This window comes from Salmo salar, chromosome 01 (genome assembly GCF_965601325.2).
Source record: "Salmo salar chromosome 01, fSalSal1, whole genome shotgun sequence".
Classification (NCBI taxonomy): Eukaryota; Metazoa; Chordata; class Actinopteri; order Salmoniformes; family Salmonidae; genus Salmo; species Salmo salar.
The window spans coordinates 90,276,392-90,337,500 of NC_138291.1; the positions used below are offsets into that span (position 1 = coordinate 90,276,392).

A 61,109-nucleotide genomic window follows, 5' to 3' on the forward strand; every position below is an offset into this window, starting at 1 on the left:
AACATTACGCTTACCTAACCATGTTCAACTTCAATGGGGTAGGGACGTCCCAAGGATTCCGGATAGCACCGATCCAAAAGTTATATGCAGCCAGGCACAAATAATAGATAGCTGATGTAGTCGATTTAAGACGAGCGAGGAGTCTACGGGCTTAATCCAAAATGTAAATGCCATGCTTGTTAAATAATTTAATATGAATTGCATCATTCAAGTCACGAGTGTGTCCCAAAGTTGATGGGTTTATTGATCCCCTCGACACTGTCTGGAAGCCACCCTCGTCAGCAACAGCTGTTGTAGACATTTTAGAACTAGGCGGGGCTTCCGGCTTTACGTTTGGTATTCACCGTACGTAACTAGCTACACTGACTAATCTCAAGAGTCAGTTAATTATTGACAAAATAGGGTAAACAGCAAGCCATAAGAATACGAACGTTAACCTGTGAGGGACAAGTGAAGCCATGGCTGAAGCCGAGGATATTTTTCTTAGAGCTAAACAGCGGACCTTCACTGGACTGACCGAAGGTAGCTAATGTTAGTTAGTTGCTTAGCTATAGTTAGTTAACTGTACAGGCTGGCTAATATCCATCTGTTTTACAATTTTGTATTCCTGACTGGTTAATATAAAGGATACATAGTTACGAATATGCATGCTAAATTAACCCATCGAGTAACCTAACTAGCTAGCTATCTGTGCTACACGTGAACGACCTTCCCGAGACGTGTCATGTTGTTTACAAAAGTTGCTGTTTAGCCTTTTGCCATTTACTCTGTGTTTCCGAGATGAGTGCCAGAGCAACACTTCTCATCTGTTCGAATCTGCTCAGCTATAAACTAGCCTTTTCATCACTTCACAGTCAGTAATACTTTCAACTCATGAAATATAGCTAGCCCTTGATTTTGAAGATTGATTTACAAATACCTAACAGTAACGTTAGCTGTAAATGTGAGTTGCATTATTGCCGTTTACCTTATCATAACCCCAAAACGGGTCTCTGCCCAAATGCAATGGCCTATTACATGTGTTATGTTGTATGGAAGACTTAGTAAACACATTATGAATACCTCTGTCTTTTTTTTTATAGGCCTATTTTAGGATTGGCTGGTGATAGGAAGTCAGCCACTGTCTACTCTAGACCTTTGACCAGTGAACCGACTGGGCTGAATGGCTCCATTTCTGGCCAAGCTTACAGACTGAGGAATTTGATTGTTTAACAACTAATCAGATTCACAGACAGTCTCTTCCTCTCACAGCCTAGCCCATTCATAGACACTAATAGGCCTTGTTCATGACACTCAGTTCCATACATTACACATACGTCATTGTGTAATGACTCCAACACCATTAAGTTTGCAGATGACACAACAGTAGTAGGCCTGATCAATGACGAGACAGACTATAGGGAGGAGGTCAGAGACCTGACCGTCTGGTGCAAGGACAACAACCTCTCCCTCAACGTGATCAAGACAAAGGAGATGATTGTAGACTACAGGAAAAGGAGAACTGAGTACGCCCCCTATTCTCAGAGACGGGGCTGTAGTGTAGCAGGTTGAGAGCTTCAAGTTCCTTGGCGTCCACATCACCAACAAACTAACATGGTCCAAGCACACCATGACTGTCGTGAGGAGGGCACGACAAAACCAATTCCCCCTCAGGAGACTGAAAAGATTTGGCATGGGTCCTCAGATCCTCAGAAGGTTCTACAGCTGCACCATCGAGAGCATCCTGATGGGTTGCATCACTGCCTGGTATGGCAACTGCTCAGCCTCCAACCGCAAGGCACTACAGAGGGTAGTGCATACGGCTCAGTACATCACCGGGGCCCAGCTTCCTGCCATCCAGGACATCTATACCAGGCGGTGTCAGAGGAAGGCCCTAAAAATTGTCAGACTCCAGACACCTTTGTCATAGACTGTTCTCTCTGCTACCACATGGCAAGCGGTACCGGAGCACCAAGTCTAGGTCCAAGAGGCTTCTAAACAGCTTCTACCACCAAGCCATACGACTCCTGAACATCTAATCAAATGGCTACCCAGATTATTTGCATTGCCCCCCCCTTTACGCTGCTGCTACTCTGCTGTTATCTATGCATAGTCACTTTAATAACTCTACCTACATGTATAACATTTGATTTGATTTGGACGAAGGCGTCTTCTGTACGGGGTGTTTTGTTAAGAGCCCAGATGCGCAATCTGAACATTAACGTGTCTCTTGCTGTATGGTTTTGGAAGCATAAGGACCTTATCTTTCATATCAGAGAGAAATAATAATGAAGAAAAGGTTAAATTGATAGACACCTTGATAAAGTTAGGGTTAGTGTTCCCACACTGCCATGTCTCCACGTTACAGCACTTGTTTACGGAAGACAGACAGATGGAAGACAGAGGCGAAAACCTGCGCTAATTAGCTATCTGGCGTGCTCGCACACCTGTGTGTAAGCGTAACTGGGCGGAAAGGGTAGTTCTTGGCTTGAGAGGCACCATATCGATCTGTGCAAACCTGCTACAGTAAGTGTAACTTTTGAATTTGAAAGATTCTTTCTCGCTGATATGAGAGTTACGTTCTTTAAACCGTATTTCAAGCGATGATTGACGTTTCTAAATGTTAAAACATATCTTCGGGATTGTAGTTCACATGGTCTCCCCCCGGTAAGCAGCGTTTATAGCTGAGAACCCTTGGGATGAGGCAGAATACCTTAGGGATCGAGAGCAACTCACAAGTCCCATCTCTCTACAAACTTTTTTAGGTTTTCAGCACCACAAACGGATGGTGAAATGAATAGGTTTTTCTCTTCAAATGAGAATTCAACAAAAGTTCCATATTTCATTTTTTTATATATATTTTTTAAAGGCCCTCCACTTTATTCGTGAATTATGATTAGTATTGTTTGAATGCACCATCTGTCACATGAGAAATCTCTAAGATTTATGTTTGAAGTGAAGCTCGCTCAGCGCAGCCGCACAAAGCTGCGTGTACTTATCGGCTTTCATGGGAGCTTTGGCTACTCTTTTTCAATTCTTAAAAAAAAAAAATAGTTTACACAGCAGCGACTCCTGAGACACATACACTACTGTAAAGTTTGTGTTAACAAAGATACCAGGCTTTTTCTCAGAGTCAAAGCTAGGCTGGTGTAAAAGCCTTACAAATCATGTATGTCTAATAAATCGGTAAAAAAAAGGGGGGGGGGGGGCTTAACCTTTTTTAAATTTCTAGTTATGGGAGGAAACGGTTAGCGTGCAACCTAGTAAGAATATACATGTATCCATTTGGTGGTGGAGAGATCAGTGAACTAAGACCAATATTCTCAGGGTATGGTATGGATTATTATTTGACCCTGTTGGTCATCTGAATGTTTGTTCTTCAAGATGTTAAATCTGGCCTTAATGGCCATGTACTCTAATAATCTCCACCCAACACAGAACAGAAGCAGACTGGCCACCCCTCAGAGCCTGGTTCCTCTCTAGGTTTCTTCCTAAATTCCTGCCTTTCTAGGGAGTTTTTCCTAGCCACCGTGCTTCTACATCTGCATTGCTTGCAGTTTAGGGTTTTAGGGTGGGTTTCTGTATAAGCAATTTGGGACATCTCCTGATGTAAAACGTGCTTTATAAATATATTTGACTGATTGATTGATATAGAAGACTGATGCAAGTTATATTGCAGAATAAGCCTTAGCAGCATACGTATTTTGCTGAATTGTAAAAGTTCAAGCCCTGGTCAGGAAAGTTTTCAACCTATGTAATGTACCAAAGCAGCATCCTGTCTTCAGTGATGATGAACATAACCTTAGACTGAAAATTGTAGTTAAAATTTGTTTGTATTGTATTTTCTTTACCTTTGATCCTTCCAAATAGCCTGCTACTTCCCATGTCATGATTGTGCATTTATAGCCATAAAGTAAGATGTATTAAACACAACACAAATTAGACATCTGATGTTAATGTTAACCATAGGAGCAGGGAATGTTCCCCATTCTTTTCTAAATGAAGATACAAAGAGCAAAGTAAAAGCTCTTGCACTGTTGTTCCCAGTACTGGGATTCTCAGGCTTTCATTCACTGCACAAGCTTCTCTGGAGGAGAGAATTAAAATAAACTCATTTGGGAGAGAAATGCATGGAGAGCATGTTAAACATTGAAGATCCTGATGAACAAGGAAGTCCCGCTGTGTGTGTGTGTGTGTGAGAGAGAGTATATTGTACTGTGTGTGTGTGTGTGTATAAAGCGTATAGCTACTTTTTCAGCTGCTGGAACAAAGTGAGTGAAGCAGAACACAGTAGAGAGCATTTGTTTGTCTTTCCTCTTAACACATCGTATGGGCAGTGGATGGCTGTTTCTGCTGCCCATTTGCATACAACAAGGGCAATCCGTTAAAAGCGATGTCAGATCTGTCTTAGGTCCTCCCTTCATGCTACTCACTGGCACATTAAGAAGTCTTAAGGTGCAGCCTGCCTACCTTGTATTTTTTAATGAATATTGGAGAGTGATTATTGTAGGTTTACAGCAACAGTTACGCAATGTCCGGATTATGTTCAACACTTTGCAATGTACGCATCAACATCCATAGTTCTGTTAATATATTGAAACTTTTTCTTTGCTGAAGGGAAAACAGGACTGACAACAACCATTACATCAGTGCAGGCTTTTTCTCCAGACCCAATACCAACACCAGATTCAACTACCGTAATTTCCGGATTATACGCCGCAACTTTTTTCCCACGCTTTGAACCTCGCGGCTTAAATAATGATGCGGCTAATATATGGATTTTTCCCGCTTTCAATTTTTTTTTAAAGGAGATGACTTCAGTGGTTTCAGTGCACAGGAGGAGGAAGATAGTGACCAATGACTTTCTTGGTAGGCTACTGTTTACTGCTAATAAAATGTTTTGTTACAAGCCGTGTTTCATTAAAGCCTATTTATTTTTGTTACAAGCCGTGTTTCGTTAAAGCCTATTTATTTTTGTTACAAGCCGTGTTTCGTTAAACTCTGTGTAAAGTTCATTTGTTTCAATGTACCGGTAGGCACCTGCGGCTTATATACATGTGCGGCTTATTTATGTTCAAAATAATATATATATTTTTAAATTCAGTGGGTGCGGCTTATATTCAGGTGCGCTCAATAGTCCGGAAATGACGGTAATCAAGAACCAATACTAACACACCAGATTCAACTAGTCAAGGGCTTGATGATTAGAACAAAATCCTGCATCCCCAGGGCCAATTTGTAAGAATACTGCTTTTAGGGCTAACTTCAGTATGACTTTCATAAATAGAGACACCTGTTGCAATAAAGTATAGTGCATTCGGAAAGTATTCAGACCCCTTCACTTTTTCCACATTTGTGTGTAGATTGATGAGGGGAAAAAAACTATTGAATCCATTTTAAAATAAGGCCGTAACATAATATTTGGAAAAAGTGAAGGGTTCTGAATACTTTCCAGTGTATATTGATTCTATATTTTATCCCATGTCCCTGGCATGACTCTCTCCCCTGAACTCCTCCTACCTTCCCAGATGAACAGAAGGAATGGAGAGGCCCATTCTGCTTCATCCAGGCTGCAGACCCCCAGCTGGGTCTGATGAAGACCTGGAGAGAGGGGGACTGTGACGGGGGAGGGGACGAGTGGACCGACGAGGTCCAGCTGACCCAGCAGGCTGTAGAGGCTGTCAACAAGCTGAGCCCCAGGCCCAAGTTCATGGTGCTGTGTGGGGACCTGGTTCATGCCATGCCAAGTAAGACCATGTTCAAAAGAAACACACCTGAGCCTTAACAGGTGTAAACATGAGGATATTACCTGTATTCGTATGGTAGACAAACTGTGTAGAAGAGAGCAGTCCAGTCATGCTTTGACAATGACGGGATCCTTTTTGTATACTGTCCTCAACGTGATGCTGCCGTTTGTATTCAGAACGACAACTGGGAGTGGAAGAGTATAGTCAAAGATTTGTGTAACTAAACCAATATAGACCACAGTCTGTCGTTTCAAATGGGAACGAATGAGCCATAGTGGGCTGAACAAGCAATTAGGTAGGCAGAGCCAAGCAGGAGCTAGCGAGATCCTATTGGCGCGTTCTAGCATTAATTTGCATATTTCCTTTGGGGAACGCTACTCTGTGAAGTGTGCGTGTGCAATAACTCAAATCACCTTTGCACTCCTTCTGAACAATGCAACGGGTAAAGTCCACAAAACTTTGTCCACTCTGTTCGAAACAGATTGTAGTTTTGGGAACAGAGAACTGTATTGCGATCAAATGTTTAATCGATGAGTAAATTAGCAGAATGTCTACCAGAATCCATCTCGTTCCATCTTCTCCCACTGCCGGCCACTGGGCTTCCTCTCACGACCATATTTTGTATAAATGCTTCACATTTATACATCCGGTGAAATATGTCTCTTTGTTCTATCTGTGCTATAGGTTTGCTACGGCACATTTCATTGCAGCCGTGTGACCATAACAGTTCAATGTCAAGCAGCGATGTAGATGCACAGTAATTGACATTCTGATAGATCAGTGTGAAGGTCTCTGATATTCCATGGGTCTATAAAGGGAATGGAATATGACTGTTATATAATGATAAATAGATTTTTGTTCCCCACAGATTCTTCTGATTTAATTTATGCACTCTTGAGAACGTTAGAGGGTTTGGAATCGTTACAGAATGTTCTATGAGATGCAGAAGAATGAGCCGTCTCTTGATACCGGCGGACTTTGTAAACTCCCGCTACCGTCTCTGTGCAATGTTTTATCAAAAATCTATGAATGAAGTGTTTGCCTCTAAGCCATTTTTCACACAATGGTAGATCTTGGAAAATTAATGAGTTTTATCTACTCAAATAGAGCTGAGGCTGGCTTAGCACAGCAGAGGTTTGTCGGGCCTTAAGGAAAACTTACCTCCCATTTGTCAGTGTAAGAAAAAAGGCCCAAAACCCCATCCTTTCCTGTGTGGTTTTAAAGAGGAGGATAAGTATGCCTGAAAGGTATGCCTGAAAGGTATGCCTGAAAGGCGTTAGTTGGAAACAGATGCTGGTGGTGAATGCAGTTTTAGTGAGGGGCTATAGCTTGGTGAGTGTTTGACAGCCAGCTGACTAATTTGATAACAGGGTAAGAGGAATCGTCAGGCTAGACCCACTGCAGAGATAATATTGTTGCGCTCCAAAGTGCTGCATAACAACAGAACCACCTTTCATTACAATTAAGGGCCGTGGGGGGCCTTGCCTTCCAGGGGTATATCTGTGGAGTCCGTGGCTCTGACGTGCATCTGCAGGAGACAGCAGGCGTGCCTGTCTGTCTATCCAGCTGTGCTGTATACAGTGCATTCGGAAAGTATTCAGACCCCTTGACTTTTTCCACATTTTGTTACGTTACAGCCTTATTCTAAAATTAATTAAATCGTTTTTTCCCCTCAATCTACACACATTACCCAAATAGGTTTGCACATTTTGGGGAATTTTCAGAGGTGGAAACTTTGTGGGAATTAACAGAAATATATGCAAATTAATACACAGCTCAAAAAAAATAAAGGGAACACTTAAACAACACAATGTAACTCCAAGTCAATCACACTTCTGTGAAATCAAACTGTCCACTTAGGAAGCAACACTGATTGACAATAAATTTCACATGCTGTTGTGCAAATGGAATAGACAACAGGTGGAAATTATAGGCAATTAGCAAGACACCCCCAATAAAGGAGTGGTTCTGCAGGTGGGGACCACAGACCACTTCTCAGTTCCTATGCTTCCTGGCTGATGTTTTGGTCACTTTCACTCTAGTGGTAGCATGAGACGGAGTCTACAACCCACACAAGTGGCTCAGGTAGTGCAGCTCATCCAGGATGGCACATCAATGCGAGCTGTGGCAAGAAGGTTTGCTGTGTCTGTCAGCGTAGTGTCCAGAGCATGGAGGCGCTACCAGGAGACAGGCCAGTACATCAGGAGACGTGGAGGAGGCCGTAGGAGGGCAACAACCCAGCAGCAGGACCGCTACCTCCGCCTTTGTGCAAGGAGGAGCAGGAGAAGCACTGCCAGAGCCCTGCAAAATGACCTCCAGCAGGCCACAAATATGCATGTGTCTGCTCAAACGGTCAGAAACAGACTCCATGAGGGTGGTATGAGGGCCTGACGTCCACAGGTGGGGGTTGTGCTTACAGCCCAACACCGTGCAGGACGTTTGGCATTTGCCAGAGAACACCAAGATTAGCAAATTCCAAGACACATTGCCTGTGAGCATCAGAGGTGAACTAGTTGAATACACAGCTCGAGCAAGACATTCATCAGTATTTCACTGACAACGTGTTCCTCCATTGAGTAAAAAAAAAACGGATTCCTGGAGGACCATGAGCTGTTGCTATCGATAGTGTTTGATTCATTATTTTCACCTCAAATAGAATTAGAGGGACTTTTGTCAGAGGTTGCTTGTTGTGAGAGCTGAGGGAGCTTTATGCACTTGGCCAGATGGTTCTGCATCTTTGTTGCATTTTTCCCATATGATTTGGCACAGTATTTGCAAATGTACACAGCTTTTCCTTCTACATTAGCTGCAGTGAAATGTCTCCACACATCAGATAGTGCCCGTGGCATTTTCCTGTAATGATTAGAAGGGGAAAAAATAATACAATTCCATGTACAGATAAATAGTTAAGCAGTCAGATTAAACAACTCCTTTGTAAGATAAAGGTTTTAAAATGAAACATGTATGGAAACAGTTGAATTAACACTCCTCAGTTAGCAGGCTCAAGCAAGCTAAAACCCACATGGTAGCAAAAACAAACTAGCAGAAATTGTTAAGTTAGAAATGATTTAAACACACTTTGCTGTAGGCTACTATTAACTAGTTAACAAAAAAAAACATGCATGTCATGTAAAATATATTCACTCCACCCAGTATTGTAATCAAAACTTACCAGAAAGCATGTAGTCCTTGGCTCAGACAGTGTAGTAGTGTGGGCTCAATAGCATCTCATTAGTGTGCAAGATCTTGAGAATCAGCTGTACATGTGATGGAAGAATGCACTGTGCATGCAGAGGGTTGCAATTCCATTGAATTGGGGATAGTTTAACCAAAATATGCCACAAGACCTAGTATTGCCTTATTTGTATGCCACAAAAAAGGTTCACTGTTATAAGCTAACTTGTTTTGAGGAATTTAAGCAACATTTCCAGAAATTTCCTGGAAAGTTTCTGATTGTGATATTTCCGGGGTTTTTAGAAACCAATTAAAATGTGTATTTATTTATTTCACCTTTATTTAACCAGGTAGGCCAGTTGAGAACACGTTCTCATTTACAACTGCGACCTATTCAGACCCTTATTGAGTACTTTGTATTCAGACCCTTTACTAAGTACTTTGTTGAAGCACCTTTGACAGCGATTACAGCCTTTAGTATGACGCTGCAAGCTTGGCACACCTGTATCTGGGGAGTTTCTCCCATTCTTCTCTGCAGATCCCCTCAAGCGCCGTCAGGTTGGATTGGGAGCGTTGCTGCACAGCTATTTTCAGGTCTCTCCAGAGACGTTAGATCAGATTCAAGTCCGGGCTCTGGCTGGGCCACTCAAGGACATTCAGAGACTTTCTCCGAAGCCACTCCTGCGTTGTCTTGGCTGTGTCGTTGTCCTGTTGGAAGGTGAACCTTCGCCCCAGTCTGAAGTCCTGAGCACTCTGGAGAAGGTTTCATCAAGGATCTCTCTCTTGGCTCCCTTCATTATTCCCTCAATGCTGACTAGTCTCCCAGTCTCCTGCCGCTGAAAAACATCCCCACAGCATGATGCTGTCACCACCTCCCTGACCAAGGAAAAGTCTTTGTGGTTCAAAACTTCTTCCATTTAAGAATGGAGGCCACTGTGGGGGACCTTCAATGCTGCAGACATTTATTTGGTACCATTCCCCAGATATGTACAGTACAAAAAAAAAAAAAAACGTATGAAATGTATGCATTCACTACTGTAAATCGCTCTGGATAAGAGCGTCTGCTAAATGACTAAAATGTAAATATGTGCCTCGACACAATCCTGTCTCGGAGCTCTACAGACAATTCCTTCGACCGCATGACTTAGTTTTTGCTCTGACATGCACTGTCAACTGTGGGACCTTATATAGACGTGTGTGCCTTTCCAAATCATGTCTAATCAATTGAATTTACCACAGGATGACTCCAAGTTGTAGAAACATCTCAAGGATGTTTAATGGAAACAGGTTGCACCTGAGCTCAATTTCAAATCTCATAGCAAAGGGTATGAATACTTATGTAAATAAGGTTTTTCTGTTTTTTATTTTTAATACATTTGCAAAAATCTCTACCAACCTGTTTTCGCTTTGTCATTATGGGGTATTGTGTGTGTGTGTGTGTGTGTGTGTGTGTAGATTTGAGGGAATTTAATACATTTTTGAATAATGCTTTAACGTAACAAAATGTGGAAAAAGTTAAGGGGTCTGAATACTTTCTGAATGCACTGTACATGTCTGATATAGCCTAGTTATAATGAACATGATTTTATTATGTCTATATAAAAGGTATAATTTGTATTGTATTTTGCACAATGCACATTTAGCTTAATGACGAGGGCCAAATCCTACCTCTGCTTACATAACACATGTTGTGCCAAACTGAAACAGCAGGGGTGTCCTCAGCCCACTCCCTATCTCATTTCATCCATGCTTAGTAATAATAACCACGAATTGCCTTGTGCGTTCTGCTCATGAACACCATAATGGACACATTTCTACATTAAAATGCATTCCACACCTGCACAATCCTGAGTGCCCAGTGTCTCTTCTCAGTTTAATCCGGGCACGATTCCCTCTCATTCCGCCTAGTCCCTCCCTCCCTGATCAGTTGCATTTATAGGTCACTGCGAGATCAGCGGTCCCTACCAAACACACAGTGATAGTCTAACCGCAGGGTTTGGAAACATTTTAAATGGCCTGTCGTCTCTCCTCGTTACCGTCAAGCAGCCTGAGCAGGTTGTGTGTGCCAGACGCATTACACGCCACGTCTGTCAGATGCACAGTCGTTTCCACAGCGCACACTGCCAGGGGGGTATCACCAGGCAACGCTGCCTAACTGACATTTGATTTACACCTAAACTGTTTGTTTATTTACAAAGAGTATAAAACTGTTGCTGGCCAGAGGATTGTCAACAAACAGGGCTGTCAGGGACAGACAAGAAATTGGCCCCAACTGTGTTTTGGCTGGTGTCCCTTTGTTCTTCTTGAGTAAACATCTCCCATCTCAACTTGTTTTGGATCCTGCTCTCTGTTGTGTGAAAACACATCTTATTTCTCTCCAAATGAATTTGTCCAAAATAATGATTTAAAAAGGGTGGGCCGGTATTCGATGGGTAGGCATCGCAGTGTGCAGACTATTTGTTGACACCTCCATCATCATGAAAGGAGAGAGACTACATTATAAATTTAAATTCTCTACTTGTATCCTTCAACCCCGTACATTATCACTGTAGTGATCAGGATAACACAGGGCCTTGATGGACTCGGCAACTGACGGTTTTATCAACCATCACCTTCGTTAACCACCTGTTGGGAACCACAAGGCTCCATGCTGGGCCCAATTAAAATGCCCATCCCTGACCACAATCCACAAAAAGCAGCTGTCAGAGGGAACATATTCCCACGGAACACTGTCACCATCCCATTCCGTGCTGCTGTTATTGACAGATCTCTCTGTGATCCCATCCCACTGACAAGGACTTCCCCTCCACAGAGACTCATAGAGACCAAGGAGCCGTGAAACGTTCAGAGGAGAGATGATTAGAGCAACGTGATGGACTTAACACACTCCTAATGAGCACTACAAAGGATTCCAGGGACATCCTCAGGGGTTTGTTTGTGGGCGAGGAGAGCCAACAAACAGGGGAAGGTGAGATTGAGGTTATGCTGAGTTTCCATTGAGGATTTACCACAGTGTTTTACCCAAAAGGCTCAGACTTTTTTTTGTTTCCATCTACGCAGGCCGGCACGGCTCTGGCGGACCTGCTCTAACTTGGAGCCAAGCCAAGGCCCTGGGTAGTTTTCGGCTGGCATCTACACATAACGGCTAATTGCGAACTTTAACACCTTGCCACAAAGCCTTGAATGATGCAGAGGTTGTTGATTCTGTCTGCCACAAGTCTTTAGTGTTACACTCCTGATGGAAGCACAATAACACTAGAGCTTACATTAACATAAAACACTGGTGACACACTGGGGTGGGGGTACAGTGAGGGGGAAAAAGTATTTGATCCCCTGCTGATTTTGTACGTTTGCCCACTGACAAAGAAATGATCAGTCTATAATTTTAATGGTAGGTTTATTTGAACAGTGAGAGACAGAATAACAACAACAAAAATCCAGAAAAACACATGTCAAAAATGTTATAAAATGATTTGCATCTTAATGAGGGAAATAAGTATTTGACCCCTCTGCAAAACATGACTTCATACTTGGTGGCAAAACCCTTGTTGGCATTCAGAGGTCAGACGTTTCTTGTAGTTGGCCACCAGGTTTGCACACGTCAGGAGGGATTTTGTCCCACTCCTCTTTGCAGATCTTCTCCAAGTCATTAAGGTTTCGAGGCTGACGTTTGGCAACTCGGACCTTCAGCTCCCTCCACAGATTTTCTATGGGATTAAGGTCTGGAGACTGGCTAGGCCACTCCAGGACCTTGATGTGCTTCTTCTTGAGCCACTCCTTTGTTGCCTTGGCTGTGTGTTTTGGGTCATTGTCATGCTGGAATACCCATCCACGACCCATTTAATACCCTGGCTGAGGGAAGGAGGTTCTCACCAGAATTTGACGATACATGGCCCCATCCATCGTCCCTTTGATGCAGTGAAGTTGTCCTGTCCCCTTAGCAGAAAAACACCCCCAAAGCATAATGTTTCCACCTCCATGTTTGACGGTGGGGATGGTGTTCTTGGGGTCATAGGCAGCATTCCTCCTCCTCCAAACACGGCGAGTTGAGTTGATGCCAAAGAGCTCCATTTTGGTCTCATCTGACCACAACACTTTCACCCAGTTGTCCTCTGAATCATTCAGATGTTCATTGGCAAACTTCAGACGGGCATGTATATGTGCTTTCTTGAGCAGGGGGACCTTGCGGGCGCTGCAGGATTTCAGTCCTTCACGGCGTAGTGTGTTGCCAATTGTTTTCTTGGTAACTATGGTCCCAGCTGCCTTGATCATTGACAAGATCCTTCCGTGTAGTTCTGGGCTGATTCCTCACCGTTCTCATGATCATTGCAACTCCACGAGGTGAGATCTTGCATGGAGCCCCAGGCCCAGGGAGATTGACAGTTCTTTTCTGTTTCCTCCATTTGCGAATAATCGCGCCAACTGTTGTCACCTTCTCACCAAGCTGCTTGGCGATGGTCTTGTAGCCCATTCCAGCCTTGTGTAGGTTTACAATCTTGTCCCTGACATCCTTGGAGAGCTCTTTGGTCTTGGCCATGGTGGAGAGTTTGGAATCTGATTGATTGCTTCTGTGTACAGGTGTCTTTTATACAGGTAACAAACTGAGATTAGGAACACTCCCTTTAAGAGTGTGCTCCTAATCTCAGCTCGTTACCTGTATAAAAGACACCTGGGAGCCAGAAATCTTTCTGATTGAGAGGGGGTCGAATACTTTATTTCCCTCATTTAAAATGCAAATCAATTTTATAACATTTGACATGTGTTTTTCTGGATTTTTTAGTTCTGTCTCTCACTGTTCAAATAAACCTACCATTAAAATTATAGACTGATCATTTCTTTATCAGTGGGCAAACGTACAAAATCAGCAGGGGATCAAATACTTTTTTCCCTCACAGTATGTCTTAGTGGAAAAACACCAAGTCCCTCTCCACCCATCTGAAGGCCCCCTAATTTCTGTTGAAGGCAGTTAAAGTGGGACTCTGTGTGGAATTGAGTAGCAGCAGAACATAATTTGGAGAGGAGAGATAGTGGAGAAATCAGGCTCTGTGAGAAGGCATAGTGTGTGTGAGTGTAGTGTACTGTGTGTGTGTTTTGCTGATGGGGACTTCCAATAGGAAAAGCTTCTAATGGGTTAAGTGAGGGGTTTGGGGACAGCAGAGAGGAGAGAGGAGACCCTGTAGGGGAGATGTGTTTCAGAACCACCATCAGAAAGGAGAGTTAGCCTATATACAGTCTGATATGGATGCGTAGCCTATATACAGTCTGGATATGGATGCGTAGCCTATATACAGTCTGGATATGGATGCGTAGCCTATATACAGTCTGGATATGGATGCGTAGCCTATATACATTTACATTTACATTTAAGTCATTTAGCAGACGCTCTTATTCAGAGCGACTTACAAATTGGTGCATTCACCTTATGATATCCAGTGGAACAACCACTTTACAATAGTGCATCTAAATCTTTTAGGGGGGGTTAGAAGGATTACTTTATCCTATCCTAGGTATTCCTTAAAGAGGTGGGGTTTCAGGTGTCTCCGGAAGGTGGTGATTGACTCCGCTCTCTGGATATGGATGCATAGTTATATACAGTCTGATTTGATATGGATGCATAGCTAGACTGAAGCTAGAGAACCATTCTGTCTCCTAAATGCTTGAGCCAAGGATGCGGTATACAGCTGAGTACAGGACTATAGTCTCCTTTAGCAGAGGCATATGGGAATGTGTTTATCCAAACCTGTCAAAATCCTGTTTCTCAGCTATGCTCTGAACCCAGCTCAGTCTAGCTCAGCCCATTAAATTGTGCCTTTTGCTGTCTATCTAAAATGACCTTACCATTGTAATATATCATAACTTTAAGGTCAGAGATTGTAGCAGAGTAGGTGAATGAAAGTCAGCATTGCGGTGAGACGTGGTTATAGGTTACAGTTTAACTGCAGTCAGTGTTTTAATGGGGTTGTGTCTACAGAAATCACAGATAGCCATGTTTCATTCATCTCAGTTTAAGTGTCCCAAATCCAGATTGATGAGGTATAACGGTAGCGGGGCTGGAGCATGCCTGGGGCTGGAGCTTGGCTATGGCTGGAGTAGGGCTGGAGGCGGGGCTGGCTCAGGGCTGTGCTGGAGCAGGGCTGGAGCAGGGTTGGGGCTGGTGATTCATGGAAGTGTCATAGCAGCTAATTGCTGTATGGTATAGTGTGGTTGATTTAACAACAGTAGCCTGCGCGGCGGGGCGGCTCTAAAAAATCAAATAAAATTTATTTATATAGCCCTTCGTACATCAGCTGATATCTCAAAGTGCTGTACAGAAACCCAGCCTAAAACCCCAAACAGCAAGCAAAGCATGTGAAAGAAGCACGGTGGCTAGGAAAAACTCCCTAGGAAAAACTCCCTAGAAAGGCCAAAAACCTAGGAAGAAACCTAGAGAGGAACCAGGCTATGAGGGGTGGCCAGTCCTCTTCTGGCTGTGCAGGGTGGATATTATAACAGAACATGGTCAAGATGTTAAAATGTTCATAAATGACCAGCGTGGTCAAATAATAATAATCATAGTAGTTGTTGAGGGTGCAACAAGCACGTCCGGTGAACAGGTCAGGGTTCCATAGCCGCAGGCAGAACAGTTGAAGCTGGAGCAGCAGCACGGCCAGGTGGACTGGGGACAGCAAGGAGTCATCATACCAGGTAGTCCTGAGGCATGGTCCTAGGGCTCAGGTCCTCCGAGAGAAAGACAGAAAGAGAGAATTAGAGAGAGCATATTTAAATTCACACAGGACACGGCGCGGCGGCTCTAACAACAGTAGCCTGCGTGGCGCGGCGGCTCTAACAACAGTAGCCTGCGCGGCGCGGCGGCTCTAACTACAGTAGCCTGCGTGGCGCGGCGGCTCTAACAACAGTAGCCTGCGTGGCGCGGCGGCTCTAACAACAGTAGCCGGCGCGGCGGCTCTAACTACAGTAGCCTGTGTCTGTAGGCGAGGCCTCCTTTTTTTACAATTGTATTATTGTTTTAAAGATTGATTTAAGAGGACTTATGAAAAATTGATTTGCCAGTAGCTAATATTCTAAAAAGTGAAACCCATATGAAAGCCCGAGACCAGACTGTCCATTTGTTCACAGTCAGTTGACCTCTTTTGATTGTTATTCTTTTTTACCTGATGATTTTGTTGCTGTTTAAGATTTAACGTTCCTCTGATTTTAAATTAATGTTATTGCATTGTAACTATTAGTCCAGATGGCTCTGATCTGGTTTATTCTCCCACACTAGTCATCAGAGAATTGCCTGCTCGTCCCTTCCCTTATACAGGACATATGGGCTGATTGGGCTCCCCACCCCACTAGGTTTTTATCTTGTTTTATTTTCTCTCGTTCAAACACACTTCGTTTTGTCAGAAATACTCGTCTTATGAAACCAACCCTGTCCAAACTTCTATCTCCAAAAGTAGGGCAGTAAAATTACTTAAATTAAAAAAATAAAAACCTGAAGAAAGGAAGGCATGAAATACTTTGCTATGCGTTAATGGGTTTGTTTGATACACATTGTAGAGTACAATGAGTCCATTTATAATTTTTCTCCTTACTTTATTAAGAGTGGTTAAATCTCTCCGTTTTTATTCTGTATCCTCTTTGTGTGGATGGTAATGAATAACGTGAATAGGCAGGGGGTAATAATGTCCATCCAAACTTGAAATGGAAAGAACCCCCTGGGAAGTTCAAACTAAATGTTACTACTGTTCCAGTGATTGTGTCCTCTCTCCCCCATACAGGCACCCAGTACCGAGAGGGGCAGGAGCGGGACTTGAAGGTGGCTCTGAGGGGCACAGACCCCTCCATCCCTCTGGTGTTTGTCAGTGGTAACCATGACCTGGGTAACACACCCACCCCGGAGACTGTAGCCCAGTTCTGCAACGCCTGGGGAGACGACTACTTCAGCTTCTGGGTGGGTGGCTAGAGGGAGATGACTTACTGTAGATGTGGCTTGTACAAAACCCTTTAAGTTCCTTACATAAACACTGGTCCTTGGAGCTGGATAGGAACAATTGACCTGTAACATGACCGGTAGGAACAGAGTGGCACCCCTTTTTATCCAACATGAATTACTACTGTTATTGTATACTCTGTGTGGCCCAAGCTGAAAGAAAAACCCTGATGTTGCAAAGTACCATGCTCTAAACAGCTGAGTCACAAACACTAAAGTACTGCACAGGAGTGATGTCATAATCCTGAGACAACTGTCTCTAGTCAGGTCAGTTGTAATGTGGTTGCTTTAAAGGCATTAATGAGAACCATGGCGATGCCATAATGACATTATCTTAATAACCTTAACCTATACTGTAATCCCAAACCTGTCACTCTGATTTTTAGGTTGGAGGGGTACTGTGTCTGGTGCTGAACTCCCAGCTGTTCTTTGATGCGTCAGCCTGCCCCGACCTGAGAGACGCCCAGGAAGCCTGGTTAGAGGGCCAGCTGCAGAGGGCCTCTCAGGGGCCCGGGGTCATCCCCAAACACGTCCTGGTGTTCCAGCACATCCCTCTGTACTTAAAGACCCCTGACGAGGAGGACGACTACTTTAACCTGCAGACTGCCACGAGGCAGAGCCTCCTAGGCAGGTTCAAACGGGCAGGTAGGTCATTTAACTTGAGGGGAATCTAACTTTCACAACTTATTTTCACTTCATGCATTGATGTCAATGGTAGACTTAGTGAAAATTAAATTTCAGCGGAAGTTAGGATTCACCCCACAACCTTTATTTAGGAAATGGTCTCCTCTTGTTTTGTGCTTAGTGAACACAGCCCAGATTTAGCTGTGCAACACAGCCCTCACACCAGGGAGAGATGGGATTAGTATGTCCACAGGTTTAAAACAGGATCAGGAGGACCAAGGAGAACAGCCCCTGATTTATTTATTTTTGCAAATAAATTAAAACCAAAAAGCTGAAATGTCTTGAGTCAACAAGTATTCAACCCCTTTGTTATGATAAGCCTAAATATGTTTAGGAGTAATGTGCTTATGTCAAATAAGTTGCGTGGACTCACTTTGTGCAATAATAGTCATTCAAAAATCCTGTTAAACACCATCTCATCTCTGTACCCCACACATACAGATAATTGTAAGGTCCCTCAGTCAAGCAGTAAATTTCAAACACAGATTCAACCATAAAGACCAGGGAGATTTTGCAATGCCTTGCAAAGGGCACATATTGGTAGATTGGTAAAAAAAAAAAAAAAAGCAGACATTCAATATCCCTTTGAGCATGGTGAAGTTATTGATTACACTATTGGATGGTGTATCAATAAACCCAGTCACTACAAAGATACTGGCGTCCTTTCTAACTCAGTTGCCAGAGAGGAAGGAAACAGCTCAGGGATTTCACCAGGAGGCCAATGGTGACTTTAAAACAGTTACAGAGTTGAATGGCTGTGATAGGAGAAAACTGAGGATGGATCAACATTGTAGTTTCTCCACCTTATTAACCTAATTGAGAGTGAAAATAATGAAGCCTGTAAAGAATAAAAATATTCCAAAACATGCATCCTGTTTGCAACAAGGCACATAAGTATTATTGCAGAAAATGTGGCAAAGCAACTCACTTTTTCTCCTGAATACAAAGCGTTATGTTTGGGGCAAATCCAATACAACATATTACTGAGTACCACTCTCCATATTTTCAAGCATAGTAGTGGCTGCATCATGTTATTGGTATCCTTGTCATCGGCAAGGGCTGGGGAGTTTTTCAGGATAAAAAATAAACGGAATGGAGCTAAGCACAGTCAAACCTGGTTCAGTCTGGTTTCCACCAGACACTGGGAGATGAATTCACCTTTCAGCAGGACAAAAACTTAAAACACAAGGTCAAATCTACACTGGAGTTGCTTACAAAGAAGACAGTGAATCTTCCTGAGTGGCTGAGTTAGTTTTTACTTAAATCTACGGCCAGACCTGAAAAGGGTTGTCATACAATGATCAACAACCAATTTGACAGAGCTTGAACAATTTTGAAAAGAATAATGGGCAAATGTTGCACAATCCAGGTGTGGAAAGTTCTTTGAGACTTATCCAGAAAGACTTACAGCTGTAATCGCTACCAAAGGTGCTTTTACAAAGTATTGACTCAGGGGTGTGAATACTTATGTAAATTAGATTTCTGTATTTCATTTTCAATAAATTTGCAAACATTTCTAAACTTGCTTTCACTTTGTCGTTATGAGGTATTGTGTGTAGATGGGTGAGAAAATTATATTTAATCCATTTTGAATTTAGGCTGTAACAACAAAATATGGAATAAGTCAAGGGGTATGAATACTTTGAAGGCACTGTACTTAATTTAATCCATGCTCAAAAGAATACAAAAGATGAAAGTGCATAGTGCTGAACAAAAAAAGGAGCATACGTTTCATCAGTGCTGTACAAAGCTGAAGACGTAAAACTAATTAAAATGACACCTGTGTGTCTTAAATCTTACACAATATCTTCCTAAATAGAAGTGCTGAAATCCAGTATGAGAGTTTGAGCTTAGGCTAGAATGAATAGTGGCCGGTGCCTGAGAGAAAACATATCTGTAGAGTTAAAAAACGTACTCACACTCAAGCTATGAGAAGGGGAAAAAAACATGGAGGCCGAGATTCTAAAATATTCTTAATTCAATCCATGCTCAAAAGAATCCAAAAGTTGAAAGTGCTAAAAAGGGCAACAAAAAAAAAGGAGCATAGGTTTCAGCTTTTACATCTTCATCAGTGCTGTAACTAAAATGACACACACTTAAAGAATGATTTCAGGTTCTGCTTTTTTTTTTCTACCAACATGTCAAGCTCATATGAAAGGAAGATCAAGTTCAACTCATCTGCACTAATATTTCCCCAGCTGTTATGCTAGTACAGCTATAGACTAGGGCATGGGAGTGTTAACTATCGCACTCATACCCTTGTAGTACAGTAATATAACACACATAGCCAATGTTCTCTTAGTGATGTAAGCTATGTTGTCTAATGTACTGTAATATAATGGGCGGTGTCAGAGGAAAGCCCATAAAATTGTGGGCTTTCCCCCCCATTTGTTTTGTACACTTGTTGTATTCGGCGCATGTGACAGTTTGATTTGGTAATGTACGAGGTTACCATATTGTCTACTGTAATACGAGGCTACCATTTGTGTTGTCTACTCTACTGTAATGTACAAGGTTACCATATTGTCTACTGTAATGTACGAGGCTACCACTGTCTACTGTAATGTATGATGCTACAATTTTTTGTACTGTAATGTACAAGGCTACCATATTGTAAGCGCCCGTGCTCAGGTCTGTTCAACGCTGGTCCGACCAATCGGATTCCACGCTTGAAGATTGTTCCGCATAGCGTCGGACAATAACATTGATGAATACGCTGATTCGGTGAGCGAGTTTATTAGCAAGTGCATCGGTGATGTTGTACCCACAGCGTCTTAAAACATTCCCCAACCAGAAATCGTGGATTGATGGCAGCATTCGCGCAAAACTGAAAGCTCGAACCACTGCTTTTAATCAGGGCAAGGTGACCGGAAACATGACCGAATACAAACAGTGTAGCTATTCCCTCCGCAAGGCAATCAAACAAGCTAAGCGTCAGTATAGAGACAAAGTAGAGTCGCAATTCAACGGCTCAGACATGAGAGGTATGTGGCAGGGTCTACAGTCAATCACGGACTACAAAAGGAAAACCAGCCCAGTCGCGGACCACGATGTCTTGCTCCCAGACAAACAAAACTTCTTTGCTCGCTTTGAGGACAACACAGTGCCACTGACACGGCCCGCTACCAAAATCTGCGGGCTCTCCTTCACTGTAGCCAACGTGAGTAAAACATTTAAACGTGTTAACCCTCGCAAGGCTGCCGGCCCAGACGGCATCCCCAGCCGCGTCCTCAGAACATGCGCAGACCAGCTGGCTGGTGTTTTACGGACATATTCAATCAATCCTTATCCCAGTCTGCTGTTCCCACATGCTTCAAGAGGGCCACCATTGTTCTTGTTCCCAAGAAAGCGAAGGTAACTGAGCTAAATGACTCGCTCCGTAGCACTCACTTTTGTCATCATGAAGTGCTTTGAGAGACTAGTCAAGGACCATATCACCTCCACCCTACCTGACACTCTAGACCAACTCCAATTTGCTTACCGCCCCAATAGGTCCACAGACGACGCAATCACACTGCCCTAACCCATCTGGACAAGAGGAATACCTATGTAAGAATGCTGTTCATCGACCCTGGGTCTCGACCGCGCCCTGTGCAACTGAGTCCTGGACTTCCTGATGGGCCGCCCCCAGGTGGTGAGGGTAGGTAACATCTCCACCCCGCTGATCCTCACCACTGGGGCCCCACAAGGGTGCGTTCTCAGCCCTCTCCTGTACTCCCTGTTCACCCATGACTGCGTGGCAATGCACGCCTCCAACTCAATCATCAAGTTTGCAGACAACACTACAGTGGTAGGCTTGATTACCAACAACGACGAGACGGCCTACAGGGAGTAAGTGAGGGTCCTCGGAGTGTGGTGTCAGGAAAATAACCACTCTCAAACTTCTACAGATGAACAATCGAGAGCATCCTGTCGTGCTGTATCACCGCCTGGTACTTCAACTGCTCCGCCCACAACCGTAAGGCTCTCCAGAGGGTAGTGAGGTCTGCACAACGCATCACTGGGTGCAAACTACCTACCCTCCAGGACACCTACACCACCCGATGCCACAGGAAGGCCAAAAAGATCATCAAGGACAGCAACCACCCGAGCCACTGCCTGTTCACCCCGCTATCATCCAGAAGGCGAGGTCAGTACAGGTGCATCAAATCTGGAACCGAGAGACTGAAAAACGGCTTCGATCTCAAGGCCATCAGACTGTTAAACAGCCATCGCTAACATTGAGTGGCTGCTGCCAACATACTGACTCATCTCTAGCCACTTTAATAATGAAAAATGTATGTAATAAATGTATCACTAGCCACTTTAAATAATGCCACTTTATATAATGTTTACATACCCTACATTACTCATCTCATATGTATATACTGTACTCTACCATCTACTGCATCTTGCCTATGCTGTTCGGCCATCGCTCATTCATATATTTTTATGTACATATTCTTATTCATTCCTTTACACTTGTGTGTGTGTGTATAAGGTAGTTGATGTGAAATTGTTAGGTTAGATTACTTGTTAGATATTACTGCATGGTCAGAACTAGAAGCACAAACATTTCTCTACACTCGCATTAACATCTGCTAACCATGTGTATGTGACAAATAAAATTTGATTTGTCTACTGTAATGTACAAGGCTACCATTGTCTGCTCTACTGTAATATACAAGGCTACCATATTGTCTACTGTACATATTTTCTGCAGCGGGAGCTCATCTATTCTGAGACGCTTGTCTGTCCGGCAAGCTATGATCAGCATTCTCGCACGCTCTCTCTCATGCGCTCTCTCTCATATATATATATATATATCTCAGCACTTCTTCTGCTATCATTCCTAATCATCAGGGTCAGATACTGTTTACGGTCTCTCAGCTATTGTTTAGTGTTTTACTTGTTTTGTTCTATTTAAAGTATTCACACCCCTTGACTTGTTCCACAAATTTAGATTTTTTTTGTGACGGGTCTACACAAAATGCACCATAATGTCAGTGTAATTGTATTTTTTAATGTTTACAAATTAATTAAAAATGAAAAGCTGAAATGTCTTGAGTCAAGTATTCAACCCCTTTTGTTATGGCAAGCCTAAATAAGTTCAGGAGTAAAAATGTGCTTAGCAAGTCAAGTAAGACGTTGCATGGACTCACACTGTGTGCAATAATAGTGTTTAACATGATTTTTGAAAGACTACCGTGGCAACCCGGGGGCCAGCAGGGAGCTACAAAGCCAGGAGCAGGACCTCGGTCAGCTCCAGAGGGCTAGATAGTTTCCAAGGTGAGTCAGCACCATGGACAGCTCTATAGGCACCAACTGGGGCTGGTGATTTGACACCAATACTATCCAGTTCAGGTGCTGCAACCAATTGGCACCTGGAAATGGTCCCACCTGTCCCTCATTACTCCAAATGGGTATAAGTAGAGGTGCAGTCACTCGGGCGCGTCGGCAGACAGGAAGTGGGTACGCCTAGACCTCAGAAGAACTGGAGAAGAGGACCCATTCCGGGCAGCATGCCACCTGGCGCAAGTTGAGAGCAAATATTGAAACCCCGGACTCATTGCTCTCTCTTGTTCATTAACACAGGCGGTCCGAGGAGCCGCCACACAGTGACCCATCCATTACCCGAGAGGCCTTTAGTTGTATGTCTCCCTGTTCCTCCAAACCTTTATTAAAGATCAACTTTTGTTTGAGTGCCGCAAAATGTTCTCCGGCTGTCTTATTTTGTGAGTTTCACCTCTGACTCCACTGGGCTGCCACAATACCTCATCTCTGTACCCCACACATACAATTATCTGTAAGGTGCCTCAGTCAAACAGTGATACGAGAAAACGGAGGATGGATCAACAACATTGTAGTTACTCCACAATACTAACCTAATTGACTAAGTGAAAAGGAAGCCTTTACAGAATACAAATATTCCAAAACATGCGTCATGTTTGAAACAAGGCACTAAATTAATACTGTGAAAAATGTGGCAAAGCAATTAGCCAACTAATACAAAGTGTAATGTTGGGGGCAAATCCAATACAACACATTACTCAGTACCACTCTTCATATTTTCAAGCATAGTGGTGGCTGCATCATGTTATGGGTATGCTTGTCATCTGAATGGACTGGGGAGTTTTTCAGGATACAAAATAAACTAAATGAAGCTAAGCACAGGCAAAATCCTAGAGAAAAACCTGGTTCAGTCTGCTCCCCAGCAGACACTGGGGGACAAATTCACCTTTTAGTTGGACAATAACCTAAAACAAGGTCAAATTTACACCGGAGTTGCTTATCAAGAAGACATTGAATGTTCCTGAGTGGCCTAATTACAGTTTTTACTTAACTTGAAAATGACTGTCTAGCTATGATCAAGCTCTGTCAAGTTGTTTGTTGAAGAATGTTAGATTGCAAATATTGTACAGTCCAGGTGTGCAGAGCTCTTTTATCATCACCAGGAATTTGATTAGAAGATAAGACTTTAACCCCCTTGTTTTAAGCCTGAGAGGAGTGAGGAGGTGTAAAGCTGTGGGAACAGAGATAAAGGTTGGTGATAATGTAATGTGTAGTGTAGCACCAAGGTGTCAGAGCTCAGGGGATGGGAACCAAAGTGAAGGTGTTGAATGTCCTCTGGGGAATGTGTACATTTTTTAAATCTTTTTTTATTGAATATCCGAAACATACAATATACTTGCAGTGAAGCCGCTCAACAACTAACGACTTGTAAGTCGCTCTGGATAAGAGCGTCTGCTAAATGACTTAAATGTAAATGTAAACAACTACACCATACCAGTCATCCAACAGACTCCCATTCAGAGCAACACACAGAAGTATCCAGGGTCAATGCCCTGCTCAAGGGCACGTTGGTAGATCTGCCACCAGGCCAAAAAACGTGAACCTGAACCCTCCAAGATCCCCCCCACAGTTCCCCAATAGCTGTCCCTCAACCATTCGAGACGTCTCCCACAGTCCCCCCCAAGAAGAAAAATAAATAAATACAATGAATTCCATTCCCCACCCCCAAGAACCCCCCAATGCACCAACAACCAAGAGAATGAACTGAAGAGAAAAAAGGAAAAGACAAGAAAACAACAAACAATGTAAAAAAAAAAAAATAAATCAACAAAGGACATCAAGGACAACTAAAATCATAACAGCACTATTACTGGCACTATTACATGTATGTGTGTGTTTTTGTATGTATTTATTTGAATGAGAGTGTGTGTATATGCATGTGTACAAACTCCTGCACGGCAACAGCCTCAGGCCAACCAGCATTAGTTGTAAAAACACTGCCCCTGAGTGTCATTCAAATGTACTTTTTATTATGTTTTATTTTTACTAGTTTTTTAAAAAACTTTTATCTTTGACCAACATTCTATCTACCGCACAGCAACTCCACTCGTCTCCAATTCCACATCCCAACCCTCAGCTTCCCTCAGCCTTTCCCATCTATCTCTGCTGGCCACCCACTTCGGGTTTCTACGCAACACATATCTTTCAACTATGCTGTGATGTTTAACGTACAATTTCAAACTATCTAATTGAATAGAATCCACAGATTGCGAGTTGAATATAAATAATTTTACTAAGAGTATTAGTAATTGACTGACCCGGTGAAGGAGGTTTCTGTGTGTTTACGGACCTAGGGAAGATGGTTGTCTCTACAGTGTTGTTTTGGACTCATTTCTATTGAAAGGGCATTTATAGATGCATGAGCGTTGTTGTTCCTCGTGCTCTCAGAATGGGGGACATTTAAAGGGATAATGCCAGATTCTGGCATGTAGGCCCTTCTACTTCCACAGTCTGATGAACTCATGGATACCATTTTTATGTCTCTGCGTGCAGTATGTAGGAAGTTAGCGGTAGTTTCACAAGCCAATGCAAACTAGCCTTAGCGCAATGACGAAGTCTACAGGTATGGTAGCGTTGCTTGCAATATCCCTTTAACTATGTATAATATGATGTAAGGTTTTAGTTGTATCGATGTTTCTTTTGTATAGTCAAGCATGTGAATTGACAATGCGAATACTACTATGACCAAGATGAATCGTGTTTTTCCATTCATATCTGATGATTTAGTATTCATGATCGATATAGTACCCCTTCAGATATATTAACTGGTTTTTCAAATTTCCCTGGTCTATTGATGTTACTGAGAGTGGAGAACGTTCATATCTGGTTTCCCAGGCAGGTGGAAATCTATAGTTTTTTTCACCATTTCGTGGATGTTACTGATATGAAATCAAAGTTTATTGGTTGCATACACAGTTTTGCAGATGCAATTGCAGGTGCAGCAAAAGGCTTGTGTTTCTAGCTCCAACAGTGCAGCAATACCTAGCAACACAATAACACACCATTTTAAAAAAGGACTAGAAATGAAGACATAACAGAACAAGCGATATAGAGAGTAGAAATCAGCAATCATCTAGGATTCAGTCTCAGGATAAAAGACCGTAAAACAGCAGGACTGAAGCTGTGCACCTCTGATCTATCCCCACACCACAGTAACACACAGCACAGTAGTAGTTACCGTAGCAGTATGTGTAGGGTGAGGACATTGGAACGGGATCCTGAGATAGAGGCTACGTTCCAAATAGCACCCTATTCCCTATATACAGCACTACATTTCATCATGAAATGGTCAAAAGTAGTGCTCTGTATAGGGAATAGGGTGCCAGTTGGGACACAATAAGAGAGAGATATGATGAGAGTGGTGTTTTTTTTTCAGGCCCAGGCCATAGATGAAAATCCACATGCTAGCTACTTAAATTTTCTATTACCCTCCGTCATGCTAATTATCTACAGCTAGTCACGCTTTCATGATGAATTATTTCTAGTCCAATACTCTGACACCCGCCCTCTACCGCACACACAAAGGGTACGAATGCACACACATTCACACGCACACCGCAGTCTTACAGATGTGTCAATGACAGCTCTGTTGGGAGTGAACAGTGTGAGAGTGGGAGGCTAAGGGAGAGTCTAGAGAGAGAACCTTCACCCTAGTCTGAGGTCCTGAGCGCTCTGGAGCAGGTCTGAACAGGTTGGATCACTTATTTAGCCAATCCTTTTAATGGCGTGGTCAGGAAGAACTCCTGAGGGAAACAGACTACGTTAGGACGTTAGAGCTAGTGACTGATACCACTTGTGAGTGCAGACAGAGTGTGTAGATGTTTCTCATCTCATTTTTCCATTTGGATTCCCAGCAGGCCTGACTCTAGCTGGAGATATGAATGAGCCAGTAACACTGGCTGTTAAGTGATCACCACCAATTAATCCTGACGCTTCACCACGCTATCAAGAGGAGCAGAGTAGGCTGACTACTCCTCAACATTGACAGATGGTTTTAGCTCAATTGGTGAAGAACAAAAGTGCTAAGTGACGTGGCTTGTTTTATGTTATTTATGTTTGATTTATAAAACACTCATTTGGCTTCATGAGCTTTTTACATGACTGTAAAACTGATGTATTCAAATTAATTTAGGATGATTTCATCATAACATTAATAGCTTTTACTTCTGGGGTGTTCATTCTGGGGTACTTAGAGTTCTCAACTCGTGTTATCAAAAATGATAGGATGGTTGTGTAAGGTTTGATAGCCGAACCCACAGATTATGACACCCTCCTCACCCTTCAAGCATTAGGCAGGTTAGGCACAGTTCCTGTCCTCCTGTGCCCCCTGCAGATAGACATGCACTGGATAGAGCTCCTTCGGCTCCCTAACAACAAAGAGGTAGGACATCAAAATGGGAGCGGGAGAAAGAGAGATGTATGGCTAATTCAGATTGGGCTGGCTGGTTGCCTGCTGTAATTAGTAGCTTACTGCACTGCCTTTCTCCTTCCTAGTTCTCTCTCGCTCGGTGGAGCTCTACTGTGATGGTCCTCAGAGGAAACCTACTGGTGTAAAAAGTAATTTTTCTTTCGTCTTGTTGGTTCACTTCATCTTATTTTTCCTCCTGATAATTCTGTTTTTTTCCTCTGATGTTTACGTCATAGTTGTTGTGGTTTGTATTTTCTTAATCTTTTAAGGGTTGGCAGAAAGGTTGAGAAATACAGTCAGTATTTTGTACTAGTACATAGAGTAGCCAGCCAATGAATTTAGTGTATTAGATGTTTTGGATATCGTGTAGGTGTAGGCCTATATGAGTAGGACTATTAAGAGAACATTAAACCTTTAACATTTTAACCTGGCTTCTCTTGAGGTTAAAGTCTTACAGTTTTACTGCAAGATATGAACTGCCACAATGTTTGTTCTTCAAATTATGTATTATATTAAAATTAAGTAAATAGCCCACATCTTAAAATAAATACAAGGTTTTGTTTTTCTGGGTTTCTGTTTTTCGCTCTCAATGTCACACTTTTTTTTATTATAGAAAAACAAAAACAAATGGATGTTCTAAGTCCACAACAATGCTTAAACCACATCAGGAGACCACTGAGGTCTGGGAAAATGTAGTTACGCTTCAATTCAAGTGTGCATCTAGCAAGTGTTTTTTTTTTGCACACTTGATGGTAGAGTTTGCAAAACAAATACCCGCTGGATTGATTAAAACAATCATGATATCATTCTGCCAGATAAGTATAGGCTACTTCGTAGTTAACATTTCATTGAAAAGGTTTTTGGGAAAGCTTTCCATCTACCAGAAGACTTTTCATTAGCATCATCGCTAATGGCTACACAAAGTGGTAGACTCCCGCACTGCACACACACACACACACAGCAAATACAAATCACTGATGCATTCTGTTCATTTCTTATGATAAACTTCTGCAAATTGAATTAATTCAATACATTTAGTTGATTCCCTGCTAAGGTCAAATGTTTTTTATATTGTTGAATTATGTTTTAATGCCTGGATTCCGTGAGGGCCCTAATTATCATATTTGAGACAGAATGAGGCTCTCTACTACCTACTGTTCCTGCAGTGATGATTCACCATCTTCCTCGAATGACTGGGACCGAGCTCCCTGCCATCCAGGACCTCTATCAGGCGGTGTGAAAGGAAGGCCCGGAAAATCATTAGACTCAAAACCGCCCAAGCTGTTCTCTCTGCTTCCACACGGCAAGCGGTTCATCAAGTCTGACACCAACAGGCTCCTGAACAGCTTCATTTCCCCATGCCATAAGACTGTTAAATAGCTAACTAAATGGCTACACGGACTAAGTTGACCCTTGTATGTTATTCTTATTTTTGCACTGTCTCTATGTACACTCACAGGGTCCTACACAGTCACTCCATCATTTTCTCTCTCTCTCTCACACACACACACACACACCGGAAAGTATTCCGACCCCTTGACTTTTTCCACATTGTGTTACGTTAGCCTTATTCTAAAATTGATTAAATAGTCCCCCCCCCCCCCCTCTCATCAATCTACACACAATACCCCATAATGACATCAAACATGATTTGGAAAGGCACAAACCTGTCTATATAAGGTCCCACAGTTGACAGTGCATGTCATAGCAACAACCAAGCCATGAGGTCGAAGGAATTGTCCGTCGAGCTCCAAGACAGGATTATGTCAAGGCACAGATCTGGGGAAAGGTACCAAAACATTTCTGCAGCATTGAAGGTCCCCAACAACACAGTGGCCTCCATCATTCTTAAATGGAAGAAATGTGGAACCACCAAGACTCTTCCTAGAGCTGGCTGCCTGGCCAAACTGAGCAACCAGGGGCGAAGAGCCTTGGTTAGGGAGGTGATCAAGAACCTGATGGTCACTCTGACAGAGCTCCAGAGTTCCTCTGTGGAGATGGGAAAACCTTCCAGAAGGACAACCATCTCTGCAGCACTCCACCAATCAGGCCTTTATAGTAGAGTGGCCAGAAGGAAGCCACACCTCAGTAAAAGGCACATGACAGCCTGCTTGGATTTTGCCAAAAGGCACCTAAAGACTCTCAGACCATGAGAAACAAGATTCTCTGGTCTGAAGAAAACAAGATTTAACTCTTTGGCCTGAATGCCAAGCGTTACATCTGGAGGAAACCTGGCACCATCCCTACGGTGAAGCATGGTGGTGGCAGCATCATGCTGTGGGGATGTTTTTCAGTGGTAGGGACTTTGAGACTAGTCAGGATCAAGGGAATGATGAACGGAGCAAAGTACTGAGAAATCCTTGATGAAAACCTGCTCCAGAGCACTCAGGACCTCAGATTGGGGTGAAGGTTGACCTTCCAACAGGACAACAACCCTAAGCACACAGCCAAGACAACGCAGGAGTGGCTTCGGGGAAAGTGAATGTACTTGAGTGGCCTAGCCAGAGCCCAGATTGAACATCTCTGGAGAGACCTGAAAATAGTTGTGCACCAACGCTCCCCATCCAACCTGACAGAGCTTGAGAGGATACACAGAGAAGAATAGGAGAAACTCCCCAAATACAGGTGTGCCAAGCTTGCAGCGTCATCCTGAAGAAGACTCAAGGCTGTAATCGCTGCCAAAGGTGCTTAAACAAAGTACTGAGAACAGGGTCTGAATACTTATGTAAATATAATATTTCAGTTTTATATTTTTTATACATTTTCAAACATTTCTAAAAAACAGTTTTTGCTTTGTCATTATGGATTATTGTGTGTAGATTGAGGGGGGGGGGGGGGGGGGGACTATTTAATCAATTTTATAATAAGGCTGTAAAGTAACAATGTGGAAGAAGTCAAGGGGTCTGAATACTTTCTGAATGCACTGTATTTCCATGAATTTGTCCAGGGATGTTTTTGTTGTTGTCAACATTTAGAAAGTTTGCATAGAAAACAGATGCGACAATTTCCTGCTAGGGTGCGTTTCCATTTAACTATCGTGTCGATTAAAACAAGGTGGATGTACTGAGGTCACACCAACCCCCAAAAAACTTTGCACTCATGTAGATCAGATTTTTTTTTAATGTTTTTTTTAAATTTAACTAGGCAAGTCAGCTAAGAACAAATTCTAATTTACAATGACGGCCTACACCGGCCAACTGTGCACCACCCTATGGGACTCCCAATCATGGCCAGTTGAGATACAGCCTGGATTCAAACTTGGGTGTCTGTAGTGGCGCCTCAAGCACTGAGATGCTGTGTTTTAGGCCGCTGCACCACTTGGATGATGGAAATTGCCAGCCAACCAGGAAAGCAATGCGAAGCAATTCAGGAATTTTTGAAAGTCCTTGTCCTGCAAAGAAACAATGATTATAGTTGGAAAAAAATGTAATTAAATGAGGAACGTGATTACATCACGTGCCTGGCTGCGTACCTTCAAAAGTATTCGGCAATCTTCATTTATAGCAATAAATCATTCGACAAAAGAAAAATCAATGGATAAAGATGTGGCTCTTTAGAAAATGTCTTCTATGTCTGTCGTTTCCATTACACCTGTCGCAATAAAAAGATAAAAATACCACATTGCTTTTGTTGAAAAAACCTGAGTCAATGGAAACCTGCCTATTGACTGATGAGACGAGTCACTCACTTTGGTATCACCGTCTGGCCCCGACAGGAAACCTAGGAATTGTGTTTTTATTTACGTTACATGGAGGTGCAAATTTACGAGCATTATGCGCTTTCCCTCCGAAAAGAAATTCCACTGCAATCAGAGATCTGTATATAATGAGAAGATGCAAATGTATCCGCCCTAACAATGGGAGTCGTCCCAAAGGCGGGAAGGCAGGCGACAAGCTTAGGTCTAAAATAAGCCATAGAAACTAATAGAGCTTATTTTGGACAGATTTTGGCGAGAGTGAAACCTCTCGCTTCGCTTCTTCCTCTCTGCTGCGATAGATCGGTGGAAGATGCATGTCGTTTATTCTAGCGGGAGAGGGCTCGACGGACTAGCGAATTTAAACTTTTAAATGAAAAAAAAAATAGAATAATTAGTATGAAGTGTAAAATGTATCCACCTGAAAATGAGTCTGTAACCAGCTGACTAGCTGACAGCCGTCGCTAATTGAAAACACTGGTACAATACTTGCGTGCTGGTTGACATGTTGATGAGTAATGTTTAACTTTGAGAATGTTTCCCCCATATAATTACAGTATGATTCATCCTAGTTATTAGGATCAAGATCAAACGTTTCCCTCTGTTTAGGTTTCATTGGCTTGTCTAATTGTAGTTCTGTTAGGATTGCAGTGTATACACACGCCATAGTTGGCCGACCGTCGGTTGTTGAGTGGGAGCTGCCTATAAGTTGTCAGCGTGCTTCCCAGTCGGAAGAGTTCGTGCATATATTATGGCGACATTTTATGAAGTTTTTGTTTGTTTTGGACTTCGTTGAGGATTTCTTCAGGTGTTCGGGCACACAATTTTGTTTCTTGGGGCAAGCCGAAGTCGATAACAGAAGTCTACGTCCCTTCGTCAGTGATTGGTCAACAGTAGGGATTGTTCAAAAAAATATGTTCAACGAGAGACAACTCGTTTTCATGCACATTTTTTCATTGCGATGCACCAAGACCTTAGTTATGTCAAATTGCGCGACTAAGATCTCCTCGGCAAAAACGTCAACATTAATGACAGATTTCTTGAGTTATCTTAGAATAATTCTGACGTTTGTTGAAGTGTATATTGGCTACGGCGTCTCAAAAATAGACCAACAGTACTATTGACGTTATTTTCTCGTTTTTCAAGCAAAGGTCTTGGGAGTACACTCGTTCAGTTCGCCTAGCCGAGTTACTGTCCTAAATGACATTGCCGTGGGGTGCCATCGGAAAACGGGTGCATTGGCATAACTAAGTAACGATGGAACCATAGCCTCAGGGTTTTGATAGCAAATGAATTTAGCCTGCAAAAATATGTTTATCATCAATTTCCATCTATGTTAGATTCATTAATCAATGGTGCACCCATTGTGTGTAGAATCTGAATGTTGCTGATCAGGGGGCGAAAAAGGGTTCTTGAAAAGCAACTCCAGGGTTTTCTGGATGTTATTTTAGTGTTGAGGATTGGATGGATTTCCAGGACATGAGTAATGTGTTCATGTGTACTGTGGACAGGAATTTAGTTCCTTCGTTGCCAGCTTTTGCCCGTTTTAATTATATCCTTGGCGTGTGTTGTGTATTGAGGAATGGCAGCAATCGGGTAGAAGAAGTCTAACTACACCGCTACTGTTAGAAACGGAACATCTTACTTCCTCTGTCTGCCAAAACCTAGAGTGAACTGACAGTAGAACACGCACACACATCCGCAAAAAGATAATTACTAATTTGCACTTCTCATTTAGACTGGGCTTGCTTGGCCAACCAGTGTGAGTGTGAAATCAGTTCAGTGCCTTCTATTTCTCAGTAGAAACCGAGCCCTGCAGAAACATCGCTTCAGGGGAAGCGATAGAAATCAATTCAATAATGACGACAACGATTGTGATGGAAAATAAATTGAAAAGTAAAAGCCCCTGAAAAGTTTCTACATTTTTACAAACTATTCAAAAAATGAGTTAAGTTTCTCTCAGCTTGCACTCTCTCTCATTCCCATCTCTCTCCCTCTCATTTTTTTCTCCTCCCCCTCCCTCAGGCATTTGTTTTCAGTCGATCTGACAGATATGGCAATGATGTCATTATGCAATTATATTGAGCTCATATGAATATATTGCTGTTGTATGCAGAGCAGATCAGGGACAGTTTGCCTATGTTACATTTAGCTCTGTATATGCATGTAGACAGGATGCAGATTGGAGCTGTGTAGAAAACAGAACCGGCTTTCTCCAACAGATACTGACACCATATGGTCACCTAAGGTTAATCGATTATTAATCGATACCGTCACTTTCTGGGGTTGCTGTTTTTTGGGACGAGACCCCAATATTGTGGCTGGGCATAATGGGTCTGGTGAGTCAAAAAGCTTTGATAACCCTCTTCTTACTCCTCTTTCTATCTCTTGTATTGTGTTGTTGTAAGCCTCACTGTCTCTCTTGCTCTGTGTTGTGCAGGAGTGAAGGCGGTGTTCTCCGGCCACTACCACCGTAATGCGGGGGGGCTCCACAATGGCCTTGACATGGTGGTGAGCTCCGCTATAGGCTGCCAGCTGGGAGAGGACACCCACGGGGTCAGGGTGGTGGTAGTGACCGCCGACCAGGTCATCCATCGCTACCACAGCCTGGAGCAGCTCAGTGGGCGGGGCATGGACGAGGACCTCAGGAATCTACTGCAGGCCTGAGCCAATCAGAGAAGAGGGGACACACAGGAACAGAATATCAGGGCCCGATTCATAAAGCATCTCAGAGGAGAGAAGTGCTGATCTAGGTCCCTCTTTATTCCTTATGATTTAAAAGGCAAAACTGATCCTACATCAGTACTGCTACTCTGACTCTGAATACAGGCTCAAGACCAGAACACCAGACAGTGGAGAGGAAGTCTGTCAATCATCTTAAGACCTGTAGCCTACTGTGAATAAGCACCAACCCATTGTATTGTACAAGGTCATCAGTCGCAGAATGTGCTGGATTTACCTTACTCCAGAGAGAGAAAAAAACTGTTCTACTGTTGTCATAAGTTACTCTTGTCAAGAATATCCTACTTATGACTATCTCTAAGGTCTACAAAGACACTGTCTGTAACACTCATTGTGCAAACTAATCCAATGATCATGTCCTGTGTTAGTCATGTCTTTTTTTATATCAAGCTTGTGAAATCGCTTGGGGGGGGGAATAATGTTTGTCTAGTTGTAGCAGCACTGAATGACTTTACTGACAACGGGTACTAGTATGACTCTATAGCCCTGAAACGACCCCCTGTTGCCCTGTATGAATATTTTCAACCCCACTCACCCAATCCTTGACGCAACAAATTGTCATGGCAACAGCAGTTGTCCTCGTTGAACAGGCCTGATGGTGGTGATGGGTGGGCCAACAACAACATGATGACCTCTGCACTGAAAACACTGTAGTGGGATAAACAACTTCAGTTTACAGCAATATCCCGTCTGTGAATGTGATGTTCCCTACTATGCATTTGATATCTTCTTGACCTCATTGAGAATTTGTTATATTAGATTTGTGAATTGATTTAGTACCTAAGTTGGGGTATGGTCAGGATGATTCCATTAGTTTAGTTTCTTTACTCGTACTCCAATTAAATGTCATGTTCTGTTGTTGTTTTTTAATGAATAAACATTGATTTAAACTATTGCAATGATTATGTAAGTGATGTTGCTGAATTGTTGATCATCTGTCCATAACAGCTACACAAACTTTTTTGCACCTTCCTCTCCTCAGTGCACCTACCCATCCCCTCCCAATAGAGGTCTTGTACTGTGTGTCTATTGATCAGGCCGGTCTGTGTCCCAAGTTTTTCTGCGTCTTAAAATGCGCGTTAGCCAATTAAAATTGTCAACATAGTTGCACGTGGTACAACGCTACATGTTCCCATCACATAATCTAGCACATTTAGCCCTATGCTAACCTGACAAGGCGGCAGTGATTATTTCCTGTAACAAATCCCACATCAGCCTATCAAAGATTTTAAGACAAAATTCATTAGGCATGTTTTCGCATATGACAAAATCGCACGTGTTTGCTTATCAGTTTCACACACATCCACATACGTTTACGGAAAAAAAGATAGGTATATACAACATTTTAATTTGATCATACATTGTAAAAACAAAAAGTCGAAGAGCCTTATGATTTTGTCAAACAGCTGTCATCGCTGCTAGGCAGTTGACTGAATCTTCGGGGTACTGTAACCATGGGTTCAGGCCCTTTCTTCAAGCTTTTTTCTTAAGGATAAAACTGTTCACTGCTGGTCCTCAATGCTCTATTCAAATAACGTATATGTGACAGAGTGGATGATTATAATAATTCATATAAAAAGTTGTACATGTAAGTGTAGCCTACATAAGAAATTACGTGGTGTTTTTGGTCTAACAGTAATGTTATACTGTGCTATCATATTCGGTATGTTAGGCCTATGTAGAATACTAATTAATCATTAAGGGATCTTGTAAGACATTGATTCAGCTTTGATATAAACTTTATTAAATGAGCACCATTCTGAGAAGTGGGGACCCCACTAGGTCTGCAAGAGAGACTCAAAGAAGCTCCTCATTAAATATATGCAATCTTCATTTACAAGGTTTTGGCTGCACTTCCCTTCGCAACACTACAATAAATATAATTCTACATTTCAAAGGAAAAAAACGTATCTCACCTGGGTTTCGAACTTTCCGCAAAGGTAGTAAATTACTAGAAGCCAGGCTCGCAACACTGAATATTGGTACAGTTGTAATTGTGTATGTATTTTAGTGACTTTGATTAGCGGATATTGCAGTATGACTTCTGTTAAAGGAAAGATTCATCAATTCAGAATGTTATATCGTTTTTGTGCATCTCTGAGTGATGTTCTATCCATTGGCGAAAATCTGATATCAACTTTGGAGGGGACAATTACATGAAAGTTTCTCAAGAGCAATTCCTGAGGCGGACACCAAAAGTAGTGCTGTAAAACATAGCCTACATTGTAATATGGTAAATGTATATTGAGGAACCAAAGAAATAAGGTGTTTGCCGTAATCCTAACTACCGGTACCCAAAACTACACAACTAATCACAACAGCAATACCATTGCCTTTAACAAATCTTAGTTCAGTCACCAGTTTAAGTTGAGAGTGGGGGTATCCATGGCATTTTCCAATTATGTTCCTATTTTACAAGTCAAAAAAATTGAGAACCTTTCATAATGTTGCCAAACAAAGACTCAACAAACTTACCTGAGACTCCCCGTCTCTGCCAGTCTGTCCCTGCATATCTGTCCCCAACTCTGCTGTCTGTGTGCCATCTGTTGCCTGTTCTGTCTAATGACATCATTGTGAAACATTTCCATTAGAATTTCATTTCTTTCTTATGAACATTTTATTTATTATACTAGTCTTTGAGATATTAGGCTACTAGGGTTCTTACTATGCGTTTTGGTGTATTGAAAAATACTCTGATGTCCGTCTTTTATTTTTCTGCCATTTTTCTACCTGGCTGGCTGGCTGGCTACACACACAGTGTGTAGGTTATTTACAGTAGGAGATGGGCTTCTATCATCTTCAATCATTCTATTTGGGCTTCGATCTAAAAGGTAGCTAGCAAATGTGAAACGGATTAAAATGACAAGAGTTGACAGCTGTATGAGTTCACCATTTACACAACATATACTGCAACCTTTTGTAATTTTAATAGTTTGTTTCATATTGGCTGGCTTCCAACAATAGCTGAATTTGCAAAGCTAGCGTGCACCAATTCAGTTTCAGTGGTGTTTGCTATAATCTTTGCTACCCGGGTTAAATAAAGGTGAAATAAAATAAATAAATAAAAGTTCACTTGCGACAATTTAGCTTTTGCAACGAGACCATTAAATATATTTAAGACAATGGTAGAAGAGAGTGTAGTTCTGTTCAGTTTGGACTTCAGTTTATCGCTAACCTTATCACAGGGAATTTGAAGCACTAACTTACATCATCTGCATGCTGATTCCATCTTTGACGACGCCACATAAATGGAATAGGTACTAGCTAGCTTAATAGTTAATATTGCGCGCTAGCTCTGCATATTCTGCTAGTGTGTGTGCGCGATTGACTGGATTAACCTCACGTCAGTTACGTGCATTGAGTGCCTTTCAGACAGTAGATACGACCTCTCTGTTACGGAGCAAGCTAAGGAACTGGCAGTGGATCAAACCATTGTGAGGCAAAGGGTGGGGGGGGTGCAATCTTTTGAAACTTAAAAACGCGCTATTAAGTGTCTACAATCAGCACAATTGCTTTCATTGCGTATTATTAATATTATTTAAATGACATAGTTATGTTTCAGTGATATATTGGGGGGGACAAATCATATTTTTCCCAGGATGGGGGGGTCGTGTCCCCCCCGTCCCCCCCGGGATTTCCGCCCCTGGTTCTATCGATTCCATGGATAATTTCATGTGTATCTGAGCTATTGCTGTTCAAGCAGGCAAAAATACAGCCGGTATGAAGCAAAACCCTTCATTCCGGCTGTATTTCTGCCTGTTCTATCGCGTCCGTCTACGACAACATTTGTAATTGGCTGATGCAGCATTTGTTACCGGATATAAATCACTGCCACCTGGTCAGGTTAGAATAGGACTAAATGTGCCAGGTTAGGTAATGGTAACAGTTAACGTGCAGCGTTTATCACGTGCAACTATGTCGACGATTTTAATTGGCTGATGCGCATTTTGAGTTTGATCAAATTATAATTATAAACTGGGTGGTTCGAGCCCTGAATGCTGATTGGCTGACAGCTGTGGTATATCACGGGTATGACAAAACATTTGTTTTTACTGCTCTAATTACATTGGTAACCAGTTTATAATAGCAATAAGGCACCTCAGGGGGTTGTGATATAAGGCCAATTTACAATGGCTAAGGGCTGTGTCCAGGCACTCCACATTGCATCGTGCGGAGGAACAGCTCTTAGCCGTGGTATACTGGCCATATAAATCAAATCAAAGTTTATTTGTCACGTGCGCCGAATACAACAGGTGTAGGTAGACCTTACAGTGAAATGCTTACTTACAGGCTTTAACCAATTGTGCAAAAAAGGTATTAGGTGAACAATAGGTAAGTAAAGAAATAAAACAACAGTAAAAAGACAGGCTATATACAGTAGCGAGGCTATATACAGTAGCGAGGCTACATACAGACACCGGTTAGTCAGGCTGATTGAGGTAGTATGTACATATAGATATGGTTAAAGTGACTATGCATAATTGATGAACAGAGAGTAGCAGTAGTGTAAACGAGGGGTTGGCGGAACACAATGCAGATAGCCTGGTTAGCCAATGTGTGGGAGCATTGGTTGGTCGGCCCAATTGAGGTAGTATGTACATGAATGTATAGTTAAAGTGACTATGTATATATGATAAACAGAGAGTAGCAGCAGCGTAAAAAAAGGGATTGGAGGGGGGTTGGGGGGGCACACAATGCAAATAGTCCGGGTAGCCATTTGATTACCTGTTCAGGAGTCTTATGGCTTGGGGGTAAAAACTGTTGAGAAGCCTTTTTGTCCTAGACTTGGCACTCCGGTACCGCTTGCCATGCGGTAGTAGAGAGAACAGTCTATGACTGGGGTGGCTGGGGTCTTTGACAATTTTTAGGGCCTTCCTCTGACACCGCCTGGTGTAGAGGTCCTAGATGGCAGGCAGCTTAACCCCAGTGATGTACTGGGCCGTACGCACTACCCTCTGTAGGGCCTTGCGGTCAGAGGCCGAGCAATTGCCGTACCAGGCAGTGGTGCAACCAGTCAGGATGCTCTCGATGTTGCAGCTGTAGAACCTTTTGAGGATCTCAGGACACATGCCAAATCTTTTTAGTTTCCTGAGGGAGAATAGGCTTTGTCGTGCCCTCTTCATGACTGTCTTGGCGTGTTTGGACCATTCTAGTTTGTTGTTGATGTGGACACCAAAGAACTTGAAGCTCTCAACCTGCTCCACTACAGCCCTGTCGATGACAATGGGGGCGTGCTTGGTCCTCCTTTTCCTGAAGTCCACAATCATCTCCTTAGTCTTGGTTACGTTGAGGGATAGGTTGTTATTCTGGCACCACCCGGCCAGGTCTCTGACTTCCTCCCTATAGGCTGTCTCGTCGTTGTCGGTGATCAGGCCTACCACTGTTGTGTCGTCTGCAAACTTAATGATGGTGTTGGAGTCGTGCCTGGCCATGCAGTCGTGGGTGAACAGGGAGTACAGGAGGGGATTGAGCACGCACCCCTGGGGAGCTCCAGTGTTGAGGATCAGTGTGGCAGATGTGTTGCTACCTACCCTCACCACCTGGGGGCGGCCCGTCAGGAAGTCCAGGATCCAGTTGCAGATGGAGGTGTTTAGTCCCAGGATCCTTATCTTAGTGATGAGCTTTGAGGGCACTATGGAGTTGAACGCTGAGCTGAAGTCAATGAATAGCATTCTCACATAAGTGTTCCTTTTGTCCAGGTGGGAAAGGGCAGTGTGGAGTGCAATAGAGATTGCATCATCTGTGGATCTGTTTGGGCGGTATGCAAATTGGAATGGGTCTAGGGTTTCTTGGATAATTGTGTTGATGTGAGCCATTACCAACCTTTGAAAGCATTTAATGGCTACAGACGTGAGTGCTATGGGTCTGTAGTCATTTAGGCAGGTTGCCTTTGTGTTCTTGGGCACAGGAACTATGGTGGTCTGCTTGAAACATGTTGGTACTACAGACTCAATCTGGGACATGTTGAAAATGTCAGCGAAGACACCTGCCAGTTGGTCAGCACATGCTCGGAGCACACGTCCTGGTAATCCGTCTGGCCCCGCAGCCTTATGCATGTTGACCTGTCTAAAGGTCTTACTCACATCAGCAACGGAGAGCATGATCACACAGTCGTCCGGAACAGCTGATGCTCTCATGCATGCCTCAGTGTTGCTTGCCTCGAAGCGAGCATAGAAGTGATTTTGCTCGTCTGGTAGGCTCGTGTCACTGGGCAGCTCGCGGCTGTGCTTCCCTTTATAGTCTGTAATAGTTTGCAAGCCTTGCCACATAAGACGAGCATCGGAGCCAGTGTAGCATGATTCAATCTTAGTCCTGTATTTACGCTTTGCCTGTTTGATGGTTCGTCGCAGGGCATAGCAGGATTTCTTGTAAGCTTCCGGGTTAGAGTCCCGCACCTTGAAAGCGGCAGCTCTACCCTTTAGCTCATTTAAGTTTCCCTGCATTAAAGTCTCCAGACACTAGTAGCGCCACCTCTGGGTGAGTGGTTTTCTGTTTGTTTATTTCCTTATACAGCTGACTGAGTGAGGTCTTAGTGCCAGCATCTCTCTGTGGTGCTAAATAAACAGCCACGAAAAGTATAGCTGAAAACTCTCTCGGCAAGTAGTGTGGCCTGCAATTTATCACAATATACTCTGCTTCAGGCGAACAAAATCTAGAGACTTCCTTATATTTCGTGCACCAGGTATTGTTTACAAAATGCACAGACCGCCCCCCCCCTCGTATTTCTGGAGTGTGCCGTTCTATCTTGCCTGTGCAGCGTATATCCCGCTAGCTGAATATCCATGTCGTCATTCAGCCACGATTCTATGAAACATAGGATATTACAGTTTTTGATGTCCCGTTGGTAGGATATTAGTGATCGTACCTTGTCTAATTTATTGTCCAATGATTGCACATTAGCGAGTAGTATTGACGGTAACGGCAGCTTTCCCACTCGCCTTCTCAGGGTCCGGCTCAGGGTCTCAGGCATCCGGCTCTTTGTCCTCTGTACCTGCGTCGCTTCCTCTTGCAAATAACGGGGATGTCGGCCCTGTGGGGTGTTTGGAGAATATCTTGTGTCCTCCTTGTTGATGAAAAAATCTTTGTCTAATCCGAGTTGAGTGATCGCTGTCCTGATATACAGAAGCTCTTTTTTGCCGTAAGATACGGTTGCAGAAACATTATGTACAAAATAAGTTCTTCTGGCGCCATTTTATCATACCCCCTCTGTCCTTATTTCTTAAACATAAACTTTTACTAATGTTTGCAAGTATGGACCCAGAATGCAGGAATTACTGGACCAAACCATCAAAGCTGGTTTTACCTGAGCCAATCAGAGGAGAGGACACGCTTAGGACCAGAACACCGGGCTGCATTCAGTAAGTTTTTACGTTCTGGAAAGATTCGCTTGAACGTTCGCTACATTGCGGAAAGGTTTGTACTGAGCGATATGTTTTCCCAAAACATTCTTGTATGTTCTTGAACAGACTTTGAGATGCGTTTGCTCTGTTCGGTGGGTGTGCCGGGGTGTGTCTTGAAGCAAATAGAGATCTATTTAAAGGGCACTGGTGCATTTTGAAGACACAACCCAACCTTTCCCTCTTTCTCAACTGGTCATTCAGTACAGCTTTGTTTTCATTCAATTGAACATTCTATTAAGTTTGTTTGTACTGAACGCAGCCCAGTTGAAAAACAGGGAAGGTTTGGGGGAATGCTGTCAGCATGGCCACTGCCCTTTAAATACTTCACACATTGCTTCAAACCACACTTCGCCACGCCCACCTCGCAGGAGCAAACATAACTGAAAGTCTTTTCAAGAATGTACAATAATGTTTTGTTTAGTTCAAATGTTCCACAACGTAGCAAATTTTCAAGTGAACTGAATGCTTATTCATGAAACATCTCAAAGTAGGAGAGCTGATCTAGGAAGTAATCATCATGACAACCTGAGGAAAATCACAGTCGTTGTCCTTGTTGAACAGGCCTGATGGTGGTGATAGGTGGGCCAACAACAACAACAACAACTCATGACAACCTCTGCAATTAAAACACTGTAATGGGATAAACAAGACTCTTCAGTTCAGTTTACAGCAACGTCCCGTCTGTGAACGTGATGTTCCCTACTACTTTTTTTTATGTCTTCAATCATCTTGACCACATTGAGTATTTGTTATATAAAGCCCTTTTTATACATGGTGCTAATAGTCATCCTTTGTCCAGGTCTTGTCCACATTCTGAATGTGCCCACGTATTAGCCATTGCATCTACACAAGATATTAAAATTTGTCTCTTATCTGTCCACTAGCCATTGCTTTGAGACCAGATTTCATGGTCCCTCCCTGTATGCAAATTATTTGACAGATATTTTGTTTACATAATATTTACTTAGTTTAAGAGACATCTTGACACCCTGAGTCAATGGTGCCACCAGTCAATGATATTAGAGAGTGGTAAAATGGTGATTTAAACAGTTTCACTGTCCAGATCTGTCTACAAGATATCCAGGAACAATGCATCTTGTCTGTCTCCGGAGGTGGTCAGGAAGGTCAGATCACAATGCGACTTCTACACTTTAATTGTATTTATTATTTAACTAGGCAAGTCAGTTAAGAACAAATTCTTATTTACAATGCCGGACAAACCCTAACCCGGATGACGCTGGATACAATTGTGCACCGCCCTATGGGACTCCCAATCACAGCCAGTTGTGATACAGCCTGGAATCGAACCAGGGTCAGTAGTGACACCTCTAGCACTGAGATGCAGTGCCTTAGACCGCTGCGCCACTCGGGAGCCAATCAGAATGTGGACAGGACAAAATATTCATGTTAGCGCCAGGCAGGTAGCCTATCGGTTAAGCGTGTTGGGCCAGTGACTGAAAGGTTGCTGGTTCGAATCCCTAGGTGAAAAATCCTTGAGCAAGGAACTTAACCCTAATTGCTCCTGTAAGTCGCTCTGGATAAAAGCATCTGCTAAATGACTCAAATATAATACACAGGGATTATTTGTTTTGCACCTTCCTCTCCTCAGTGTGCCTACCCATCCCCTCCCAGTGAAGGTTTTGCACTCTGTTAATGTGTTGACAGGGAGGTTACTCCATAATGGTCCAGGGAATTCTCTCTATGTGCATACCAAATGGCACCCCATTCCCTTTATATTGCACTTCTATTGACCAGGGCCCATAGGGTGCCATTTGGGATGCATGCCCTGCCTTGCAAGATGAAAGCTGTTGTTTATTGATCTGACCTGTCTTTGTGTCCCAGACTCCCTAAACACCACCTTTACAGCAGCTTTTAGGAAACAACATAACAATATGAGAAGGCAGCCATGTTTCATACAGTATCTCTGTTGTCCTCATGGTGGAATGTAAGTTGATCAGGGAGGAACAGACAGAGTGTACTTCTGTCAGGGAAGTGCAGGAGGTACAGTGTAAGGAACAGAGTAGGGAGGGGTGACATGAATAGTTCTGTCTCATAAGTGATCCTGCGACCCCCCCCCCCCCCTGTCCACCAATCTCATGAGAATGATCTTACATTCGCTATAGTATTTGATTGCCTGTACAATATAGGCCATTAATGACCAGCTTCCAAACCAAAAACACTTAGCCTGAGGAGCTACAGTACATAGCTGGAGAAGAGAAGTGTTCCAAGTGATTTCACAGGTCAGCGTATCCAATCATGGCCTGGTACCAGGGAGCCACCCTCCACCCCACTGGCCCCATGACCACAGAGAGAGCACCATCTGGAGACCACAGAGCCCTCACCTCCACCCCCACTAGCCCCTTGTCGCTCTGCCCTCAGGCCTTCCAAGAAAACAACCACAGCTGTTACTCAGAAAGAAACATGTTCAAAATTGGATAACAACATGATTAAGATACTTTACTTTTTATACTGCATATAGTGTAGATCCATGAAACAAAACAACTACTAAAGCTTTTGTTATCTCAGGGCAAATTCTGTACTAAACAGTCTGCAGGCTGAAGACACAGTGATGTTGCGGCAGGAGAGGTGGTAGCGTTTTGTACCCCCCATTAGTTCCCTTTTCTCTACTTCCTCTGAATTGTCACAGTGCAGTTCCAGGGCTGATTGCCGCCGGTGGGCATGAACACAACTGACAGGGAGAGAACACACACACACATACAGGGAGTTAAAAGTCTGACTGACAATAATGAAAACACAGAGTTCGGAGGGGCTTCATCTGTCTGGGCGGGTTGTTGGCCTCCTCTGTGTAAGCTGTAATTCATTGTGTCATCGCTCCCCTGCAACACGTAAAGTATGACACACAGCACACAAACACACACCACAATGAGGTAAACAAACACTGCCTCTAACATGACTGATCATCCTCCTGCCTCATCCCATGCAGGCTCAGGAGTGGGATGCAGGACGGCAGAAAATACATTCCATTTTCTGAGGGGCGTTGGAGCTCACCCTGTAAACAGTTGTTCACTGTCACTTTCTGCTCCCTGTGTGAATAGAAACACATGGGTTACTATTTGGTAGGTTCCCATATCTGTATGGATAAAGGGCTGTCTAGTTGTGGATTAACAGGAGAAGGCATCAAGGGGGAAGGGTGTGGGGTTGAAATAAAGACCTGCCACTCACCTTGCCTCAAATGTCTCAGTAAGGTTCTGTACTAGAAGAATGTTCAGTGTTTGTTCAGTTAGTCGGCCTGGGAACAGAAGGCTGGATGACATTTACTAGGTTGTCATCTTTCACACTACTGACTGGACTCTCACTCTTTGAAAGTCAGTTGGGCTTTTTAACAGAAAGTTTTAACAAACAACTATTTGCCAAACAACCACCTGTTACTTTCTTTCAATAACAAACTTTGTTATTTTTTCGTATTTTCACTGGTTTACTCTTTGTGACTGATTTATGGAAATTGGATGGGTGTCTTCACCATTTCAACTAGCCTAACAAACGTTCAGGACTTTCACCAGTCTTATATAACTTCAATAGCCCAGTTGGTTTTTCAGGTAGCCTAGGTTTGTTCTTCTCCATCTGTCAATCATCCCTGCTCAACACATGGACAGCTTGCTAGTCGCCAGCCTGTCTGCATTCCATTATTGTAGGCTTCCTTCGACACTAATGGAGCTATTTCAGAAAGCAATAAACTGTGGGGAACATTTGCTGAGATGCAGCAGGGAACACTGAAATGAAGACTAGCACGACGCATCGCTAAGATGTCTCCCCCAGGCCACCAAGGCAAAATTATTATTCCAAATAATGCTATTAGATTGAGAGAAATGAAAAAAATAAACCATAAGTATTCTCCCAGATATGGAGGGAAGGCAGCGGCTCATGTTGAGGACATGGAAATAAAATAAAATAAACAGGTAGTCTCACCTGTTAGTAGACCAGCTAACCTGGATAAAGTGCTTGCTTTTTTGTTGTTGCTTGTTACAGGCTGTCATCCATGCTAGATCAAACAATGATGTGGTGATACACAAATATAGGCCGGATAACAAGTTACATTTTGATTTTCAAGACAATTTTCAAGGGGTTAAAGGTCATTGGTGAATATGGGCATAATGGAAATAGTAATAGATTTAGGTCAAATTTCTTAATTCTCAACAAAAACGGAATGGATAATCAAACATAAACACAGACTATGGAATGGATGCATTAATAGTTACTTTTCAAGCAGTTATTTAAGAAATAAGGCATGAGTAATATGGTCAATATACCACTGCTAAGGGCTGTTCTTAGCACGACGCAACGCGGAGTGTCTGGATACAGCCCTTAGCCGTGGTATATTGGCCATATACCATAAACCTCGGATGTGCCTTATTGCTATTATAAACTGGTTACCAATGTAATTGGGGTGGCAGGTAGCCTAGTGGTTAGAGTGTTGGGCAAGTAACCGAAAGGTTGCAAGATCAAATCCCCAAGCTGACAAGGTAGAAGTATTTTGTTCTGCCCCTGAACAAGGTAGTTTACCACTGTTCCTAGGCTTTCATTGTAAATGAGAATTTGTTCTTAACTGACTTGCCTAGTTAAATAAAATAAAAAATGAGTGCAGTAAAAATAAATGATTTGTCATACTGGTGGTATACGTCTGATAGACCATGGCTGTCAGCCAATCAGCATTCAGGGCTTGAACCATCCAGTTTATAATATGCTTTAAGACATGTGAATATACAGAAAATGTGAACATTCAGATGTTTTCAGCTACAGTTGTGGTCTGTACATCCCTCCCTAACTTGTAGGCTTACCCAGTATCGAAGGCTTGGCAATCTTTGAACGTCATTAAACCTTTTGGTGCTTCACAGTTTGGATGGCTAATTGAGTGATCAGTGCAAAGATGAATTTTTTTTGCACAATAAAGTCGAGGACTTATTTCCATTGTGGTCCTTATTTTTTACATAAATACATTTACAATTACATAGATACAGACACATTACAGAGATACAGACACAAAAATGTTCTACTGTTCACACATTAGCCAGCTTTTGACATCTTTTTTAAAAGTGGTTATGGCTGGTAAGGCTTTGAGTTGCTGTGGTAGTTCAACCCCCGGTGTATAAAAATGTGTTCTTACCAGATAGACTTTTATATTTAAAACAGTGAATATTAGAGTCTCTGGCTCTGGTTTTATGCTGGTGGACATCTCTAACAAATTAAAAATAGTTGGATAGGTACCTGAGGGCTGAGTCAATCTTTTTCAACTTAAAATGCTCAACCTCCAGATGAGTATGAGTTGAAGTACAATTCTTACAAGCTTGTTTTGACTGGTCTGTAGCTTATTCTTAGATCTTTTGGGCTGCTGATGAAACATGATCTGCAGGCATAATCAAAGTGACACTGGACTAGCGCACTTTCCAGAGAATTTAGGGTGTCTATACCTAGGTTTCCATCCAATTGGCGACAGATTTTCATGCGAATATTCAAAAATCTGCATAAAAACAATATGAGCATTTTCCAATAAGAGTTGTGTGTCCATCAAATTGACTTGTTGGAGATAAAAGTCTGTGCGTAAATTCATAGTGCACATAAAACTTACTTTTGCAGCTAAATTCCCATGTACCGAATAAAAAATCCAAGTTAAATGGGTTTCCATGGCATTTCCAACTCTAGGCCTACTGATGGTTTTGTCACAAAAAATGTTGTGTAGATATAGTGAATTAATATGCCCATTCTGGTACAGTATTGGCAGGTGCGCTCTAAATCAAATCACATTTTATTTGTCACATGCTTCGAATACAACAGTGAAATGCTTACTTACAAGCCCTTAACCAACAATGCAGTTTTAAGGAAAATACAAAAAAGGTACACAATAAAATAACAATAGCGAGGCTATATACAGGGGGTACCGGCAGTGGCGGATTTAGGTTTAGACGACATGGGCAGCATCTTGCCGCACAAAAAAAATCGTAATGGTGACATTTGCGTGATCGGTTTTCTATCGCTCATTTGCACGTCACGTCAATGATATCATGTCACTGTGTGGGACTGTGGGTCAATTAACCTTTTCGGAGTGGGCACCCTAATTCTAGTTTGTGAACTAGGCAGGCTACTGCCTGGGAAGGTCTCCCAAGTACGAGATGTGGAGGGGGCGGGGGTAGGTTGACCTCAAGTCTCCCCAATGGAAGCCCGAGGTAGGGGGAGTGGGGGAATCTATCAAATAGCGCACCTCTAATTTTGTACAGTACTAATGCAATTAGTAAAATCAGTCACACTACGAAATGCTACCAAATAAACCACAATTCATTCATAATACTGTGAATGTATAGTTTCACAGACATATTGTTGCATTTTTTTCTGGTTTGTGGGATATCGTTAATAATATAAAAGCAGTCTGCACACCACCAAGGTGAATTGGTTGAGTCTTGACTCTTAGTTGACAGTGTTGGGGGATTGGTAATGCATTGATGCTCAAGTGCCAAATCAACACAAATTTGTTTCTATTTGTCTTTGTTACTTTTTGATATATATGGGTCTTATTTTTGTATATATTTTTATATTTACATAGTTTTAAATGGTATGATTATTTATTTGTGTTGTTCCAATTGTCTGAATAAAAATTACAGTTAGTGTAGAATAGCTCTGAAATGGGGGTTCGTCCAGGGAGCCATACAAGCTAGAACCGCCACTGGGTACCGGTACAGAGTCAATGTGCGGGGGCACCGGTTAGTCGAGGTAATTCAGGTAATATGTACACGTAGGTAAAGTTATTAAAGTGACTATGCATAGATAATAAACAGAGAGTAGCAGCAGCATAAAAGAGGGGGGCAATGCAAATAGTCTGGGTAGCCATTTGATTAGATGTTTAGGAGTCTCATGGCTTGGGGGTAGAAGCTGTTTTTCTTATAAGCTTCCGGGTTAGAGTCTCACTCCTTGAAAATGGCAGCTCTACCCTTTAGCCCAGTACGGATGTTGCCTGTAATCCATGGCTTCTGGTTGGCGTATGTACGTACGGTCACTGTGGGGACGACGTCATCGATGCACTTATTGATGAAGCCAGTGACTGATGTGGTGTACTCCTCAATGCCATCGGAAGAATCCTGGAACATATTCCAGTCTGTGCTATCAAAACAGTCCTGTAGTTTAGCATCTGCATCATCTGACCACTTTTTTATTGACCGAGTCACTGGTGCTTTCTGCTTTAGTTTGTGCTTGTAAGCAGGAATCAGGAGGATAGAATTATGGTCAGATTTGCCAAATGGAGGGAGAGATTTGTACGCATCTCTGTGTCTGGAGTAAAGGTGGTCTAGAGTTTTTCCCCTCTGGTTGCCAACAGATTGCAGATACAGTGCGGGTATAGCCTAATAAACTGTATGGCATCGTGACAGTTTTTATCCTACATGTACTTTACTCACATAAAAAGGTTAGATGGCAACCTGGTTAACGTCAAGCCATTTTGAAGATGATGAAATTATATTTTGAATGAAAGTGTGCATGCCTACAGGAGACATTTGAAGTAACCTAATCAGATTAAAAGATTATGACTGGTTGTGTTTATGCATCTTATAAAAAGGTAATACATTTTAAAAGTTAAAGGACAAATATTTTGCTTAAATGGAGGCGGTAGGTTATAGGTGTACGAGGAATAACCGGTCGGATTGGAGAGGAGGCAGAGCCACATTATTATAGGACGACTTGGTAGAATGATGATCCGCAACAGACAGTGCATCTAAGTCAAATATTAAATAGAAGTAAAAATACAGCCAGACTGGCCTGCTTTGTGTGCCTTTCTAGACATCATAAATTGTAGAGAGTAGACCCAAAACTGATCCAACTGGAAAGAAACATTCAAATCACAGGGCTTTTGCGCAGTGTCGTTATTAAAAGGACATTTTCACTGCAGCCTAGAGTAGAATTTTGTACTCCCTTAAAAACAAAAAGCATTTATTCATTGCATTGTGGTGTTTGGGCAGTCTAGGTAGGATAATTCTATAGTCCCTAAAACAAGACCAATATGGCAGCTTTTTGAGCTGCATGTCTCATGTCTTCACTGTTCTTTCATATGCAACGATGAACCTCGTTTCTCCTGCTGCCTATCAGTTATTCCTATTTGTTCTTGTGGATTCATATTGAAAATGTATCCAGCTTTGAATGCTTTTATGTGTGGTAGTTAGCCTATTGCAGATCTGGGCAAATGATCCACCTACCACTATTGTCACTATGAATAGTGGACAGAGGGCAGGATAGACCGTTAGACTATACTGACCTGTGGTATAGTAAAAGTTACCGCGTGGAAAAGCGTAGGTCATAAAGGAAGTACCAAAACACCTTGATATAGGGGAGGAACATGCAAGCAGATGAGGACATGTGGCTAGGATGGAAGACAATATATAGTAAAACTTGCAGAAGAGCGAATGTAAACCAGGGAGAAAACACACTACCCTCCCCTGTGCCCAATAATATAAAAAAACACAACCCTTCCCAATAAAATTCTAACTGTCCCTTTACTCAATTTGATTTTGAGATAAAGAAAATGGCTGCATTGGACCTTTTAACTTCTTGGTGACAGGGGGCAGTATTCAGAAATTCAGATGAATACGTGCCCAAATTAAACTGCCTGCTTCTCGGGCCTAGAAGGTAGGATATGCATATTATTAGTAGATTTGGATAGAAAACACTCTGAAGTTTCTAAAACTGTTTGAATGATGTCTGTGAGTATAACAGAACTCATATGGCAGGCAAAAACCTGAGAAAAAATCCTACCAGGAAGTGACTTGTAGTTTTTCTATCTAATCCCTATTCAAACTACAGTGTCTGTGGGGTCATTTTGTACTTCCTAAGGCTTCCATTGGCTGTCAACAGCCTTTAGAAACTTGTTTCATCCTTCTACTGTTACTGGGCAGAGAATAGGAGCCCAGTCAATCAGTGGACTGCCTGGGACCAGTGAGTTGTTTACTGCGCTGGCACGCCGGCACGCCTCTCCTTCTTTTACCTCTGTAATGAATACGCTATTGTCCGGTTGGAATATTATCGAAGTTTTATGTTAAAAAGACCCTAAGGATTGATCGTAAACATCGTTTGACATGTTTCTACGAACGGTAATGGAACTATTTGACTTTTTGTCTCTGGTTTTGCGCTCGCGTGTTATGCCTTTGGATTAGTGATCTGAACGCGCAAACAAAACGGAGGTATTTGGACATAAATATGGAGTATTTCGAACAAAAATAACATTTCTTGTGGAAGTGGGAGTCCTGGGAGTGCATTCCGACGAAGATCAGCAAAGGTAAGGGAAAATTTATAATACTAATTCTGAGTTTAGTTGACTCCAGAACTTGGCGGGTAACTGTATAGCTTGCTTTGATGGCTGAGCTCTGTACTCAGAATATTGAAAAATGTGCTTTCGCCGTAAAGCTATTTTAAAATCTGACACAGCGGTTGCATTAAGGAGAAGTGTATCTATAATTCCTTCAATAACTGTTGTAAATTTTACCAACGTTTATAATGAGTATTTTTGTAAATTCATGTGCTCATTCACCGGAGGGTTTTGGTGGAAATACATTTTCTGAACATCACGCGCCAATGTAAAATGGGGTTTATGGATATAAATATGAACGTTATCGAACAAAACATACATGTATTTTGTAACATTGAGTCCTGGGAGTGTCATCTGATGAAGATCATCAAAGGTTAGTGATTAATTTTAGCTGTATTTCTGGTTTTTGTGACGCCTCTCCTTGCTTGGAAAATGGCTGTGTGGTTTTTCATGTTTAGGCGCTGTCCTAACATAATCTAATGTTATGCTTTCGCCGTAAAGCCTTTTTGAAATCGGACACTGTGGTTGGATTAAGGAGCATCTTATCTTTAAAATGGTGTATAATACTTGTGTGTTTGAGAAATTTGAATTATGAGATTTTTGTTGTTTTGAATTTGCCGCCCTGCTATTTCACTGGCTTTGATAGTGTGTACCGCGGGTGGGACGCTAGCGTCCCACATGTCCCAGAGAGGTTTTAAAGCATACTCATTACAAAGTAACTATAAATATGTTTATTCCATATTCTATGCGTGTGTATGTATAATAAAATAGTCTGTTCAGTAAATTTGGTCAGAATCGCTGCTTGTACATTTGAAACCCAATACTGTATCTCTTGCACAGAAAGTCATATTCTTAAAAGGTAAAGTTCTCCTGGTTTAGTGGGGTCTCCCAATTTTTTTCAAAGGGTCTACATCATCAGAGAAGGGTCCTTCGTGATGCTACAGACCACAAATCTAGCTGAAAACATCAGAATTGTCATATTTTTTGTAAATTTCAATGTCTTAAAGCATAATAATTTCACAAAAAGTAACTATTAATGCATCCATTCCATAGTCTGTGGTTGTTTGATAATCCATTCCGTTTGTGTTGAGAATGTCAGGTTTTTCGACCTAAATCCATTATCATTTCCATTATGCTCATATTCACCAATTTGACATTTAACCCCTTGAAAATTACCTTGAAAATCAAAATGTAACTTGTTATCCGGCCTATATTTGTGTATCACCCTATCATTGTTTGATCTAGCATGGATGACAGCCTGTAACAAGCAAGCATTTTTTCCAAGTTTGCTGGTATGCTATGTCCTGCTTCACGGTGATCTCTCATTAATGCTCCCTCATCCCCCTCTGTGTTTTTACATCATTACATGTGCTTAGCATGTTGACACTAACAATTCATCTCTCTATGTTATTAATTGAACTAGTAAAAATACAAGCACGATTACAAAAACAGAAATCCAATCAAATATGCTTCTTTAATGCCGGTCCACAGATAAGGTTAATCGTTCAATAAGAACATACAACGCATATTTAGAATGAAATCCCTCTCACTGTTTCATGAAACAACCCCCTCAACAATGCTAATTAATCACACTATCTTTTCCCACATTGGATATATCTGCCTTAGCTTTCTCATCCCCTCTTCAATTAGATTTACCTCCATACTGTAATGTTAGTGTTTGGATTAAGTGGAATTACCCAGGAATGCTAATGTTTTAAATCCTCTTTAGCCTTTGACTCCCCGTGTATCAGCCGCTTGACACATGTAGTGTTGTGGGTTTATATGTTACTCAAAAATATACAGCAGATATTAGCTGGAGCTTCCCTGTTGGGTCATAACCGTGATCAGTCTGTTCTGTATTCCGACTCAGAGCAGTGGAACGATTCCATCATTCTGGAGATTCATTCTGAGTTCCGTCAGAGGATTTTTCTAACCCTTCATGGTCTCCTTTAGAATCTTGTTGGATGGGTATTAAAACCAAAGATGAGGGGGCAGAATTGAGGATGAGGATGCCTGGGAGAGGAGAAGATGAGAGACGAGATGAGAGGGAGGGGGCGGCAGGGCCATCGTTCTCTACCTTCTCCGTCCTGTCCTACATGATTGGGCTTGATTCTCAAAAGATAGCTTTGTTAGAAAATGGGTCCACTTGGGGCCCATTGGGACCCAAGTTGAAACTTAAGTATCACATTCAACATTTTCCCAGAGCTGGTTGGTTCCTTGCGAGAGGAGAGTGACTGTGGAAATATGTAAATGTTCCCTGATACTCTCCCTGAGCGTCTTGCCTCCCCACCACACACTCTCCCTCATTGTAATGAAGTGTAGTGTGGAAAGTGGCTCCCCTGTCTCCAAAAATTCCCACTCAGTCTCTCTCTCTCTATCCATCTGTCTGTCTCTCCATCTCACTCTCCATCTGTCTCTCTCCATCTCTTTGTCTGTCTATCTCCCTCCATCTGTCTCTCTCCATCTCTCTCTCCATCTGTCTCTCTCCATCTCTTTGTCTGTCTGTCTGTCTGTCTGTCTGTCTGTCTGTCTGTCTGTCTGTCTGTCTGTCTGTCTGTCTGTCTGTCTGTCTGTCTGTCTGTCTGTCTGTCTGTCTGTCTGTCTGTCTGTCTCCCGCCATCTCTCTTTTCATCTGTCTGTCTCTCCATCTCTTTGTCTGTCTGTCTGTCTCCATCTCTTTGTCTTTCTGTCTGTCTCTCCGTCTGTCTATCTCTCCATCTGTCTGTCTGTTTGTCTCTCCTTCCATCCCCCTGTCTGTCTGTTTGTCTCTCCTTCCATCCCCCTGTCTGTCTGTTTGTCTCTCCTTCCATCCCCCTGTCTGTCTGTCTGTCTGTCTGTCTGTCTGTCTGTCTGTCTGTCTGTCTGTCTGTCTGTCTGTCTGTCTGTCTGTCTGTCTGTCTGTCTGTCTGTCTGTCTGTCTGTCTGTCTGTCTGTCTGTCTGTCTGTCTGTCTGTCTGTCTGTCTGTCTGTCTGTCTGTCTGTCTGTATGTATGTATGTATGTATGTATGTATGTTTGTCTCTCTCCTCCTCTCTGTGTGTCTCTCTGTCTCCTAGCTGGCAACCCTTAACTGAATTATTAATCCAATATACTTTCTGACAAGTCCCGTCACTGCAGTATTTCAACACTCACTATTTGTATATTTGTCTTTTTTCTATCCATTTTTCTTTCTCTCCTCTATGCTATGCCTCCAAACACCATATTTCCTTCTCCTTTTATTGCCATTCACTGTCACACTGATTTGCTAAACTGAATGTGACAGGGAGAGAATCTTGTTCATGCCTCTTATAAAAGCTATACATTTTGTTTCTCTCTCTCTGGTTTTAATGCATTTGTCTTGACCATGAGGTTGCTTCTTTTCTTAAGACGTTTTATTTTAGTTTGTCACAGGGAGATATGCAAATTGGATCCCTTGAAAAGTAGGTCTCTGGTTTTTTGATAATCAGCTCCTGGTTACGTAAACAAAGCAATTAACTGTGAGTGTATCGTTGCTTCCCTGCAGCTACTCTCAGGCTGCCTGACTTGTTTGAGCAACCTAACTCTCTGCCAATATGCTTTTCTCTTCATCTATATTTTAGTGTACAGAGAAAACAATACGCTCAATGAATGAATTAAAAGGGGACTCATTTTTGGTTTGTAGGCAACCATGGTTGGACCAGAAAGGTAGAGGCACTGTGCTTGATATGGTATATCCCTTTGCCCTGAAAAAGTGGGCTGCTTGAAAATTCTACATCTTCTGTCCTATTTTCTTTTTGAGCTCTCTTCTTCTCTCTAACTCCTTCTCTCTACATAAAACATTTACTCTAATTAGCCCAGTATATTTTGGTTCCTTCATTTAACAATGCTCTGCTACAATTCAAGCCCTGCACATCTGTCCTCTGTCACTCTTATACACCAGGGTCCTCTTACTTCCTCCTCCAGCCTGCCTTACATTTCAAGCTGTTCACACAATCCTTAATGATGTCAGGAAACTGCAAGGTACAAGCTGACGAATGGTCATTGTTTTACTCATCTTATAGGGAGAAAAAGATGAGTGGAAAATGGATGCGATGCATGCATTTCAACATGTGGCCCCTCCATGTGACCCGGGGACCTATATGGTCATAAATAGCATGTTAATGGATCATTTTATCCCACTTCATGTAACAGGAAGGAAACCCAGATACGATCAGCTGACTAGTTTACCCTAGTCTTTCCTTCTTTTAGAGAGGTTCAGACTGTGAACATCAGATGAGTTCTACAGTACACCGTGGAACAGAGCAGTATAATAGAGAACTATGTTGAGTAGCAGTGAGACAGTGCTGTAGTGCTCTCTAAAGGCCATTCTGGAACAGGGCATGACTTCATTTACTTATGATTTCTATACATTCTATACACATTGCTTATATTGCCTGCTGCAAGTAGCCTAGCGATTAGAGCATTGGGCCAAAGCTGAAAGGTTGCTGGTTCCAATACCTGAACCAACAAGGTGAATAATCTGTCGATGTGTCCTTGAGCAAGGCACTTAGCCCTCATTTGCTCCAGGGGTGCCGTACTACCATGACTGACCCTGTAAAACAACACATTTCCCTGCACTTATCTGGTGTATGTGACAATAAAATGTATTTTTTTGTATAGCCTGGAATCCACTCTGAATAATGGTGAAATGGAGCAATATTCAGTTTAGATTCCAGTCTGCTGAAATAAAACAAGTGTCTTTTTTTGCATTAATAATTTAATTAACTCAGGGAGTGAGTTGACTGAAGTTCAGTGATGTCATGCTGGAGAAGGATATCCTGCTAGAAGAGTGATGTAACAGACAATGACGGTGATGTAACAGACAATGACACTGATGTTACCTGGGGTGGCAGGTAGCCTAGTGGTTAGAGCATTGGGCTTGTAGCAAAAGGTTGCTAGATCAAATCACTGAGCTGGCAAGGGAAAAATCTGTTGTTCTGCCCCTGAACAAGGTGGTTAACCCACTGTTCCTAGGCTGTCATTTTAAATAACAATTGGTTCTTAACTGACTTGCCTAGTTAAATAAAGGTAAAAATAACTAGAAAATGTAACAGACAACAACAGTGATGTAACAGACTTTTAGGGTGCAGCCACTCAGCAGATAGTTTTGGAGATGAACCTATTGAAACATTGATGCCTGTCTTTCATTGTGGTTTTCCACAAGCACGGTTAAAGCCTCACAACCTACCTACGTTTCGGCTCTGTGGGTAACCAGGCTGCGTCCCCAGGCTATTGGACAGAAGTGTGGGCTACTCTGTGGCTGACCCTGTGCTGTGTCCCCAGGCTATTGGACAGAAGTGTGGGCTACTCTGTGGCTGACCCTGTGCTGTGTCCCCAGGCTATTGGACAGAAGTGTGGGCTACTCTGTGGCTGACCCTGTGCTGTGTCCCCAGGCTATTGGACAGAAGTGTGGGCTACTCTGTGGCTGACCCTGTGCTGTGTCCCCAGGCTATTGGACAGAAGTGTGGGCTACTCTGTGGCTGACCCTGTGCTGTGTCCCCAGGCTATTGGACAGAAGTTTTGGCTATTCTGTGGCTAACCAGGCTGTGTCCCCAGGCTATTGGACAGAAGTGTTGGCTACTCTGTGACTAGCCAGGCTGCATCTCCAGGCTATCGGACAGAAGTGTTGGCTACTCTGTGGCTAGCCAGGCTGCATCTCCAGGCTATCGGACAGAAGTGTTGGCTACTCTGTGGCTAGCCAGGCTGCATCTCCAGGCTATCGGACAGAAGTGTTGGCTACTCTGTGGCTGACCCTGTGCTGCGTCCAGTCTATCTTGTGGGAATTAAGAATAGCCTAACATAAGACAGCAGAAGATACATCTTCATTTCACAATGGGCAATAAAGTGATGCTGCATGATAACTCCTCAACATCATTAATTCATCGTCCTGTTTTTGGGTGGAAACCCTTCTGTGTCCTCTGTACTCCCAGGGATGGCCTCCCTCAAGCTCCATTTCACTTTAATAACAGCAAGAGAAGGGAACTATCTTTCTGTGTTGTGTTTAGTGGAAGTGCTTCACAGCTATTTTCCCATGTTTTGATGGGGATGGCGAAACAAGCAGATTATTCTGCAGATAAATCCTTCTTTGTAAGTCTCACGGTATGCGTGGCTCTGGATTGGAAATGCACCAAAATGTGAATACCGCTACGAATGTAAACATTAAAACATGTAAATGCGGGTCACAGTGTTAAATAGCTACTGAGGGGAGTCATGTCAACATCTTCTCCATCTGACGAGGAGTGCCAGGGTTGGAGGAGTGGGAGCTGTATGTGTGTGTCTGTGCTGTCAAAAGCAGACAGACACCCCCCTCCTCCAGTGCCAATCACAAGCCATGTTCTATTCTAAGCAAAGATTACACACTGCCTCTTCACTGATTATGGAAAAATGTGGCTTGGCAGGACATAGCCCAGGACATAGCCCAGCTGGGTACACTTTAGCAGCACAACGTGTGTGTGTGTATGTTGTACTGCTAAATTGTACCCAGCTGGGCTATGTTTTGGGCTACTGTAGGTCCTGGGCTATGTTCTGGAGGTTGGTGGTACCTTAATTGGTGAGGACGGCTCATGGTAATGGCTGGAGCAGAATCACTGGAATAGTATCAAACACATCAAACACAATGGATTCAGGGGTTCAGGTATGATGGACCCCCTTCGTTGCAGACCTTTTTTAATCAAACTTTAAAGTTTGTACATGTCTTTCTATGTATAACGTTTGTAACAGTAACCAATAACCCATGTTCCTATGTGTGCTCCAATTTCCTCTCCTATAGGAGTACTTCACAGAGGAGCTGCGAGCTGAGGGAGTGAGCCACCTGCCCCAGCCAGTGACCAGTGATGTCCAGAGCACAGAGCGCTACAAAGTGTACACACAGGGAGGGGTCCTGTTCGTCACCAGACGTATGCTAGTGGTGGACTTCCTCACTGACAGGATGCCTGCACACTTCATTTTGGGTCAGTGTATAGCCTCGCCCTTCATCATGACTCTCAGTTCCATTACATTCCACATAAGAGTCATTGGAAGAAGGCGGCTTCTGTATGGGGAAGTTTTGTTAAGAGCCCCGACGCTCAGGCTTTATATTAACACACATCGCTTGCGGTACGGTTTTGGAAGCAGGAGGACCTTCTCTTTCATATCGGCGAGAAATTATTTTCAAAAAACAAAATGTTAAATTAATACACATTTTTATAGGGTTCGTATACCCACACGGCGATATTTCCGTGTTACAGTGCGTGTTTACAGAAGGTAGATGGAAGACAGAGAGACAACCTGTTCTAATTAGCTATCTAACATGCTCCAAACACCTGTGTGTAATGGAAGATGGCCTCCAGAAACATTTTGTCACTCTAAAATCCTGTTGTTGGCTGAAACTGTGATGAAGCCGGTTCAATGGTCTTCAGTGTATATTTTGTATTTGTGAAATTATTTTGATGTGATATGAAAGTGAAAGGCTTTATATTTCTAGAACTGTATTGCAATTGAGAATCGAGTCAGGTTTAGATGGAGTATAGTTTCAGATTTTAATGTCACATGCACAGTGAAATGCCTTTCTTGCAAGCTCTAAACCCATCAATGCAATAATCAATAACAATGTAGTACCAAAAATAATATAAGGTAGAACAAAAACACACAATCAATCTTTTAAAGAAATAAGAACATGAGAAAGTAAGAAGCGATATACAGGGTCAGATCCAATACCATATTTACAATGTGCAGGGATACTGGGGTGATGGAGGTAGATATGTATAGGGGTAAGGTGACTAGACATCAGGGTATATGATAAACAGATTAGCAGCAGCGTAAATGTAGATTGTATGTGTGTGCGTGTGTGTAGTCAGTATAAATGTGTGTGTTGGAGTATCAGTGTGCGTGAGTGTGTAGAGTCTTGTGAGTGTGTAGTCTTGTGAGTGTGTAGAGTCTTGTGAGTGTCTTGTGAGTGTGTAGAGTCTTGTGAGTGTGTAGAGTCTTGTGAGTGTGTATAGTCCTGTGAGTGTGTAGAGTCCTGTGTGCATGCATAAGTCCTGAGATAAGAGTCAGTATTTGGCGGTTTTGGCTGCCAGAGCAAGTATATCTGGAAATAACAAGTAAGGGCCTTGGACCTTAAAGAGTAACGGTAGGCTCCTTAAGAGTACATTTTGGGCTAAGTCTAAGCTAAACTACATCGTTTTCACATACCAGTAATGTTATATTACTGCGGATCATGGTACCAATCGCTCCTGGATACGAATAAGACAGGGATGTTTGAAAACAATGCCCTAAGCTGTAGCTTCTCAAATAAACACTCTCCTTTCTCTCTCTGTGTGAGCACTCTCCTTTCTCTCACTGTGTAAGCACTCTCCTTTCTGTCTCTGTGTAAGCACTATCCTTTCTCTCTTTGTGTAAGCACTCTCCTTTCTGTCTCTGTGTAAGCACTATCCTTTCTCTCTTATGTAAGCACTCTCCTTTATCTCTCTGTGTAAGCACTATCCTTTCTCTCTCTATGTAAGCACTCTCCTTTCTGTCTCTGTGTAAGCACTATCCTTTCTCTGTGTAAGCACTATCCTTTCTCTGTCTGTATGAGCACTCTCCTTTATCTCTCTGTGTAAGCACTCTCATAGATATCATAATGACCAACCTGCCCTCTAAATACACCTCTGCTGTCTTCAACCAGGATCTCAGCGATCACTGCCTCATTGCCTGCGACCGTAATGGGTCTGCGGTCAAACGACCACCCCTCATCACTGTCAAACGCTCCCTAAAACACTTCAGCGAGCAGGCCTTTCTAATCGACCTGGCCCGGGTATCCTGGAAGGATATTGACCTCATTCCGTCAGTAGAGGATATCTGGTTATTATTTAAAAGTCCTTTCCTCCCCATCTTAAATAAGCATGCCCCATTCAGAAAATGTTGAACCAGGAACAGATATAGCCCACATCTGGTGGTGTTCTGCATTAGCATCGAATAGCGCCTGCACCCCCCCCCACCCCCCCCCACCCCCACCCCCCAAATCCAGATAGCTGATGTTCTGAAAGAGTTGCAAAATCTGGACCCCTAAAAATCAGGTGGGCTAGACAATCTGGACCCTCTCTTTCTAAAATTATCCGCCGCGATGGTTGCAACCCCTATTACCAGCCTGTTCAACCTCTCTTTTGTACCATCTGAGATTCACAAAGATTTGAAAGCTGCCGCGGTCATCCACCTCTTCAAAGGGGCGACACTCTAGACCCAAACTGCTACAGATCTATATCTATCCTACCCTGCCTTTCTAAGGTCTTTGAAAGCCAAGTTAACAAACAGATCACCGACCATTTCGAATCCCACTGTACCTTCTCTGCTATGCAATCTGGTTTCTTAGCTGGTCATGGGTGCACCTCAGCCACACTCAAGGTCCTAAACGATGTCACAACCACCATCAATAAAAGACAATACTGTGCAGCCGTATTCACTGACCTGGCCAAGGCTTTCGTCTCTGTCAATCACCGTATTCTTATCGGCAGACTCAACAGCCTTGGTTTCTCAAATGATTGCCTCGCCTGGTTCACCAACTACTTCTCAGACAGAGTTCAGTGTGTCAAATCGGAGGGCCTGTTGTCCAGAACCTCTGGCAGTCTCTATGGGGGTACCACAGGGTTCAATCCTCGGGCCGACTCTTTTCTCTGTATACATCAATGATGTAGCTCTTGCTGCTGGTGATTCTCTGATCCACCTCTACGCAGACGACACCATTCTGTATACTTCTGGCCCTTCTTTGGACACTGTGTTAACTAAACTCCAGACGAGCTTCAATGCCATACAACTCTCCTTCCGTGGCCTCCAACTGCTCTTAAATGCAAGTAAAACTAAATGCATGCTCTTCAACCGATTGCTGCCTGCACCTGCCTGCCTGTCCAGCATCACTACTCTGGATGGTTCTGACTTAGGATATGTGGACAATTACAAATACCTAGGTGTCTGGTTAGACTGTAAACTCTCCGTCCAGACTCACACTAAGCATCTCCAATCCAAAATTAAATCTAGAATCGGCTTCTTATTTCGCAACAAAGCATCCTTCACTCATGCTGCCAAACATACCCTCGTAAAACTGACCATCCTACCAATCCTTGGCTTCGGCGATGTCATTTACAAAATAGCCTCCAACACTCTACTCAGCAAATTGGATGCAGTCTATCACAGTGCCATCCGTTTTGTCACCAAAGCCCCATATACTACCCACCACTGCGACCTGTATGCTCTCGTTGGCTGGCCCTCACTTCATATTCGTCGCCAAACCCACTGGCTCCAGGTCATTTATAAGTCTTTGCTAGGTAAAGCCCCACCTTATCTCAGCTCACTGGTCACCATAGCAGCACCCACCCACCCGTAGCACGCGCTCCAGCAGGTATATTTCACTGGTCATCCCCCAAAGCCTATTTCTACTTTGGCTGCCTTTCCTTTCAGTTCTCTGCTGCCAATGACTGGAACGAATTGCAAAAATCACTGAAGCTGGAGACTTATATCTCCCTCACTAACTTTAAACATCAGCTGTCAGAGCAGCTCACAGATCATTGCACCTGTACATAGCCCATCTGTAAATAGCCCATCCAACTACCTCATCCCCATATTGTTATTTATTATTTTGCTCCTTTGCACCCCAGTATCTCTACTTGCACATTCATCTTCTGCACATCTATCACTCCAATGTTTAATTGATATATTGTAATTATTC

The 61,109-nt window shown here is 42.7% G+C and overlaps 1 protein-coding gene across 4 annotated transcripts; it reads left to right on the top strand.

Annotated features, from left to right (window-relative positions):
* Positions 1-317: 317 nt before the first annotated feature.
* On the top strand, positions 318-34,627 carry LOC106609556 (serine/threonine-protein phosphatase CPPED1). 4 transcript variants are annotated; one of them, XM_014208487.3, is made up of 5 exons: positions 318-522; positions 5,508-5,726; positions 16,664-16,836; positions 17,262-17,520; positions 33,433-34,627. In XM_014208487.3, exons 1-5 carry the CDS (start codon positions 459-461, stop codon positions 33,657-33,659), a joined length of 942 nt encoding a protein of 313 aa, XP_014063962.1. In that variant the 5' UTR covers positions 318-458; the 3' UTR covers positions 33,660-34,627. The 4 variants fall into 4 exon arrangements, with proteins under 4 accessions (XP_014063962.1, XP_014063980.2, XP_082834261.1 ...); XM_014208505.3 differs by lacking the exon at positions 33,433-34,627 and adding an exon at positions 26,745-27,900; XM_082978135.1 differs by lacking the exon at positions 33,433-34,627 and adding an exon at positions 21,052-22,597.
* The last annotated feature ends 26,482 nt before the right edge of the window (positions 34,628-61,109 follow it).

Bases quoted from the DNA above. Each gene is read 5' to 3' on its own strand.
- LOC106609556 (XM_014208487.3), top strand. From the start codon at position 459: ATGGCTGAAGCCGAGGATATTTTTCTTAGAGCTAAACAGCGGACCTTC. The intron at 523-5,507 runs GTAGCTAATGTT...CTACCTTCCCAG, and splicing joins CTTCACTGGACTGACCGAAG to ATGAACAGAAGGAATGGAGA. The intron at 16,837-17,261 runs GTGGGTGGCTAG...TCTGATTTTTAG, and splicing joins ACGACTACTTCAGCTTCTGG to GTTGGAGGGGTACTGTGTCT.